Below are 72,089 nucleotides of genomic sequence, written 5' to 3' on the forward strand. Positions count from 1 at the left end.
TATATATATGCTTTTCTCATTTCTATCCATTCTTTTCTCTATATTCATGTACAGAGAGACAAATGCAAGCAGTGTTTAATGAATATTTCATTAAGAGGAAATAGAGTTGAAATAGTCTTTATCAAGATCCAAAATTTAATCATATAAACAAACATATTTCATAGCATCCTGATAATACAGCTATATTCTCTCATATTCACTGTCTCAAACTTTCTGTTTCCTTTAAATGGGATCCTTTTTTGTTAAGGCACTTTGCTTGTCTGAACATTCAATGAATCAATTACCTTAATTACACCAATATACAATCCTAAGAATCGTTCCTAGATGAGTAGTTTGAATTTTAAATATGCTGTTGTATAAATAAACTGCATTAAAATAAAACCTGTAAATGACAGGACAAACAGATTTTCAATTGTAGCTATTCAACAGACCACAGGTGTACTACAGTATGTACAAGTACAGGTAAAAAATGAATCCAAGTGTATATTTAGCCAAATAGTCAATGCACGCACAAAGACAGTAGTAGCTGTGTTTTTTTGTTATCAACTGTATTTGTGGATAGGTACTTAAATACAGAAATAAATAAAGACTACAAGTATTAATTAAGCCACTCACAAACAGTCTCCATCATAGCTCCCCTTGAAAATAGACAACTTGCTTTGAATTCCAAAGGCAGAGATTTATTGCCAACTGAGAAGAAACCTTGCCCCTGGCATTGAAATAATACCACTCTGTGAGTGTCAGCCAAAGCGTGTCAACCACCTCGAGCTGGCAAGGTGGTTATACAAGAAATGAGACAATGGTGGAATTGCCTTTTAACTCCCTTCTCTAGCACTGCAGCTTTTACCCTCAATTGAAGAAGTGCTACAAAATATTTAAGATGGGCTGGGGAAGACCAGTTTCTTTTCCATGTTCGATCATGGGAAGCTTGCACATTCTTATCAGTTAGATTCACTGATTAGACTCAGAGGGTTTCACTGCAGTGTTTGGAGGACCCTGGTCTTTATTGCCAGAGCACTCACAAAAATCTCACTTGTGTGACTAAGTAGGAGTTAGAAATGGGTAAGGAAGTCCTAGCATTTCTGTTCCATTGCTGCCTAGTTCTTCATGTCATCGGCAGCCTGACATACTTACTCAAAATCCAGTGGGATTCATAAAGTGCATATGATCTGGCTAGCTCACTTATAAAGCTTAATAAAGCTTTTATGGAGTATACTTAACATTTAGGGAGAAAAAAAGAAAACTCTCGGTACTTTTTTGTCCTCTGTAAAAACACTCTGTCAGTGTTTGAGGAATGTAACTCAATTATCTCTTCTGAGATTGATTTGAAGAGTAGGGTATAGATGTATACCTGTTCTAAGCATAGGAAGATCTCAGACCACTGGGCATAGCATTTTTCAGTATTTTTCTCTGGTTTTCTCTTGAGACTGTTCCACTTTGGACACATATATATTCAGTTGCATAAACTCAGTTCTGCCAGTTTCCCCCAGGGGAAGAGATCTAACCGTGGGCTCTCTTTAGCCCAAAGGGTTTTCAAACACACACATTCCAGGAAGACGTTCCACTTTTAAAAAGATATTACTTCTTTATTTCATTGCAAGAAAGAAAAAGTAATACAGACTCTATGCACAATTCCTGAATATTGTTTGCAGTAAGGTCCCTTCCTTTATTTACAAGTGCATTCCTTATTCTTTATACATTGTATAATTACCTGAAGGTGAGTGTCATACAAGGAGATGATAATCTTCCTTCACCAACCACCACCTATTGTAACATTTGGCTGTGTGTACTCCTAAGAGAAGTTTGTCATATCTGAACCATGGTACACCAGTCCTTGCTCACTTCTCTCTTCTAATTACTACTCCATCCATATGAATGTCTAGAACCACATGGTTCAAACAAAATCAGAGGATTGAAAGGAAACCCTATTTCTCATCCAAGGAGAAGGTATCTTTCAACTCATATGAATGAAAATCCATCTAAAATTCAGAAGTTTTTTTCCTAAGGAATTTCTTCTTTGCTAAACAGTTTTCCCTTCTGCAATGTCTCTACAACTTACAAATTAGTTCTTAAAATATTTTGGAGCATATATAAAGTGATTCAGCCTAGTATCATTTCTTATGGCATAACAAATAGAATGTGTAACTACTAAGTTTAAATCTCTGTCTAGCTTTTGATCCTTAAATGGCCTTAAATTAACACAGAAAGAGACCACAAGCCAAAGCCCATTTATCATACTTGTTAGGGGAAGAGAGTGGAAAGAGACTTGAAATAATTTTTCTTCAATTGTTTACTGGATAGGAGCAAATGCTTTTAATTACATAATACATATGATTCACATTTTTAAATATTTGAACATTTAAAAACTACCTCACAGAATTAGTGTGATAAGTTATTTATGGTTAGCAATGAAAGATCCTTGATTATAAACTGGACTTTGAAATGTCTGTAAGTACTATACCATTTCCCTTCAAGTCACTGATACAGAGAAGTATATCAGAATAGAAATGAATCCTTTTCCCACTATTTCACTTTAGGATTCAGAAAACAGGAACAAAACTGTGTTAAGGTCTTATATGTAGGTTTTTTATTCATCAGTTATTACATTGTGTATACCTATCATTATTGACACATACTATATCAAACATTACCAAAACTGGTTTTTAGAGTAAAAAAAACCTGAGACCTTTTGGATAAGACATCTTTGGCAAATTGTAAATTTGTTGGAAACCTGAGGTTTTGACAGACCAAAGTTATTAATCATTCTCAGCAGATTTTGTGTTTTTCTGTAGCATGTTAAACTTTTTTCTATTTCTTTTTTTGAAAAATTCCATCTGGATGGATGCTTGCCACTTTCATCACTTTCCTCTCTGATAAACTTGATAGTAGGAGTACACTTTAGGAGATAAAACCCCGTTGTCCTGAAAAAGCATGACTTCAGGGATCTGGGCCATATAAGCCATGACAGGATCAGTTATCCTTACATCATTCAGGAGGCAACATGCAAATCAGGTTTCGGTATTTTGTTTGTTTTTTGGTTTTTGGTTTTTTTTTACTCTCTGTGTCAGTCTTTTGCATTCTTAAAGATTGGTTTTGTGCCTCCGTCTCCTCTGTTCCCTTGTTCAGACCACACTGTTTACAGTCTTCTTTTCTCCTCCTAGAACAACCTTATTAGAGACCTCAGATAATTCTCACTGCTCTCCTCCACAGGCTCCTCAAGTGATCTTACTTTTTTCCAGAGGTGTGATCTTCAAATCTGTATGCAATAGACTTGTTGGGGTACTGCTAGCACCGCATAAAACATAGAACTATGTCATGTGTCTTGCAGGTTTAATTTCTGCCATATATCCTTTTGTCAGATTGGCATGTTTATTGACTCGTCTTTTAGGATCAGATTTTTGTTTGTTTCTCATTCTGTACTTAAACAGTCTTTAGTCTTTTCCTTCTCAAATGCTTTGCATTTGTCCCAGTTTTTCTGTGTTCTCTTGTTGTATGGTTGGTTGGTTGGTTGTTTTTCTGGGTCATTTGTCTTATTTGCCAAGAATACATGTACCTAATCTAATCCCTTCAATTTTTGTACTGACTTAATTTAAAGAAGTCCATCCTCTGTTGCATCATACAGATTATTTATGGAATTTTGCATAGGACAAGACCGAGGCTAGATCTCTGCTGAATTGCATTCAACACATCTTTACATTTTGCTAATGCTTCTAACTTCTCTCCGCATAGTTCATCAACCACATCTGCACTCTCTATTCAAAAGTAGGCCACAGTAAGGCCAAGATACAGAATATTGTTGCCTCTCCCTATATTAATTGTTCCCTTTGGTAAAGAGAAGGAACTTTGTTTAACATAATACTATTTTAAAGTGCCGTAGCAGAGGGAGGTTAGAGTCGAAAGCTGTATAAACCACATTTGTGGTCCACTCCATCTACACCAAGAAGCTGTTTTATGATGAGTTCGAGTCTGCATGTTTACACGGACATGTCCTATGGTAGTTCCTTCTAGGGTTTCTTGGCGTAATAAATCCCTGTTTCACCTGCACTGACTTCAGATTTCTGCCATGATATTTAATGGCCCATTTCTTCCCTTGCCTGGTGTTTGAAATCTGATGCTCTCCTGCCCCGTTGGAAGAGAGCTATTAGATGGGACACAGAAGTCATTTGCTGGATCATGTGTGTGGGAGAGAAATTACCAGCTTCCTCACTGTCAATACAGAGCAACATTTCCTTGTCCCAGTGAAATTGTCCCCATTTCACTGTCCCAATCTGATCTACATTTTAACATGCTGAAAGATCTCCCTGACTGCCTGTGAGTTTATCATGGGTAGAAGCATACAGTATTACCAGCTCCTAACACTGCCAAACCCTGAGCGTGGACCTCTTGAACACAGGAGATTGACTTTTAAATTAATGAGATTTAAAATAGTAAATGCTAAACAGCTATTCTTATTTTTGAACTCAAACATTGTTCTGGCTTCCCTTGCAAGTAGGAGACACCAACGCATGCTAATTTTTAAAATGAAAGCTGAGGTATTTCTCTAATCTCTTGATTTCAGCAGCCAGGGCTTTAAGAGATACTCCCTCCATCATGAAACTAGTCATGTAAAAAAGAACCAAGTTCATATTTTCAGAGTGAATCTTTCTCTTTGTGGTTAGGGCAGTTTCCTAGCAGAGAAAACTGCTTTCCATTAAAAAAAAAAAAAAAAAAAAAAAAAAGAAAACAAACAAAAAAACCCCAACAAAACAAAAAAAAACCCTAAGCTGTCAGCTGTCATCCTCCCACCACTGGATTTACCAGCATAGAGGATTTCTTGCACAATTTTCTGAGCAATTCCTGGAACTGATATTTTGCAATTGCTTTAACCTCTCTACAAAGTGACTTCTTAATGCATATTTCCCCCACATATTCATATAAGATTAGTATTCTCTTTTAGCTAAAGAAAGATTATGATGATCACTGTCTTAAAGTCTTTGATTCCCTCTTTTCAGCTGTAGTTCCTCCTACAGTAAATAATACTTAGTGAATTGAATAAAGTCCCATTATTCTTTGTCAAGATACCGTAGTAAATTGAGCCACAGTGATTTTCTTGACTCAAAACACCTGTTACTTCTACCCTTTGCAATTTAGGAAATACCTATAGTCAGAAAGACTTTATCCTTGAAGTAGGAGGTGTTAAAATTCTGGTATCTCCTTCCAAATGTTATCAGAGCAAAAAAAAAGAAAATGCAAACTCTTATAAAGCCTTTTGGTGTGCAGGTTTTACAAAACCTCTGAGCTTCTTTGCCTAACACATATTTAGAACAGAACAGAACAGAACAGAACAGAACAGAATAGAATAATTTTAGTTTCCATGATGCTTTGAAGTTCAACAGCTCGAGTGGTGTGATACTAAGGTGCTTTTCTTTAAATAAAATCTCAGTCTCTACAGAGCAGCATAGATTCATTCATTTAAAGATATCTACTATTTCCCAAACTACTTTTGATTATTTAGTATCTGTGACAAAGTATCAATATAATGGTGTGTGCTTCAAAGTAACCTACTGACTGCTGGCTTTACAGTTCTGGCCTTGTCTTGTCTTCCCAAATAGTTGACTCTAAACTCCAAAATGACACTGTATGGTAAATAACTCATATTCCTGTAACTCACATGCTATTCGACTCAAATATTTGTAGGGTATAAATGTATGCGTGTGCATTGTAAAGACAAAGAGTGCGGTTTTGTATCCAAATAAAATAAAAATTGTAGCTAGAATGCTAGAGATGGCTCTAAGCTTGTACTCCTGTGTTTCTATTCTGAATACAGGCTCCCATTTTAAATCCACTTCTGTTTTTTCTGCTGTCTTAAAATTCCCAAGCTTTGTCTCTGTCCACAAAGGAACTGTGTTAGAAATCTTGTGAAGAAACAGTTTCTTGGGTTTGCTATCAAGGCCAGGGATATACATTCACTATTAAAATCACTTTTGTAACTAATTCTTTCATAATATGGAAGAAATGAATGAATGAAACTGACCTAACTGATAGCAAAAACCAGAAACTTTGGATGAGGAAAAAACTGTCACTAAGATAATGTGCTATTGGATTAAAATTGCTTCTCAGTTTGGCTGGATTGGGAGATTTGCTGTTCTGGGCAAGGTCTGCAGGAGATACATTTTGCCCCCTACACATTTTAGAAGTATGTTTTAGACTAAGATTACAAGAATTGAATATTCAAGAGCATCAGCAGCTACAGCACGGTTTACAACATTTGCACAGACCGTGACAAGGCTCTGTAGGCTATGAAGAGGCATTCTTCGCTTATTTCATTTGTATACTTTGTATGCTGTACATTAAAAGAGAATAATTTGGAGAATTCAAGGAGAACCATGATAGTGGGTTTTCTGAACTTTATACTTCAAATGATGTTCCCTCTTAAACACTTACTATTATAGTCTTTATTTCAATCTTCAACTCCTTTTCATCTAGAAATGGCAGCGACACATGAAATATAAAAATCATTTCGATGTTTTTATTCCGATAAACCTCAAGAGAAAATGTTTGACTAATTTCTTCCTTTATTCAAAACTGTTTTGACCAACCTTGATACTAACTAAAACAGCAAAATATCTGTTGGGAATAAGCAAAAAACACTTATTAAGAATATGTATACCATCTGTCTATATATTCTTGCACTTCCCTCCTGAATACTGTAACAATATTTCAAACTAAAATGCACAAAATTTTACATGCTAAGTTTTGTAGCCATACATATCAAACAAATTCAGTACAGAAAATAAACACTGAACACATGATCATGGGTGAAAGTGGGTCCCAGTGCTTTCAATTTTAACATAAATAGGGCCACGTATGAATCACACATTCCCCATCTGAAAATTGATTTCACTATCCAGAGAAAACAATGCAGTTAAGATATATTTGTCTGAAACAGTATCACACTAGGACTAGACTGGGATTGTTTCCTCTTACTCCTTTATTTTTTTAAGAGAAAGATATTGATATCTATGTGGTCGTCTACTTGCTGCATCATGTACTAATTACTTCATTATAATTTATGAATACAAAGTAGAACACCAGGCAAAAGAGTGCCTATAAGTACTTAGGTTTGTTACAGGCATATGTTTGGTGCCACTCAATTGTTTTAGGATAATTGAGATATTTTGTAGAATTTAAATATAAAAACATTCTTCCCTAAGTCAGAATTTCTAAAAGAGTTCAGAGCAGCAAAACAGCCTCTGGAAATAGCCATTATGCAATTAAGGAGTTCTTCCTAGGACATAAATGAACCTAGAGTTCAAGCAACCAGCCTGATAAGCCAAGCTGGGAGAAATCCTTGCAAGTGTAATTGCCTGCATTTGTAACCACAAGTTCCAGGGACAAAGATCACCACAGCTTTCATCTTTTCTATTTTGTCCATATAGATATTTTTTTGTTTGTTTATTGAGGAGAACATAGATAGCAGGATTAAAGAGAGAAGATGACAAAGTAATGAAAGGGAACAGTGGGTGAATGTAGATTTACGAATTCACTAATACTGCTGATTTTCTTCTGTAGAAACACTGTGTTAACAGAGTGTTAATATGTCACCCAGAAATGAGAAAAAAATATTTTAAAAATATTTATTTTAAAGCTGCTATTTAATAATCTATTATTTCCTTAACTTCTTGTTCCTCAGAGTATGCTTAGTTGCTTCAAACACAAGGTGTCCAGGACAATATAGAAATATACACAGAACTCATTTGAGCATGTTGAGCTGAGAAAATAAAAAATACAGTGTGCCTAGTTTACTAACTTTATAATCCCTCACAAGCTGTGTGAACAGTATTTTTAAAGGGAGAACATTGAAGATGAATGTATTTCCCTTTAGAGATTTGCAGGTGTCTGCATTTCACCGTAAAGCTAATCAATAAGCAGCAGAGTAGTAAAGAGCAAAAAGTATTAGCGTTTGCATTTTACAATAAAATCATTTTGTAGTTTGTAAACCTATGCAAAGCAAATTGCAGTGGTAATACGACTTCTAAGGATTTGTAGGATTCTACTAATTTTATATTACTTCATCTACCAAAGACCTCATTTTCCCAAGATTTTGGGACTAGGCACAAACACTGGAACAGCAGAAAATCCGAGCTGTGGGTAACATGCATCTAAAGATTAATTTATCTTCTTTTGAGCTTTCAAACATTCTCTGTATCATATTATATGGTATATTTTTTAATTTTTTTTACAATAAAACATTTTTGGAGCATTTTATCTATGGGAGTGTGGGATACTTATTTATCCAAACCTTGATTTAAGCTCTTCTACTTGAACAAAATGATTTTGGCTAAATAATCTACCTTAGTTTGAAAACAGAGGTTTGTATTTTCTAGAATAATAGATAATAAAGTTTAGCAGTCATTCTGAACTGTAGGTATGCAAATGTATAGAGGCTGAAATCCTTTATTTGACAGTTGGTCATACTAAACTAAGATCAAAATCAAATGTGGGGGTTTTTTTTGCACAGTAACATGAGTACCATTTTTGTTGTTTGGTTTTGAGATATTACTATGACGCTCAACTACAAAAATATCATTTTGGGAACATTCTTGAAAAAAAAAATGTCAGAAAGCCAACAATATTTCTTTTAATAGCCCAAGTGCTTTATAATTTGGCATGTAGAGGCTAAAATGGAGATAAGTCTGTAATTCTTTTGTTGTTTGATCTGTAGCTAATTAAGTTTCTTCTTGCTCATAATTAGGAATCTATTTTCTTGCAGCTCTCCCAAGTTTCTATCCACTTGAATCCATATCATGTATAATTCTTGTCTTATATCCTCAGTTATAGAATGTAGCATAATGTTTCAGTCAGTCTCTCTTGTAAACTTCTTTATCTAGTTTGCCCTTCTCTCCTTCTTATAGATACAAAATGAATTTGTTCTTTTGTGCGTAACCTTATGTGTATGATTATTTTCCCATTTTAAAGCTCAAAAAGTAATGTGATTATACAGTTCTCTCTGTGCAAGCATAAGTTTATTCGTTGTTTGAGAAGAGTTTCTGTGTCCTGGGTGATATTAACTCCAGCAGTACCTACAGCGACATCAGTTTCGTAGGACAGACGCATGCTAGCTTGTCACTTGTCTTACTTCTGGTTTCCCTTGGCGGTATTTTGGATCATACTGACATTTATTTCAGGTGCTCATTCCCATCATTTTTAACAAGGTCATATTAAACTGAGTTACTCGACCATCTTACTCCTGTTTCAATTGCATTCTCTCGCAGATAAAGTTTTCTTTTAGTTAAATGCTTTGCCCTTTCTTTTTAAATACTGTCCTCTGATCTCTTGTATCGTGCTGTATTTGTATACATTTCTGACAAAAGTGAACCCTTTTCTATTCTCCTATATTTCTCCTTAATTATACTCTTGTACTAAACAAATTGGAAATGTACAAATAATGGATGGAAACTATCTACATAAGCCCCTTGTGCTGAAAGATATTGTTCTGTAAGGGTCTTTATTATTACATGGTAATTGGATTCTAACATTCAAAATAAATGTTAGACATTAAAAGGATGTTATTTAACACAGTGAATAATTACAATTTTCATTTCTTTCTGTATGGACATTTGAGAACAGATAGTATTGCTCATACATTTCACTTTCTTCTGTATTGCTCTGTGGGGATTGTTCCATGAAAACAAATGAATAGGCGAGTGAAGTCTAAAACCACATGATAATGCTCAGAGCTTGTTCAACAAACATGGAAGTGAAAAGAGGGTTATCTGTTGCTTTTACTCAGCAAATATCAAGGCTTTAGATAGTAGTTTCCTTCAAAAACTCTACTGTGCTCTAAAAGTACCATTAGCCATTGCAGTACTGCTGTAAAATATCTTTGGTATGCATCGTTCCTATTTGGCAAAATACAGAATATTTTTGTAGAAGTGCCAATTATATTTGAATGAATTTAATCTTCCTCATATTTACCAGTATTCTGCCAAAGTAGGACCTCAAAATTCCCAAGGTCTGAATTTCTTTATTTCTGCTCACGTTTGGAAGCGTGGCAGAGGTGGTCTCAATGTAGTGGGAATGTAGGAGGAGGGCAGGCAATAAGTAGAGCATGTTGGGCTCTGCTAAGAGGAAGGTATTGGCCCATCAGACCTCCCCAGTAAGTCCATGCTTGTCACTCCTGCACCAGGACTGAGCCCCTCATGGAACTTCTGGTCACTACAGTTGACCAAACTACACCTTTTCTGAGGTTCCTGCAACACTCTATGCAGCTACCCTTTGACTTCAGTCACACAATTTAACTGAGATGTATTTCTGATGTACCCCACCTCCACAAATTACTAAAACACAGTAACTATCAATACTCTCAGTATCAAGATGATACCAACCAGAAAATCGTCTAATATGGAAAAATCTTGGAAAAAGCTTCCATGGTGAAGTTCCAGGGGAACTCCTTGCAAAGGGAATATAATCAGTAGAATACATATTGAAAGAGTTATCTGATTGGGAAAGGAATACTTGCATGGCCTGGTACAACCTTTCCATGCTTTTCTTCTCACTCTAAGTCCATGTTTATAATTTTTCTGACGTATCCCAGAATTTTTATATTTTGCTGAATAGAAGAGTGTATTGTTACTTTCATGAACTGTTCTAGAAGTTCTTAGAATTTCAAAAGAGGATGCAAACTGAGGATAAAGGAAAGAATCACTAGCTGGAACTGAAATTACATAGGTGTTGTAAACATTATCTGTTGCATTTGGTGGAAAACAGGTATGCAATTGACATCTAGAATCCTCTCCAGAAGTTCAGCTTAAGTGCTTTGGAATAAATTTATTTTTGTCAAACTATTTATGCGGTAGGAAATATTTATTATTTGTCATCAAAACTAGGCTTGAACTCCACACTTCTTCATTTCTACCTAAATTCAACCTAACATTGCATAGCTTGTAGCCATATATATAATAATATATAATACAGTAGTATACTAACAGCCACAATACTAGTTATTCCACAATTAGTGCATCCAAACAAAAAAAAAAAGGAAAATAATCTCCATCCCCCTGCAGATATAATAATGATTTCAGATACTGATTACAAAATAACAACCTCCAATAGAGCAGCTGCGTATTTGCAGCAAGTCTCTTTAGCTAAATGAACTTTTAGACTTTTTGTTCGTTTTTCTTATCTATCTCCTCAACTGTAAGCTGCATCCTTGATTGCCTGATGAATATATAAAATGCATTCAGCCTGAGTTTTTGAGAGCTAAAGTTACATTTTCCCTTGCCGCATCATTCTGTTTTATGTAACAGAACTATGCAAAGGGCATGATATCCAGCTGTCAAATAATACCTTGAGTGAAGGGAGTACAATGATTTGACAAATAAATATCTTTATTGTTAGTTTTCTCTTGTTCTTTCTTTTCATCTTTTCACCCGAGATATTATCAATTTTTGAAAATAACAAAAGCTTACATCTTATCATGTTCTGATTATAAAAGGCCACACAGTCCATTGTGGCACCATATTAAATTTATTTCAGCTTTCAAAGTGACTTTGAAAACCTAATTTGGTTATCTACGTCACTCACTGTACATACCAACATGCATAAAAACACAACTCATCCAACTGTCATTTTAAAAAAAATAATTTATAAATAGCAGTCCAGAACCATTTTTAGTTTTATTCTAAATGAGTAAGCAAAAGCGGTGACTAAAATTTCTGGTAAATAAGGGCAAGAATTTCATTCAAAACAAACACCAATATAACACTTTTCAAATGCAGGCTTTGAATCTAGGATCCAAAATATGTATCTAACTAACCATTTTTACACAAGCAGAAAGAAATGCAAAGTGGCAAATGCAAAAACCCCCAAACCCACCAAAAAAAACCCACAAAAATTCTCTTTATGTTTTTTCTGTGAAGGTGTTCCCCTAGCCATTCTTTGCAAACACTTGAATATTATTATTTAGCTAAAGAAACAGGTTAGTCTTTGAGATAGTCTGAGAAGAGTTTCCAGAGAAAATGAGAAGCATTTTTGACAGATGATGACCTTCCCCTTGAAATATTATCAATAATATCAACATACAAAGACTTTCATGTATATTGACAAGGATTTGTTAGTTTTTAGTTGTTTATATAGGACACTAAGCAGATGGACTTGACTGAAAAAAAAGCTACACTGCTGAATTTTGAAGACATTGGAAATGGCAATTTTCAGATGCCAAAAAAAAAAAAAAAAAAAAGAAAAAAAGAAAAGAAGGTTGTTCAGGTATGCTCTTGAGCTTCAAAATAATTTAATTTTTTAGGTATTTGTAGACTTGAAAGAGAATTGTCACCTCCTTATCAAAGCGATGACAGTTGTTACCTGCAAATGAGTACATACAATGCATCCATATTTCTCTACATTTGTTACAGTACAGAATGTAGCTGGTTATTTTGGAATAGACGAGCGTAAAGTCTCCCAACAGATAACCTCCATAAATTTGTCCAGTGTCACATGTATCTGCTGGAGCATGCTCTTCAGTGAAATCCTGTACATGTTATGGCCACACCAGAGAGATTTGCAGTTTAAATCACAAACTCCCAATACCTGCATGCTGAAGGAATGACAGGATTTGTGGTTAACAGATAACCTGCTAGATTAAGGGCTGAAATTGGAGAGGCATATGCAGTTCATTATACACGGAACAGTTGAGAAATGATCACCATCAGTGAGAGCAAACACAATAGTGCCTTGAAGCTACGTTAGAAAGATAGCAGTGCTGCTAATAATTAATTCTCTCTGTTGTGTCTGGCATCCTGCCTATGATAGCAAAAAATCCGATAGGATATTGCTATATCCCCCAGCTTGTACAAATCCACCAGGGGTGCACTATGGCTGATATGTTGTTGCCCAACAGTACAAAATTAAATCAAGAAGTGCTGTCAGAAACACCCTCCCTCATCTCATAGAAAGCAATCAAATGTGGGAGATGGGAGAGTGTTGAAAGCCCTGGACTAAAGTTGGAAAAATCTATCTATTGCAGCAAGCCTGCTAGCGGTTGTTAAATCATTCCAGATAGTAACATAGCTATGCCTTGCCCTTGAACTTTCATCCTTTTCTGTTTTGATTTTGTTTGTTTGTTTTGAATTTAAATCAAATTTAGCCCAAGCCCTTTTCAAATGGAGGGTCAGGCTATAAGACAGTCCTGCTAAAACAATCATATATCCAAAACCAGATAATTTTTATCTGTTTACATAGCTTGCATCCTTTGATCTATTTCTATAAAAATTCTCATGAAGTTCCATTACAATAGAAATACTGTATAATGTAGATGACATGGCCTCATTGTCCTTGAAGTTAAGTTCCTTGTGATCTTTAATGTGTTTAGACTTGCAATGGGTATTCTAGGTAAATGTTGTTAACCAGATTTTCAGAAGCACATTAGAGAAGAAATCACAGAAATAATTGATGTTAGCAAAAAGATTTCATAGAATCATAGAATGATAGAATGATTTTGGTTGGAAGGAAGACCATCTAGTTCCAGCCTCCCTGCCATGGACAGGGACACCCTCCGCTAGACCACGTTGCCCAAAGCCCCATCCAACCTGGCCTTGAACACTGCCAGGGATGGGGCATCCACAATTTCCCTGGGCAACCTGTTCCAGTGCCTCACCACCTTCATAGAGAAGAATTTCTTCCTATTATCTAATCTCAGTCTATCCTCCTTCAACTTAAAGCCATTACCCCTTGTCCTATCACTACATGTCCTTCTAAACAGCCCCTCTCCAGATTTCCTGTAGGCTCCCTTTAGGTACTGGAAGGCTGCTATGAGGTCTCCCCAGAGCCTTTTCTTCTCTGGGCTGCACAACCCCAACTCAAATCATAGAACCACAGAATGGTCAGAAAGGACCTTCAAAGATCATCTAGTTCAATTCCCCTGGCATGGGCAGGGACATCTTTCACTAGATCACGTTGCTCAAAAGCCCCAGCCAAACTGACCTTGAACACTTTCATTGATGGGGCATCCACAACTTCTCTGGGCAACATGTTCCAACATCTCACCATGCTTATCATAAAAAAATGTCTTCCTTATGTCCAATCTAAATCTACCTTCTTTCTGTTTAAAGCCGTAGCTCCTTGTCCTGTCACTACAGAACTCGGTAAAAAGTCTCTCTCTGGGAGAGAGAATTTTTTGTAATCTTGGGTGCATAGACTATGCATCAAAGATCCTGGAGCATTTCTTCTTTTAGTGTACACATCTTTCAAGTTTATATATATTTCAAGTTTAGTTCACATATTTAGTCTACTAGAGGACTCATACTCTATGTCTTGGGCTCAGGTAGACAGGGTGTTTTAAATTACTCCCTAAAACTTTGTCCCTGAACTGAAAAATATCATAAAGAACTGGTATCAGAAATGTCAACTAATCTCCACGTGTGGTTTAATTTCAAATTGTTTATGAATCTCCTTCTAATCCATAATCCATCATAGCTCAAATTCAAGGAATTATTTCAACATTGTTCTCCTGTGTTGATTGTTCCAAACATTAATGAATAATTTTTTAATTGTCTTTTTAAAGTCTGCAACTATCTGATTGTAGAATCCTTCTTTTTCTTTAAGTGCACTTTTATAAAACACTTAATTAATAGGTGCTAATCAACTTTCCTATGCCTATGAGCAATAGCCAGTGATTTCTGTTTCATTTCTTCTGCTTACACTCCATTGCTTTCAATTTTCCTGAAAAGTTTCTAGTCAATATTACTTGTAGATTTTAATATTGAAGCCTTATACTGATAGAATGAGACTGATTAGTGAAACTTTGAAAAGAATCACTATAGAAAACACAACGCAAATAAGTGACAGATGACTCCATGAGATATTTATGCCTTATGAAATCTTTTTTATCATAGTAGTTCCAAATTAAAAATTAAAAAGAATAATCCTGTATATATCAATTGCATGTTGGAGATTTTTCACATTTCTATCATTGAACAGGCACTTTGTGTATTTTATGTAAACTCATAAAAATGTCCTAGTACCAGTTGCTGTATGTTTGCTTTCACTATAGTGCTTGGAAATTCTTCAAAAGTGTGTGCAATACAAAAATAGTTAAAAATAATTTAAGGAATAGATACTGCATGCTGTTCTGGCACTCTGTGTGGGTGGCAAGTGCAATCAGTCCTATTCTATACACCACTATTAGAGTACAAATATCTAATATATAAAAAGATGGGGATTTTGCTGTAACTATTATGAAATTCACAGTTATTTTGGATGATTTCTCACTGAGAAGATACTTGCAACTGACTTCATGATAATTTCCTTAACACAACTCTTGTCTGTAGATATTTTTTCCTTGAAAAAAATTACTCACTTGTCAGATTTATCTTACAATCTTATTGTATTGCATGGACTGGAATGTACATTGAACACTCAAAAGGTTGCCAGATATAGCACGGAGAGTGAATGAAAATGCTGTGCCTGTTCAGGTAGGTGCAAGTTGATATTGCAGCATGCTATGCTCTAGTTGTCTTCAGTAGTTATTGTTAAATGAAGGAAATGAAGCCACTCATTTGTGGCTTTCCTCTAAGTTGAGTGAGCACAAGCACAGTGTATAAACTCTGTATACCAGTTTCTCACTATGTGTACAGAAATCTAAATATTTAACATATATTTTTAGTTTAGGAGTACATACTCAAAGTTGATGTTTGCCTTCGATTCCATGGAAAAATCAGGGTTCTTAGTAGCACTCAGTACTGTTCAGAATCTTGCATGATTATCCCCTAATTTTTAAGGTGAAAGGCCCAATTAACAACACTTTTCTTGATACTAAAGAGAAAGTAATTTGAATATGGAGCTCAGGCATGAGGTCAGTGGGGGTTTGTCTCTTGGAACTAAAGGCCACCTCCTTCTGTTTCTTGTGGCAATAAACTCAAATCTCATCAGCTATTTCTCTGGGATTTCCAGAAGACTAAACAGATGACAGTTTCCAAAGTATCAGTGCTGCTTTATCTGGTTAACTTTTCAGATTCAGCATTCTGTTTAATAAGTATAGTATCATGTGTGTACTCCAGCTTTTAAAAGAATCAGTAAAATATTCAAAAAGTGGAGCACTTTAGCATATAAAGGTATTTAGTGGTGTGTTTGTGAATGACATTAAAGATTATTTAATTGTATTTGAAGAATTTGCCCTAGTTTTTGTTTATCAAGCCTTTTAAACCCTACTAAATAAACTATTTCTATTTTGAAATAATAATCTTATTGGACTAATGTATTTTAAAATAATTTTAGGATGTCTGCAGTGATAGACTTAGCTGGCATTAGCTTTCAAATATGTGTTCTCTGAATATTTTTATTTTTTAAACACAACTTTTTCTTCATTATTAACACGTATCTCTGATTATTTTTTGAAATTTCTGCACAAAACATATTCTTAGCCATATTGAATACATAAACTCCTCTGAAACCCTGACACTTACCTTTTATTTAAAAATTACATGATATTCTTACTTCAAATGAAATTTTATATCATTGGTTGAAAACAATTTTTTAAAAAAAATGAGAATATGAGAGTTATTTATGATAATGTCATTACAAGTTGCTTGTTTTCCTGAAATTCAGCCTTAGTGAAAATATGTGAGATTTTATGACAGAATATCTGCAGTAATTTAGATTGATCACTATTTTGCAACCTCCATGGTGCTGTTGCATATGGAAGCAACTACCCTGTAAAAATATTGCTAAATTCTGAAATGCACCGTTGTTTTTTTGGCTAGTATCTTGCATTGGAAAGTTAATCTTCTGAAAAAAATTTTACATGAAGTACAGAATTAGGAAATCAAGTACTTTCTGTCAGAGCCCTGTCTAGTTCATTACTAAGCAGTTCTTTTTTCTTTTCTTTTTTTTTTTTTTTTAGTTTTTCAATTTCCTCTTTCCATTCACTGTGTATATTATCTTTTTGTTTGTTTAATTAATTTTACTGTTGTTTTTTCCTGTCATCCTACATCTGATTCACTGTTGTTTTGGGAAGAACAACACTGCCCATTTACAACTACCAGTGTATGAAAAATCTTACTCTTGTATGAGTGTTAGAATCTCTGCCTGTTCTCTAATCCTTTTCCTTTTTCAGAAAGATAAAATGCTGATCTAGTCTAATCATTAAACTGTAAACTACCTCTGGCATCTAGGTCTGCAGCAGAGAGTTACAGGCCCTTCAGATTCTCTCTCCATATGCTTTCTGTACACTCATTTTATGTTATCAGTCATTAGAATTTATCAACAAGAGACTAATGGGTTATCGGAGTGGGAAGCTCTTTCTCCATCCACTCTTTTTCCACAAGTCTCAATACCTGGACATGCCAGCCTGAAAACTGGTCTTTGACAAGCCAAAGTTCTAGAAAACTTGACACAGTAATTCAGCGTGGGAAGTTCTTCATGACCACTGCTGCTGTGAAAAGCATCACTTGCCTTTTCCAGACATCTCTGTAATGACCCACACACCATGGTGGTATTATAGGGGTCTGGTGTGTGAAGCCCTTGAGGAAATGAAACATATCTGACAGTGTTCTCATTCTTGGCCTACACTGTCTCTGTTATTGATGTTATATTATGATAAGAACTAAATATACCCATATCATCTTCTCAAATTCACAATTTTTAAGTTTCTCTTTGTGGATCCCCAATGTGATCTATTAACACAACAAATGATGGGTGTCAGGGGCTTGAGCTAAATGAACACTTACAGTTAGGTTTAGGAATTCAGACAGTCACAGTTTCCTGGAGAACTGCTTCTCTAGAATTCCTCAGAGTTGCATGTAATGACAAGAAAACTGTAATATATTAACTTTATTTTCAGTGGACATGGAAATGGTGGTCGGTTTCCTTCAAGCTTTTCCCCACATCCTAATACTAGCACTCCTGAAATAAATGGAACCTTTTCCTCTTAAACCCTTGCGAAGTAAAAGACCACATGGCTACTCAGTTTCTGAACTAAAGTGGTTTCTATTCAGAAAGAATGCATGTGGGGAAACCTGAAAACAGTTGCTACCTGCCTGAGGAAACGTATCAATTAGCATATTTGTACAGGTTCAGGTACAGGCAGTGAAGTCCACTCACGTTTGGGCATACAGGTGCTCAGACATTTAGGAAGGTGCCAACACAGAGGAGATGGCCAAATTTCAGACCTGTAACCTGAAGTCCCTAACATTAATTCTGTTCCTAGGGAACCTATCTCTTCTTCCTTCGATAAATTCATAAAGAATTTATTTGCCTAATGTCCAAGACTTTGTTGCCGTATCCAGTGTATAAAAATTGGACTTTCTTTGTCTTTTGTGGATGTAATTTATAGGCACAAGTTCAAGTTTCTAGCTGCTGGGATCCTTGGGAAACCTTCTGCGGTGCACAGTTTTTTCTTCAGTGTAATGTAACATTGTCAGCTAATAGCTACGACCACTACGCCTTTCGTCTGGTGGTGAACTATTTCTCTCCCATTTGAGTTGTTATTGTTAAGTGACAACCTAATTACTGACAGATGAACAAATTTGACAATCTCTTCTAAAAAACAATGAGTGAATTCACACGGTAAGCAGAAAGAAGCCAAAAATTATCTAAGAAAACAAAGAATAATACAGAGAACAGATGATAAGTATACTTTGAAGAGGCCCTTAAACAGAAATCACAGAGCTAAAAACTTGCCCAGGTAGTGATATCTAAATTGTATCTAACATTTTGGCCATGTATGGAGCAACCCTCCAAAAAGCTCTCTCTCAAATCTAGGAAGTTATTTGCAGAGAGGGTGTCTTTGAGGCCGGCAGAGTAAAAGGCAATGCTATCTATAGAAGTATTGACTTCAAAGTTAGCTCTGCGAGTGTGCCTATCATATATAGAGAACTTTTTAAAAAGTGAGTTAGAACCTTTCCTGTCTTTGTAACACCCAAAAGATTTACATGTGTTCAAGCTTCTACAAAAGTACCAGACAAACTATTTACTTCCAGTTAATTGTGTAGAATTTGCATAATCTTAGAACTAAACGCCAGTGCAGTCATTTACTTTCAGAAGAAAAAAAGACAAGAAAAACAAACCAACAAAAATAACATTGTATCACAGTCATAGTAAAGGTTATGCAAAGCCTGAAATAAGAGAGAAAATGTCTACTGCTTAATGCAGGTCTTGTGTCTTACATATTTAGGTAAGGACCATTTTGACTGCTATTGAATCAGTCTGTCTTGTTTAACTCACTGCACCTTTTTTCACTTGCACTGCAGCACACTTCCTTTGTTCCTCACATAGATTTTCTTATTACAGTACTTCCTATACTGCTTGTAAGCCATAATAATGGAGTTTTTGCTGTGGTCTGACGTGAAAATCCAAAGTTGTGAGAAGACTGTAAAACACATGGCCAAGAAAATCATCAGTTCCTCAGTGTACAGAGTACGTCAAAGGTAACACAGGCAAGAGTTGCCTTGTGTTTGCTGGCAGAATGCACTTTTGTCACTTTCTTGCACGTAGCCACTTTATTACAGCTATTAAGAAACATTGCATGAGATCCTGAAGTTGTAAAGATGAAATGAGATGGTACTGCAGAAGCCAGATGTACTTGTAGAGACATTCCAGGTCCTAAATATCAATCTTCTGAATTGCAAAGGCCATTTATATGTGTATATGGTTCAAAGAAGAGATATTGGCAACACAAAAATACTGGTAATTCAGTAGTATGTACCCAGTTCATGTGAGGCAATGAAATAATTTTATGCTCTTACTTTTACTTTAGATACTAAAGTTCTCATCAGGGTCTAGACAAACATTGTTTGGCTGCCTGCTTCTGATTCAGGGACAATCACAGACAGAGTGAGCTCTGACAATGCAGCTCCAAGGGCTGGGAAGAACATTTGATGTTGAGACCAATATATATCACTCCAAATACATCGCCATCATTTGGCTTCTGTTTCCACTGAATTAGAAAGGTTTGCAGTGCTTGGACTGGAAATAATTTCAGAAGTTTGCTAGGTTTGGTTCCAGGAAATAGCAATAAACGCTTTTTTTTCTAAGGGGTTTCCTTGGTTCTTGACCTACAACGTCTGGGCCAGAAAAATAGCATAGCCTTTTTATATGTTTCCTCCTCCAAAAACAATTGCAAAGTGTCTTGAATACGGTATTTTTGGCTAAGTACATGACATGCTTTCTGTATACTACAATTTTACTTTTATTTCAAATAAAAATAGCTGTGGGGTTTTTTAGTACATTTAGCCATACAATATTAAGGCAAAAAAAATGAACTTAGATAACTGGAAATCCACTGGACCAATATTACAACTAAGCAAATAATTTCTGGTTTGCAGCAAACACTTTAACACATTGTGTTCTACATTGAACCCTTTAGTTGTCTATATGTACATATCAATATTTTATTTTATTCAGCTAATAATATTCAGCAATGTAAGGCTGTGTGAATGTCTTTGGAGCAGATTGCTGCTGCCTGACTGACTGAATGCCTCTCATATTTTAAGGCCAAACTTTAACACTTGCTAAATTTTAAATTTTCTGTTCTTATGCTGTAGTGCATACGTAGAGTGCCCATGTTTTGATTCCTGAATCTTTCAAATTTAGATGAGGAATTTATCTTGTTGCTACATAACCTCTTGCAAATGCTATGTTCCATCAAAATTCTCATACACTCCTCAGTGTAAATATAGCCTTGATTCTAGTGCTGCTTGAAAACAAGGCAAATGGGATTTTTTTTTTTTTGATGTCTTACTCACATATGATAAATTCCTCTGCAGTTTCTGTGAGAATATAGCTTCTATTGTGCAATTGTATGTATGTGCCACTACACAGATGATACAAATGTATTGGACATCTGTTTCATGAACAATGTCTTGTGCTTGACAGAATGCAATATTATGGACATATTCCTTCAAATAGCTTCAAAGTAAAAATAAAATTCAGCAAGGAATGAAGACTGTCTTTGGTTCCTTAATCTTCTGCCTCTATGCCCTTGTGGATTAATCTTGAGCTGTGAGCTTGGATAAATATTCCTGGCAAGAAAATGCTCTCACTCACTCTTTCTTGTCTTCTTTGCTTCTCTTTTTTTTTTTTTTTTTTTAACTTTTAAGCTCTCCAGACTGTACAGCCTAGAGTGCATAGCCTAGAGTGCACATAATTATTTTCAATGAAGAACTCTCCAGTGAGATCTTAGAGTTCCATATGCAATTACATTTGCTAGTGGTTCTGTCAGTCATGCATTGGCACTCTATACCTTCTTTTAATTTAATCACGATATGTGAGTCTAATTTAAAAGATCATTCAAAGGCAAGTTTTATTTAGCAAGTTTGCAGGGAAGTGGTGGAGATGGCTTGGTTGTTTTAGGGATCAGGGTTTAGTCTTGACAAAACAGGGAATTCTATTTGCTCTTCATTTGCTTTGTTTTTCTCTAAGCTGATTGCTTGACTGTAATAAGTACACTAAACTCTTAAGTGGATATTTTGTGGCGCATATTGCATCATTATTATTTTCAAAAATAATTTTTCACGCATGCATGGTCACTTATAAAGAACTGATGTATAACCTACAAAAGTCAGGATAAACACTTCTGTTGTTCATCCAACTGTCCCTGAGAGAAGACTTCCTCATCCACCAGTTAACTATAGAGTACCTGAGTATTCTTGGTAATGCCTACAGCTGGACAGAAAATTAAAAGGTAGTTAAAATGGATTAATCATTAAGTTTCTTTATCTGAGTATGTGATAAACAGGCATCTTTATTCACCTTCAAGTAAAGCAGTACTTACATAGGGAGGTAGATCATAAACAATACTTTTAAATTTAAATACACATTTTCAGGCCTGCTACTGAAATTTCCTATGAAATGAGACATTGTTCCATGTAGTTTAACTTATCCTGTTCCAATGTGGACGCAAAACTGATGATTGCTTGAACAACAAAGATAGGAATTAGTGCGGCTTAAAAAAGGAAAGCAATGTGAAAAAGAAATTTGAAAATCAGGTATCTCTTCCTACCTTTTCTGAATGAATCAGAGCTCTTTGGCTTTGTCAAGACTCCTGATTAATGAACCAGTTATTCCATTAAGAACCAAATCATAACCACTTTTAAGGAAATTGGGGGATATTTCTAAACATTTTCTTGCAGAGGAATAAGGTGGAATTTTTTTGGACCTAGTGGGTTGTACTTCTATGGTTTTCTGGTTTGTCCAGAACATCTTTACACGTAATGCGCTGCTTCCGTTTTCTTTCTTCAGCTTCACAAAGCTGCTTGTACATTCAACTAATTTATGCCAGTTTGTATCAGATGAAGCTCTAATCCTGAAATTGTAACACTTTTTGAATTAAACAATGAAAAGTTATGGCAATTAGGTGAAAAATCATGTTATCAAACACCCGTTTAATATCCAAATTCAGTTAGTGAATAATTGCAGCACAATACTCAGAAACCTACAGAGTTTAAAACAGAAAGCCTCTCCATTCTACAATAAAATGGAATAAGGGATAAGTTTTTATCTATTTGTGGATATTCTACAAAGAGGAAAATGAGGTTGAATTCATGGAATAAGTTATTCACTGCTAATTATACACTGCTCTAGCATCAATGGAAAAATCAACCACAAATGTACTGCAATAACTTAGCAACGTGAATGGGAAGTGTAGCTGTTCTCTGATGCACATGAATACAAGATGCTAAATTGTATGAAAATGGCCCCAGGATATTGTTTCAGATTCTGTATCGGTTTCTGTATGAATAACACTGCTGCAGTGGAAAGCAAAAGAAAACAAACAACTCAGAATTCTTTTACTGGTAAAAAATACATCAGGTAAAATCCAATGTTCTCTTGCATCAGGAATTCTGGTTAAATTACAGACATTCACTTGGCCAGTTAGTTTCTTTTTTTACCCTATTATCCTGGATATTTGTTTGCTTGGGAAAACAAAACAAAAAAAAAGGTTCATTCTTCACATCTCACTTCTCTTTTTGCTTTGATCCTTCAAGTGGACCTAATCCCATGTTTGTAATATCCTAATCCTCTGCTATGGAAATTAATGTGGTGTCACACATACTCAGTATTATGTAGTTCCAGTGCCAGAAGGGACAGTGAGCCTTGAAAAGAGCAAGATATTCTAAAAAGAAATAAAATTTAAAAAAAAAAAAAAAAAGCCAAGCAGACAAATAAGCAATCTTTTCAATAAATATGTAACATGTGGCCAAAATTGCGTAGTGTTACTGAAAGCATAATTTGCTCCGTTGGGTTTGAAAGGTCCCACTTCTTTTTCCTTTCGTGAGCTAATCAGGACGTCATATATTTTGATTTCAGATATGAGGGAACTAAAAAGGCATAATCTTCTCAGTGAAAAACTATCAAGGGATGGATTTTTTTTCTTAAAATAGTCACATGAATTTTTGGAAGGTTTTTGGAAATAAATCCTTTTAACATTTCCAATAGTTCCTTCCACTGGGAAAAAAACACAAGAGAAGGAGAAAGCAAAGGAAATGCCTCTTATCTTTTGGGACGATGGAGAGAAGTTCTCAGGCAAACCCCATAGTCTATTCATCATTTCCATAGCTTGGCAAATGTGAAGGGGAAGCCAGCTCTAGCTTGTCAAAGGTCTCTTGGACTCTTTGTTGGTTCATGGGCTCCAGGTCACAGGTGAACTGCTGGAGTCCTACTTACTTAGGTTTTCTGAGACTGTTAGTAGTCCCAGTATCCCTCTGGAATAAAAATCTGGACTGCACATTTGCATCTAGATGTTCAATACACCCTCATGAAACCACTCATTTTCCTCTATGCATTTTTTTTTTCTTGTAAATAAAATATTTTTTTCCACTGACCCCTATCTTAAATGCTGTTACTGGGGCAAGGGGTGGTGTGGTGGTGTGTGTGATGGGAACAAACGAAAAAAAAACCACAAAAAAACCTCCAAACAAAACAATATTTTAATGTGCATTTCATCTGAGAAAAATGTGTCCATAATTGTTTTGCTGATATTGTAAATCTGCAAACAGACTGAAAGTAACTTTAAGAGTCATTTTAATAGGGATGCTGAGGGGAACTGAACTGTAAAATCATTGTCTGTAAGTCCATTTAAGAACTTGTCCCTACATTCCACATCTCTCTTTCCCAAAAGCACTTAGAAATGTGTTTTTAATTATCTTGAACATCTGATTAATTTCTGCATTGCGAACTGCAGTCCTGGTGGGAAGATACCTGTCAAGGCATAGCAAGAACAAAATACATCTCTTCTGAGAAGTGTGGAATATGGTTAGTCCAGTTTTCAACTCTTCTATTACCATTCTTAGGCTTATTTTTTTAAAGCATTAATCTCACAATATTGCTGGCAAACAGTTTATTTGGTAGTTCATTATACTGCCCAGCAGGCAGTGAAATCAGCAAGAGCATAGGCTTGTTGGGCTGCTCCATATGTTTATTTGCTAGCATGTACAGAAAACAGCCTCACACACAGATCCTGAAAATGCTGAATCGAGCAAATATAGACAGAGAAGCTGGAAAAGAGGGAGTGGAGGATGGGGAGAGAAGACTGAAATGTGGATGGGAGATTTCTCTCCTGATGGAGGAGAAAGGCATCAGGGCCCTGAGTGCACCCATAGGCGTTACTGGACCAGCCCCTCCTGAGAGCCCCCCATCCCACTCCGGTCCCCTCTCCTGTGGCACAAGGATGCCATTCGAGCCCTGTCTGGGGTTTGGCCCCTGGTCTGTCTCACAGCTCCAGGCTGATCTCCAAACCCCACAGATACCTGAGGTGGAAGCATGCAGAGGCAAGTCAGCCATGCAGCCTTCTCTAATACTCCAGCATCCAGAGCAGCCCCTCTTCTCCCCTTCTCAAACTGCTCAGTGGGATCAAGTGAAGGTATGGGATATTTTGGATGACAAGATGACTGGTATGCTTCCTATGACTTCTCATTCCCTTTCTGTTCCACCTCAGTCATCAGTTTTATCAGTACAGGAGAGAGAAAAAGATGGTTGGTGACAAGAGCACCACCAAAGTGGAGGAGTCATATTGCAAGATTTGTAATACTGTGTATACTATGACTATTTTGATTTTTATTTCATTTGCAGAGGGCAGCTTCAGGGGGTTGCCTTTGTTACATCAGGGACTTAATGCTTGATGTTATACAAACACAGAAATGAGCAGCTGAGCTAAAGGGTTTTCAGTCTCAGAATCCACCTGAAAAGCCTCCAAGCACCTTTTCTACCAGACGAGGTGATCAATTAGAGTATGTTTCAGCCCCACCAGGTAGCCCAGGATTACACTGCTCTGATTTTTTCCTTACTGAATACCATAGACCACTGCAACATCAAGTAACATGATGGACCTCTGTAGCTTTAGTTGTTCTCCCCAGCACCTTCAAATAAAGAAAACTTTGTTCAGTGATGTGTGTTGTTGTGGTAGGGCTTTTTAATATGTGTGTTAGAGAAGGAACCAGGTATACCTTGTACTTAGAATGGATTGGTAGAGCCTACTAGTAGATCCGTGATGATCCTAAGTTCCTGCGAGATTTCATTATTGATCTTACACTGATCCCAGAAATTTTTTTATATCTCCTAAGTACATGGGGTTTCTATGCAAGTAGTAAATAAGGGAAAAGAAAGAAAAGAGTTTTTTAGAGAGCTATAAAAAACTGTGGAAAAATATCTGTCTAAAATACCAATCCCCAGAAAAACACATTAGCAAACAGTGCAAAAGAATCTAAAGAAGTATTTAGTTAATAATAAAATTACTAGGATTATCTCTCCCCTGGATTTATCCCTCAAAGTCCTCTTATGGAGAGGACACATTTATGAGAAAGTGTCAGCTGAAAAGTTTCCTTTACTAAGGAACATAACTTAGAAAGTTACTGTTATATACAGTATGATTTCTAGCACTTTGGTATGCTAGTGGTGTAGTTCTACAATATTTTTCCTAACTGATAATCCTTCTGTAAAAATGGAGCTCACTGGCTGTGATATCCTACCCTAATGGCTCTGGTTGTTGTTAGAGTAAAATGTATCTGTATATACAGAAATTCAGGAATCTCAAAAAATGTCGGACACTAGCAAATAGTGAAGGCAACTTGAAACACCTTGATATTGTAGAGCCTTTAAGCTGGCATAGTTCTTGGCATAACACAAGGAATGCTTTGATATAACACATACAGGAAGACATAGATTAGTCGTGTCTGGCATAAGTTTTATTTTCCCTGAAATCCTTAAAGAAAATCTTTAATAATTTCCATGAGACTTTCTCAGTATCAGATGTAGGTTTTGAAATGTTTTCTTAATCTGTAAGAGATATTATAGTCAATTATACTATTTTATTCCTTAGGTAATTCCATTGACTTCAGATGATTTTTTAAAGTAGAGTAATACTCAGGTTAAAAATGAGAAGTCTCTATTCCACTCCCCACCCCCCACACCTAGTAGCTGCCAGCCCAGTCTTTGGATATGCCACAAATTAAAATAAGACCCGTTACCTAAATTCCCCAATAAAACTTTTTAAAGTGTTTTTTCTTTGTGAATCAGCTGCTACCAATAAGAACCAAATGACAGAATTCTGAAAATAAATCTTGCATTTTTTGATAACTCCCCATTCATCCAAATTGCAGAGGAGGAGAGGCTGATTTCATAGAGGGCAGGACAAATGAAATCAAATACATTATTGCACAAAATAATTTGAGTAAAACAAATAATTCAATGTTGCTAGATTATTGCAGAATGGCTCCTATGAAACTATTGGCAAGAACAGACTTCTGTGAAGTCAGTTCTGGCACTTAGCTTAATTCACGGAGGTCAGGAAGACAAGTCTATCTGCTTGGCTAGTACATCATTCTTGCACACTACAGAAGAGTCTCTGAAGAAATGTGTGCTGAGCACAAAGGTTTAATACTATTACATTCTTTCAAATGCAGCCCAGTGTCAGTTTGACTATTTGAATGTGCCTCTGTGTGTAATTGTTCTGTCTAACAATGTATGAAAGTGTGTAAGACTAAATCAGATTAGAAGAAACACTCTGTAACTTTCATGCTTCCTTATACTGTTGGTTTGCCCTCCCAACCAAGAATGCAGTAAAGGTTTCTATCAAATTTGCTGTAAACCTAAAAGTATAAGGTTTATACCCACAATTTACTTTCCAGCCAGGTTACAGTAGAAGTTCATTTCTTGGGAAACAATGCCATTACACGTCAGCTCTAGCCTGTCTCAGTGTGGGATTCAGAATATCTTCTAGTAATACTACAGTGCACTAAAACATAACACCAAAATTATGCATTCCGGTCCCTAATTACTCTGTTCCAAGATAAATAAAAGCTGGACAGATACCAGATATTGCTTTAATAATGTACCAATCTCAGCAGCAGGAGACATGGTCAGAGGAGACAATAGTTTTCAACTTCATAAGCAGTGTTAAAATAATAAGCTGAATTCTTCAAAGTTATTGCAGTAAAGAGATGGAGTTGTTTCAGTCAGTCAGAATATCCTATGTAGTTGTTATTTAGATTCATAGCTACAGCTGGCCAGATAGACAATTTCTTATGCTTTTTTTCCAGATAGTTCTTTGTTTCAGTTGTGCAATTGGTGATTATTAGTCAATCAGAATGCAAGTACCTCCATGATAGAATAAGGACAGAGATGTCAATATGACATAGATCTCTGAGCCTTTTTTGAATATTTGACTCAGTTTACCTCTCATTAAAATTAAAGAAAAAAATAAATATCTATGTAAAATGCAACTATGCCATGGGCCAGGGATAATTTTTCTCTTTTGTAATATTTTAAGTTAATAATGCATAGAAATGTCACTAATAATGCAGTGTGGTTTGTTCACATTCAATATTCTTAGCCCAATAAAAGATACTGTCCCATGTTTTTAAAGAAATTTTGCCTGCTTTAACATGGACACTGAATTTAAGAGCCTTAAAAGGAGCCTGTTTCAAAGGGCAGACAATTACTGTTTCTGAGAACTAGTCCTCTTCTGCATGGCCCAGATTCACTACTCATATTAAAAAAATCTTGACCCTGGGTCTCTGAATGTTTTCAGAATGAGCATTGCTGATTCCTTTGTCTATGTTTATTAATCCTAGCTATGATTATTAGCCCCATAAAAGGTAAGTATTTTCAGATTATGATTTTAATAATAGTAATTTGGGGTGAGGCTTTAGCTAAACTGTCCAACAGAAATCAAGGTTATGATCCCTTCATAGCTGAGGTTAATACTGTAAATACCAGTTATGCCCCTTGCTGAAGGACTGCTTCAGTGATTCACTGGAGTGAAATGACCTCAGCCTCTGGAAATGAAGATCCTCTAAAGGTTCTGGCAAGAAACTACATAAAGCAGTAATCAGAAGTCAGTGCCACAGAACAGGACAATGCTATCTTCAGTCTTATTTAATTTTGGGGATATAAAGACTCCTCCCTTCCTAAAAATTCAGATTAAAGGGAGAAAGTAAATCTGTAATTTATACCTCTGACATTAAGCTGAAAAGCAGCACTGCAGACACCTGCTTCAGAATTGTCATTGTTTCCATGGTGCCACTTTCCATCACCTATTTTTAATAGTTTACACAACAAGATCAAGGGTGTCCCAGCTGTTACTGCCACTGTTGCTAAGCAACCTTTAAATCAGAGTTCAAGAAGACAAAGAATCATGCTTGAAAAATTTCTCAAGTGTCTGCTTTCCCCCTTCTTCTTCTGTCTACACTATTTTTCAGATGCCATGTTTTCTGTTTCTTTTTTTGCCCCTTTCAAATTCTGTGTGAATCAGCTGTAGTCTCCAAAAAGAATAAGCCACCTTCTAGCTACAACAGCCACTGCTTTATGCCAAAAAGGAAGCTGTGGCATTAAATAAAGGGCTTAAAACATTTACATTTTTTTTTCAATTAAATCCAAATATTTTTAGAGCTCTGTAACCTGCTGCTGCTGTTGTGTAACATCTGTGCATGACTGCATCATGGACTGACACACCGATCAATGGAGAGAGATTCAGAGCTTGCAGGGAATTTCAATACCCCCCCTGTGCTTTCTGGAATCTTAATGCTGTCACCTGCAAAAGGCTCAGAGGTCAAAAACACACCGCAAGAAGGAGGAAGAGTTAGCATGGATGAATCTGGAGAAGTGTGAGGCTGGATCTCTGTTCTAGTATGTCAATATTTTTCAAACTTTGTTACTCAACCATTAGCATCCCTCCCCGTGCACTACTAATTTTATGACAAGCAGTAACATGTCTTTTTAGATAGATGCATTAGCTAAGCTAATGTTGGAAATAAAGCAGTGCTCTGGAATGTAAAGATCAAGGAAAATATTAAAGTTAGGAGAGTGTGCATTTCATTTCAAATCTTTGCTTGGCTCAATACCCTTCCTTTTATTTAACCCATCCAAACTTTTACGTCTCCAGGAGATTTTTTCTGTTGCCTCTTAGATCCTCCCTTTTCTGCTCTTTCTATTCTAAATGCTTCATCCCATATCATACCTGCTTGAACCCTTTCCCTTCTTTGCACCTCTCACTGCAAGCCATCAGCATAGTGTTTCTTTTTTACCCTCTTGTGTTGCAAATTTGTTCTACCCAATTTTTTAATTTTCTTTAATTGCAAAACACTGTCTTAATAAATTCTCTTTCAAATTCTGCAGATGAGAAACACTTTCAGCCTCTGCTCATCACCTGTTCACACTCCCAAAGCCACTGTTTCCACAAATAAGGCGCTCTCTGGGTTTTAAATCTTCATGCTAGTCCATAGTTTGCCAATCAGGTAAATAATTCATTCATCTCATACTGAACATTTCAAATAGCTCTCTTCACTTATTTAGAAAAATTGTTTCTGCATAGTTTTCAGCTTGAAAAGAATTTCCATGCAAATTCAACGTCCATAGAAGGTTGTTGGTTGGTCACAGAACTGTAGGCAGTTCCACCACCTTCCCTGCCACACTGCTACCGCATTAACTATCCTCAACTTGAGAAACTGCCTAGAAGGTATAATAGATTGTTTTCTGTGTCCCTTCAGCCCTCGGCCTTACTGTTTGACCCCTTTATAGAGACTTCTCAGCAAGAGTGCCAGTTGTGATGGCACTTATTTATTTATTTGTTTGCTTGCTTATTGTCAGGAAACATTTATTCCCTGGGAACAGGACTGAGTTCACCAGCTTTGTTTAAGGGAGGTTACTGAACTGCTGGGTGGTGCAACCTTTGGTCTCTATCTGCCTGGTCTGACTCTGAAGCTGCCACAGGGAAATAAATTACTCCACCTGTGAAACCATTTGACCCTTATTTTAATTTCATCTATGTTAGTGTAAATTAGGAGAAACTTCATCACAGTTACAGAATGACCAGTGATGTAAAATTGCCGTAAGTAGGAGAGTCAACATTTAGACATTTCATCCAAAAAGTAACTCCACTGCCAATGTTTAATGTGCTCTCTAAAGTCAGTCCCACTATTCTGAGTAAATGAATAGATCATGCCTCAGATTTATGTCATTGATTTCTATGCATCCTGCCAAGGAAAGATAGTCTCTTAAAAGTCCTAGGTAAAAACTTAGGTACAGCAGTATATCTGTCCTCACTTACACTCTGAAAATATTTTATGGTTTTGTCTGGTTTCTAAGCATCTCTCTAGATTTTGCTACCCCAACATCCTGAAGCAATGTACCCCATTTAAATGAATGCTATTACAATAATATTTCCTATATGAAGCCCGAAGCCATGAATAGAAAATTTTCTGGCAGACTAGTTTGGAAGCTGTGAAAACATTTTGCTTTTTTCTCAAAGAAATATGGGAGCTGCAGTTCCTTACTATTATTATTCTACAAGGTCTTTTTAGCACCTTGGTAGTTAAGTATCTTTTTCAGACTGTGTTTAGCAGAATCTTGTCTACAACCATTGAAAGAAGAAGCTAATTTAAAAGGTGACACAAAAATAGGTCCAAGTCTGGGGCCCTGGCATCTGACATAAGGGCTGAAGGCAGAATCACAGCCCTCAGTCTGTACACCAGCCCCGATGAACGCAGAAGAAACGTAAAAAATGTGATTAAAGAGACACTTGCTGCACAAGCCTGTGCCTCAGCTCACCCTCCAGAGGCGAGCGCAGTTTTACAGCATGCAACTGGGTGTTAATGCCGAAAGCCAGCGCTCCGGTGCCGGTGGCTGCTACCCCTGCCAGAGCCTTTGCAACAGCGGCACAGCGCAATGGGCACGGCGTCGCTCCTTGGACTGCGCCCAAAGAGCTGTTAACATGGTTGTCTCAATAGTCGGCTGCATGGAAGTACCTCCTCAGGGTTCAAACTATTGATCAGGTCCTCATTGGGCTAAGCACTGTACAGACACAAAACAAAAGCAGGGTTGGTTTTTGCCCTGAAGAGCTGTGTAGGCTCCTGTAACGCAGACTCACAGGAGCATTTCTCTCTGTGAGCGTCCGTTCCCTCAAACTAACAAGGGGTCACAGGGAATATTGCTGCAAATACATGTGTTTTGCTTTCCTGTCTCGAACCCCATGTAAATGAGGATCCGAATCATGTAATAAGAGATTAAATTTACAAGATAAACAAATGATTCGAGGGTGATTTAATCAAACACCACACCGTTTTACATGCTCAAAACAGTTCAGCACAGCTATCACTCCTGGCATTTCAATTTCTGTCACTGTGTAAGATTAAATCAATATAAACAGCACTGCTATAATACAAATAATAATAACTTAAAACTCAGACTTTCCTGCCAGAATTTAAACTTGTTGTAATTTGATCTCATGATTTGGATTGCAGAGGTTCCTCCTGCAATCTGTTACTTACGCTACGTGACGGACACAATTCTCTTCACCCCCCACCCTTTTCATGGTAATGTCAACAAAAAGAAAATGAGCATATTAGAATACAGGTGTATCTCAAAGGCACGTTGAAGATCAGGACAAAGAATCTGAAGACTTCAGTCCTCTGACAGGTCAAATACTTACTAATAAGTATGCAATTTCATTGATGGGATTAAACTTTTTTCATTTAGCAAGTCTTCTGTTATGAAACCATCACAGAGTAATTTATAAGCATTTGTTCAACTCTTCCTTCATGAATCACAAATCATCACCTTAAAGAACTCTGTGAAAGAGGTTTTTTTACAGCTAAACAGGGTTTATGTATAATTATGAGAATCTAAGAATTTTAAGAGTAGTCCTGAAGTAAATAAAGGATAGCTAGCACAAATAAGTGGAGAAATGTTAAAACAATAAACAAAGGAGAAATAATTACTTGCTCATTTCAAAGATGTCATATTGCATTCTTTATTCTGATTGTGGAAAATTAGCCATTGACGACCAGGAACAATTGATTTTCCTTCACAGCTGTTTTCTAATTACATCTGAACACTGAAAATTCTAGTGCCGCCACTCAGCTGTACAAGGAGTCTCTTCAATTGGTTTTCTTATTACAGCAAGTGCCCTGTTGTCCTGCTACTGAGACATGTACCAAAGGTCTATGGTGCTTTCGTGGTAAGCCCTGTCTTTAAGGTATGCTGAAAGAGTCAGACATTTTACATCCCAACAGGCTGGAACGAAATGCACAAGCTGTCAGCACAGATGCACTTGTAGAACTTTTTGACTCCTGCACTGTTTGGCTTAGTACTCCTAAATTGTAGGTATGGTATATTCTTTAACCTCTCAGAGTTTCAACTTGCTATATATATATATACACACACACACATATACCTATATATATACGTACATGTGGATATGTATAGGTATATGTATATTTAGAGACAAACACACGTGCATTTATACCTATACATGCTGTAAAGTCAAGGGGTCACAAATCACACTAAGGATGACTGATGAAATCTGATCACTCGGTGTTCTGAATACTTTTTCAGGAAAACATGCAAAAATTTGACAGGCAGATTTCCAGAGAGTTCAGAAAAGGAACCTCAAAGCCATTATGGACTTCTTCAGGTCTTATATGCAATTATAAAACAAGGGTAGCAGAGTGGGTTGTTTGGTTCTTTTCCGCATTTTTATTACCTGACTCCCTTTAATTCCGGTGATTCAGCAACTATTTTGTGCTCAGAGATCTTTCACCCTTTTACACAAGTAGAGAGTCTTATGCATAGTGTATCTTATATTCTATACCAGCAATCCTGGTATCCAAACAGTAAGATTTTGTGTTTTCATCTATTGCCACTTTAAATTAAATAGAAATACCAGACTAATTAAGTAGAAATATAAAGACTCATATCTCATTTTATAGTAAATTATACCTGAAACCTTAAAGCAGCAGCTTCCAGCAGATTTTCAAAAGCTCAGGCTGTACTGAGTGGATTTCCTATAGCTCAGGAAAGCATTGGGTGAGGGTTGAGACACATAGTTATAAAGCCCAGGGTGCAGCTGGAGTAGGACTGGAAAGAAGCTGCCAAAGAAAAGTGTTGAGATTCTTAGAGTCTTACTCTATTCATTCAATTTTTATTTTTTTTTAAAAAGAGTATATTTTATGCAAGCTAATTAGAAATTCTATTGCTTGTAACCACAAAGGTAAGTGCTAAGTGTTTCATGAAGTACTGGATATAAATACAATTTTTTTTACTATTTGTTGACACATAACAGAGAAAAGGCTAAGCAGAGCTGTACTTATTTTCCTCTACTTATAGTAAGGAATAAAACTGTTATCAGAAATGTTATGCTGTGCTAGCTGCTGGAATTTTTTTTTATAGCAAGTAATTAATATTGTTAGTAATATTGCAGAAACTTCCTCTTTCTCTTGCTGCTATATGAGTTTAAGAATGAATTTCGGGTAGTATGTTCAAACTCATACAAAATACTGGATTAATTAGCCTCTTAATTAAAAATTAGCTATAACTATACATTTTGTTTGACTCTTTTTCATTTTTCTTCTAGGAACAAGCATATCTTCACATGCAGTTCCAAATGCATCACATGAAGTAATCCTCTGTTCCAGTCCTCATTCCATATGCTATATGATCCTGTGACAGCATTTGTAATTTCCTGTAGGCTTCTGTCATCTTTTCAGTACATCTAGACGTGCCATTGTAAGAATGAGACAAATGTTCATCTTGTTATCCTCAACCGTATGGTTCAAATCAAAGTGCGCACTTCTGTCAAGGGAAACATTTGTTGTTGTTGGCCCCCATTGGATTTGACTAGAGGAAATGGTCTATAGGTCCACGACAAAGGCTTTCCCCCAGAAAATACTCAGCATTTTGGTTTCTATCCCCATTCTCTACTTCCAATTGAATTTTCTTTCTTTTTACTTCCCTCTCTTTGGAGTCACAAGTAGACCAGGTGTCAAGGTGTCAAGAAGGTGTCAAGGACTCAAACACTTCTTTGGTTGTCAGAATCTGCTGTGTTTGAAGACCCAGGGTCTGGAAGCTCTAATGCTTCTCATATTCAGCTGTGCCCACCAGCTGCCTTGAGTCTGACAGTACCATCTTTATAAAATTGAAGAGATGTTTTCAGTGTGACTGGAGCATTTTTGAGTATGGAGGCGAATTTCATTGAATGCTATTCCAAAGCCCCAAAGGAGCACAAGAAGAATTTGAACCACAAGTTCCAGACTGATTTTGCAGTAGGAGCTTTGAACAAGAACTTTGAAATCAATTTCTAGATTGGCACCTGGATTAAATTAAAGCCTTAAACCAAATGAGTTTTGAAAATACATTGAAAGTAAAGAATTTCACTGTCTAAGGAGTAGAAAAATTACAAACCTAGTCAAATCAAAGTGACTATTTTGTATTGTCCACAATACTCTCTGGAGGAAACTGAAGCTGTAACTTTGTTCTGTGTCACAAATTTCTCTACTGCAATCCTTTTCCCTTCATGCTCATTCTGTGCTCTGTAATGAGTCACTTACCTTTATATAATTTAAATATTTCAAGCATCTTACTATGATTATTTTTAAAGCAATTGCTGAAATAGAAACGAATGCCTCCCAGCACTGTGTATTCCTATCAGGCTCTTATAATCAGGATGATCGCTTAATTAGCATGTTTGTTTCCACTAGGGTATACCAATTAAGAGATATAACCACACTGCTGTACATCCCTATTAATGCTTTTCTATATTTAAAGTAAGATCACACATTTCAGCAGGTGTAGCTTTTAATGCTAATGGAAGATTTTCCAAAGGATATTGAGCTATTTTACCATCTGCTTCTTATGCTGGTATTCTTAAATTACTAGAAACTAGACATTAGGTGGTTGTTTTAGAGCTGCCAGAATATTAACTTTATTCCATAGTTTTCACAAATGCATTCAAGCTAAGATTTTAATAAAAATACAGCTGACATGAGTAATGATATCCCAGAAATGCTACTTCCACAGATGTGTCATCCCAAGTAATTTTGCTTTTGTATGCATACTGTGATTGGTAGTTATGGTAGTAACATTTTTCTGAAGAATTCCTATGTTGGGTCCTTTGTTTCTCTTTACTCTGGACATAAACCTCAGAGCTTCTTCTACCTCTTCTATTTTTGATGTTATAAAGTATGTTTGCTTCTGCTCATTATAACCTTACTAAAAAACCCAACAAGTAATGCAAAGTTTACATTTCTTTCCAAATAATTTTGAATTAGGAGCGGAGTCATCTAAAGTTCTTATACTGTCATCATTACTATTAAAACTTATTTTGTCACATTCTTATATCACAATTTAAAAATTGTTTTGTACTGTCAGTCTTGGTTCTTTTCAGGAAGGACAAAATAATTCAAAAAATGAGGCTTTCCACACACTTGCTAAAGTGTTCTAATACATAAAGTATTTTAAAAAGTGTTCATTATTGGTGTCCAATTATTCTGAAATTTGCATGCACAAAAGTAATTGGATTTTATTTGAAAATTCCTTTTGAATATGTGTGTACATTTTCTCAGTATAGATCTATAAAAAATCTGCTTGATTTTCAACTAGACTTCTACAAATTGATCTATGATATACATAATTAATTCATTTAGAATTATTAAGTCTACAGAAAACACTATTAAAAACTCAATATTGCAAGTCTCAAGCACAATTTCTGGAATATCTAGATGTCTCATATCTCCCAATTCAGGTCTCAGCCTTAAACGATCACAGTATGTTTTACAGTTTTGGGGGTTTTTTTTTAGCAATTGCAGTGTTGCAATTGCTAGGAGGCTTTTCAAACCATTCTCTTCAACAATGACAGCTTAGTTAGTGGACAGTTCTGTCCACTCTTCTATTTTTATAAAGGATATGATGCTGATTCAAAGGTAATGGCAATTTTCACGAATGCATGACTCCATGAGTTGATGTTTCAAGAAGAACCATGAAATAGAGAATTGTGTAACAGAACTGAAGCTTGTCTATAGCTGCAATGCTTAGAAAAGCAATTGCATAGTATCATTATCTGTGCGGAACAGAAAATAATGAGTTTTAAATATAATTCTGCAAATGTGCTAACACCAGAACAGCAAATAAGAACTCATGTGAATCGGTTTCTCTTTTGTACAGTAACTTTAGAATGAAAGAGACTTATAAAAATGTGATTCTACCCGAACATTCCTTTTCCCAATACCTTTTAGTGCATTTCACTCTTTTTTATGAAGTACATATATCTATATATTTATACTGTTTTAAAGGCTGTCAGGTAAAACTCTGTTTTCACTTGCTGTTTTGCCAAACTGTAAGCATTAATTTTGGACCAGGAGAAATTTTCCATGAAAGTTGCTTACATTGATTTCTTCATGGAAAAGCAAAAAAGGTCTCAGAGTGAAAATGGAGTAAGCAAAACGAAACATTTTTTTGTGTGTGCAAGAATTTCACTGAAGCATCCTAACACAGTTCTAGAAGTAAAGACTTGCCATTTATCAGTGAGAATACTAAGAGCAAGGCATACCTTCTGAGGATCTTATCACATGTCTGACCTCTCCCCAAACAGGGAGGGATTTTCCCTCTGAAATATCCACTTGTGAATGCTTATTAGGGTCTTGACACAAATAGGCAGGCTTATTCCATGAGCTTTCCATTTTCATCAGGATCTCAGTCTCAGGACTGCAAGACCTGGATAAGAATTTACCTACAGATGTAGCCCGGACAGTCAATCGTCTGTCTACCTCCCTGTCCCTGACTCCATACATAAAAGATTTTGGGACTCATTGAAGGAATTTGTGTGCATCGAAAAGGTTTCATCTTTCACACATTTAATCTAAACAGGCTGGTGATTTGATGGTAACCATGATTTGAATTGGTATTCATTTCCAAATTAAGATTCTTAAACGTAGGTGTCTTTTGGTAAGTATCCACATCCGCAGTAAGTGATTGACCTTCAGATAATGGAATTAATGGAGATCTCGGGCTCAGCTCAGTTGCTTAAACATAGTCATCTAGTGCCAAGAGAGGCAGTCCAGCCAAGAAAGGTAACCCAACAAGCATCCAGATCCTACAACATACGAAACTCTCTTAAATTCTGTGTCATCTCTGTCAGTTCCATATCAAATACAGTAGGGCATTTCAGCTGGCAGTTCAATGTTGCCTCTGGTCTTTATGTGTGTCAGAGCATGAAGAGTGACTCAGTTCATCCTAAAGCAGACACCAAGCAGCAGCCAGTTCAAGCTCAGGCTTAGCCTTATTCTTGGTTTCTACTTCTCCAGGATACATTGTCATGCAAATAATTCTATTTTAAACAACAGGCATAGAATCCTTCATAATTATGACTCATTCAATTGCTGTTCATCATGCCAAAGATAGGCCAAAAAATGTAGGATAACAGACACTAAATGGGAAAGAGCTAGCTTACATTTTCTAGAAAGAATGAATTAAATCGCATGCAAAGAAAAAAAAAAAAAAACCAAACAGGCAGAAAACACCCTACTTGCAGGTTAGAAAAATCATTATGGGTTTATAAGTGGTAATTTTTTGTTCTGTGAGTGATTTTCAAATGCAATTCATAATGAAAATGAGACAGGAAGATGCTCTTTTTGTGCCACTAAATTCTGATAATTTCAAGGTGAATCTTATTCTGAAGCTCTCAGAAACCATACATATCACAGGCTTCAAAAAAAAAACACCTCAAATCACACAGAAGAGACACACTGGACCACAGAATAGCAACCAATATTCATTAATATGTAGGAAACAGACACAAGTGCCTTCTTTACATGAATTAGATGATGATCTGAGATCTGCAGTTTCTCACAAGTCTGATTCCTCTCATCACAAAATATTTGAGGTAGATGATAGACTCATTCTGAGCAGAAATTACATATGGAATGTGAGACAATTTTTCCAGCAAAAGACTGAAAACTGAAGACTTTGGTAAGAGGATTCAGTGTGAACACATTTTGTCAGAAAGTTCTCCAGCCTTCTTTACCCCACACTGGTCTGACTTTGGTCTCATAAAACGCACTGGTCTCTCCATTGTTTTCAGTAATTTCTGAAGAGTCAATGTTTGAAGGTAAGCTAAGATCAGAAAATACAGAAGAACATAAGTTTTCCAGAACAGAATTTCTCCAAAACTGAGAAAGATTTCTGTATTTTTACTACTAAACATTTGGATGTGCATTACCTCTCTGATTTACAACAAATGCTATGCTAGAGTATGTGATGATATTGTTTTGAAGAGTCACATCTAGAGACTATTGTTCTGCACGAAGTCACAGTCAATGTTTCAGTATGGATTTGTATCCTGAAATTAAATATTCACAGGACATGAGCATGACTTATCTGTGTGATTGCCACTCCTAAGAATGGAAAAAGACTGTCACACTGTGTCTCAAACCCTGATCATATTCTCTAAGCAATGCAATAATAAATAAAAGTTTTTTCCTGAGGATGCCTAGAGCTGTTGATCTAAAATAACAACACTAAAATAATCCAGCAAGTCTATGAGCAAGCTTTTGAAATATGAAAATGTCTATTTAACCATGAGGAGTGTTCAGGAGTTATTTTGTGTCACCTTGTACTGATTTTACTTTTGGGTACCTTTGTTTTACAGTTAGAGTTAGGCTAGGATTAGGATGAAGAGAGAGACAAAAGCCAGAGGTGCAGCTGGACTGAGGCTGGAAAAGGAGCTACGAAAAGAAAGTGTAAGGTGTAGAGAACTTTGTTGTCAGACACTTTGCCTGGGGAACTTGCCTAAGGCTCAGTCTATGTTTAGGGTTAAGGTTTACATTAAGGATGGGGTTAGGTTTAGGACTAAGTTTGACAGAAAGCCAGGAAGGGTAGCTAGAGTGGAGCTGGAAAAGGAGAATTTCCTCCAGCACTTTTAAAAAAATTCATAGTGCCGTAGAAGAACAGTGTTGTCCTACCTTTTTAACATAAATTAATAAAAAGTTGATATTTTTACCCTCTTGCTATCCCAAAATGTCCATCAAGTATTCAACTTCTTGCTTAATTCTGTTCAGAATTCACATATTGATGTTTTTCAATATGTTTAAAACTGCTTGTTGGTTTTAAGTTTGCCATCATTATCTCCAACATTTACATCTGAGTTACAGCACTTTACCTTAAAGATTAGTTTGATTTGGCTTTCTAGGTAAATTTGTTTTCTGTTATTTTAATAAGGATGGAAATACATGAATATCTACCCAGATGGAATATTTCAGCATTTCAAGCAAATGATGAAGAGGGAGAAAAGGAAGAAAAATAGTTGGAACTGGACCAAGAAAGAGGTTATTTATAGCAAGAAGATTCCTATTTAGAATCTATCTATAACTATCATTCCTACACCAGCTGTTAAATATTTTGTCTTTCTCATTTGAATTTTGCTGGTTTCAGCTTCTAGGCACTGGTTGTGGGTATAACAAAATCAAATGCCTAACCTAATAAATGCCTATCTAGTTTGCAATGAATATTACTCTTAGGTAGTTCTCTCAGTCACAGACCTACTAAATTAAGGAAACTGTTGATCCCTGCTGTTTGCTTCCCATGGAAATAGAGCTACACTGTAACCAGCTCACATCTCCACCTTGTTCTTACAAGCACTTAAGCCTTATTTTCAAAAGCTTTAAGAATTCTGTCATTCACACAGAGGTTTGTGGCACTTTGCTGAATTCTGTGCAAACGGTTGGATTTTGCACCATTATTTAAAAAGTGAGACCATAAGAATTGTGAGTGGCATTCCGATATTGAATGTCTCTGAATCTTATAACAGAGAGAAATTCAAAGTCTCACTTCTGCTTTTCCTACTAGTCTTTTTGCCACAGCATCTCACTGACAAGACACATTAAGTTGTTTGTCCACTATGGCTCTTATATCCTCTCTGGAATCTTGATTTCTATTATCCAGCCCTGTCTTCCATATAAATTTCCTGCACTGCTTGCTGCAAGACGTTTGAATTCTTATTTGATTCTGTTGGATTTGGTTGTGTGTAAGTGGGCTCATCTTACTCAGAAATCATGCATCAACCCCATTTCCATGTCTTCATCTTTATTACTCATTGCTCCAATCTGTTCGTCATCCATCAGTTTTATCCATGATTTTTGTTTATTTCCGAACCATTGCTAAGAATGCTACATAAAAGGTGATAGTCAAACAAACTAATTCCTGTGGAGCTCCACTGGAAACACATATTCAGTGCTTGTTCCTGGTTGGCCTGTACTCCTTTGAGATCCATCTGTTGGATCAATTTCTTATGTGATCTATTGGTATTGTGCAGTGTTAATCAGAGTTCTGGACCACACTGTGCCTATCATGGTCTGAGTATATGACATCCGCACATTTACCTTTTCAGCCAAATTTTTTATCTAATCAAACCTTAGAATCAGGTTTATTTGACTAGATCTAATTTATGTAAAACCACTTTGGCTGGCATTAATTGTATTCCTATCACTGAATTTCTTATCAGTGAATTTTATACCAGCATTTCCATTATTGCTTAGGACTGATATAAGGCTTACCAGCTACTGAATATGGCAGATTAACATTTCTTCAAGCTGCTGGAATTTTCTTGTTTGGAGATTTATTAAAATGAACATCAGAGGAACAGACATTTCCTCAGCCAATTTTTAAGGACTCTTGAATATTATCTTAATTGAATATATTTATTCATGGTAGATGATGCTTGAAGTTTAGCAGTCTGCAGTGCTGTGATTTTCCACCAGTTTTATATCCTAAAATGTAAAATATACTCTCACATTTTTTCTGAGAAATGAAGTCACTACCTCTCAGGGAGACAAGATACAGGCATCAGGTCCTCTCAGCAGGAGCCAGGCTCTGTTACCGCCACAAAGACGAGAATTTAACTTGGACTTGTGTAAGACAGCGGTTTTAAGTTACTCTGGAAGAATCTCTGGAAACAACAGGGAGTCTCAGTTTTTCAACAGTATCTTGTTTCAGTATTGCCATTTTGCTGAGTTTGGAACCATAATCTCACTCCCTTTCCCGACTTTGCTCTTTGTGAATTGATAATAGACAGTGCCTGACATCTTTCTCAGTCACTACAGAGCTAGTTTATACTTCCTGTTCTCATTTCACTTCTTTCTTGGTTGGTATACTAAGCAGGGGTTCTTAATGGATATTTTCTTTTTTCATTTACTGAATAACTGTTATTAATAATTTTGTCATATCTAGCTTACAATGAATATTGCTCTTACATAGTTCTCTCAGTCACAGAATTATTCTAGTATCCTTATGTTCCCTTATCAGTTTTCAGAATTTCATCCTTTCTAATTATTAGTGTACTGGCTATTATCTGTTCTCCTTCATGTTTCTCATGTATATGAGAAATATATGTACATATCAAATCAGATTTACTTACATATCATGTCTTATATATAAAATAAAATAAAATAAAATAAAATAAAATAAAATAAAATAAAATAAAATAAAATAAAATAAAACAAAACAAAACAAAACAAAACAAAACAAAACAAAACAATTATTTTTGTTTGTTTGTTTTTATTTCTGTCTCCTGTTTCAGCCTATTTCACTAATGAACTTTTATAAAACATTCATGACTATGGGACCATTACTTTTTTGGGTGCTAACTCATTCTTTTTAAAAACTCCTTATTTTCATTCATATTTCTCTCATAATCTATCATCTTCTAATTCCTTACAGACAATACCTATCATATTTTTCGTATTCTTTAAAAATGAGTCTATTTACAATACCTGTCAGAGGGTCTTGAATGCTGAAATGTGATCATATCAAAACACTAGTACTACTAATAATATAACCTATTGGCTTCTTTCCTCTGGGATATGGTTCCCAAGATCACCTAAAGGTGTTCTTTCTGATGAAAACCCCCAAAAGGCATTTTACCAGTTACAATGAGGGAAAGATGTTTTCCTGCTTCTATAAGTTTATGTGCACAACAATAAATAAATAAATAAATAAATAGACAGTTGTTGTGGACTGAGAACCCCAAGGAACAAAGAGCTTATTTCAGCTTTATGACATGACTCAGGTCCTGATGAGCTATTTGCACTCTGGCATCAAATGATAAACACCTAAGTGCAAGGACTCAATAACTCCCAGTCTCACAAAAAATCAAATGCTTGAATATTTTTCCAATTCGAAGAGAGAAAAAAATGGAAAATGGTAAAGAATGGCACTGATTAGACTAGCTGGATTTATGAGTAATTTTTTTTTTTTTTAAACTAAGTAATTTTACCCTTTTTTTCAAAGTATAGTCAACTGAGAAAAAAGGGGAAAAAATAATATGGACTGCCCTCTAAGGCATATTTAGGAGGCTGATCTGAGGTACACATTTTGAAGATGGAAAATGGGTTTAATTTTTGAGAGGTACTGTACATGTGCTGTTGAATAATTGGTTTATATTTTGTTTAAATAAGAAAGAAATCTCTTTTACATAGGTTTGTGCAGATATATTTAGAATAGAATATATAACCTGGATGGCTATTTAGGAAAAAGTAATCAAGCTGTAACATTCAGATCATTTTCTGTACTGAATTGATGGATCAGTAGATAAAGCTTCAATTACAGTCACAGAATTGTAATTTTAATTGGAAAATTGCATAGCCAGTGTTCACTATGACCAGAAAAAATCAGACTAATGAAAGCAACAACTAAGTCATTTTTGAAATTATGCACATGTATTAATTAAAGCAAGAAAACGTCTTTTTCATTATAGCTGTTAAAATACCTTTTGGGGGCTGCATTAGAAAGAGTGCCTTTAGATGGTCTGGGGCAGTATAATCTAGAGGAAGGAATCTAACAGGCCCATATTTTGTGTTGTATCTATTTATTATTCGACATGGGAATTTTAGTAATATCAACTAATGATCATCATTGCTTGAGCTAGATGAATTGCAAATTTAGGAGTGCAGAACCTTTATAATACCTTACTGCAATAATGATTAATTGGACACTAGGACTAAAAAATGTTTTAGACTTTCCAAAAATGTCTAAAGATTTTGTAAACCAACTCCCATAAAAACTGATGCCCCTAGGCAGCTTTGAAGAATATCCAGCATAGTCTGTATAGTATTATGTCTTTAGATTACAATGAATTTTAAGTGATTAACACTCAAACAAGCAAGATTCCCTTTTACGGTATATGGATTGATGACCTATGCTAACAGTTTTAGCATAGTCAACTTGTAATTTATAGTATCAAGTATATCAAGACTGTTTGCAGTCTGCAAGGAACTGTAGTTTTAGTACCTACATAAAAAATTTCAAGCATGGGAAAATATAAATATTGGTAACTCTATTTAAAATTGTAGAAGATACAAGTGAACGTGGTGACCTCATTAGAAATAATCCCTCAGTACATATTACAGTGGCTTTAGTCAAACAGTTATATACAGGCATTCCGAATTGTATAATATTGATATAACTCAAATCAGACTCCGAAACTTGGAGTCTGGCAGGATAGATGAAAATAAGCTGACATTTAGAAACGTATGGTATTTCCATTTGGAAGCCTTCATATTTTGGGAATATTTTGATTTAGGAAAAAATCTAAAGTACAAACAGAAGATGAATTAAAGATGGCAAATGCATCTTAAAATTGGGAAGCCAGATGAGAATTTCTGTCCACCAAGGAGAGAGGTCCTAAGGAACCCTTAACAGTATCTCCCTGTTGATACCTTGTTAGCTTTATAGTCAATGATATAAAGTGAGCTGGTTGGTCAGCTCCTCACTTTCTCCTCCTGCCCATACTGGGGTTGTATCTGGCTCTCTCAACAGAAAGTAAAATAATATTGTGATTCATAGAGCACCTAGCTACTCTTTGTATGTTTATACCACTGTAATCAATCGGTGTCACAGACTTTTTTGTATCTTTAGCATGCAAAGAATGCCAGCAACATAGTGTAGACAGTAATTTCATAGAATCATAGCATGGTTTGGGTTGGAAGGGACCTTAAAGATCATCTAGTTCCAACGTCCCTGCTGCGGGCAGGGACACCCTCAACTAGACCACATTGCCCAATTTAATTATAAATAGAGCAGGAAAGGTGTTTAATACTGGAAAATTCCTGGGAAGGAGAGTTCATTTTAGTATACAAACACTACTATATGGATGTTCAGGAGACATGGAGTGGTAAGTGGCATGCTTTCCACACTAAAAATGCAAAGAATGCATTCCTTGTGTTTTTGTAGGAAGAGAAGGAAGCCTTTTACTTTGTGAGTGTGTGTGAAAGTAGCTTCTTTCTGCATGTTTCTCGTTCCAGTTCTGTTTACTTATCATTTATGACAACAAACATAATGGACCCTGTAAGCTTGTCATTTCCTTTTTTATCATTCTTTTTGCTGCATCCTGAAGTTCATGAAGATCCTCTTGGAAGTATGGTATTTGCAATTTTTCATTTTCTCATCCTCTTCTCCTCAGCCTAACAGTTCTACCTCTGTTCCCTGCAATGATAGAATTGCTCTGAGTAGGGCTTTCTCATAGGAACTCTTCCCCTACTTATTGTGTAAACATGAAGCAAAGAATTCTAGGAAAAGAAAGTATGATCTATAGTTTAGACAGCTAGAACTGCCTAGGAGAAATGGATTTATCCCCATCCCCATCTCCATGAGAATGTCCTAAAGTAGTGTTAAATAAGTCACCTAGAACTTGAATCTCAAATGAATGTTGTTTTTAGTGTCCACAAAGATTTCATATCTGGTTATCAGAAATACTATGTTCCTACATCTGTTATTGAATTGCACACAAGTTGTGCTTTGGATAAATAATGCTGCGATGCAATAAGGTGTCTAACAAATGAGGCCATCTTTAGCTGGGCATCCAAAATGACTGTAATCATTTGGAAAAAGGTAGACATGGATCCTACCTCCCTGCCTATTAAATGGGAATAACAACATTTCATGTGTACAAAAATACCAAGAAGATAAATAAATTATTCCTTTGGCACATTCAAATATTATAGCAGTAGGTGTCATCATAGGAAAACTCTTGAGAATATTAATAATTCTGTATTCAGAGGCCCAATTAAATGGTATGCAGTAAACAAAGTATGGTGCCAAACCCTGAACAAAGGGAGTAGAATGAAATACCGGGCTGTTTCTCATTTGCTGAGCACAAGCCTTCCCAAGCAATGAACAAAGCTAGGAGTCGACCAGAAATAGTACAGTGTTTAATGAATGGATGATGTATATCCTAAATTAAGTCTTATCAGCATTAATTCTGATATTTCCTAAGTTTAGAGCTCTTGGCTTTTAACCCTAATGCTCTTTAATATATTTATGGATGCATTCTATTAAAGGTAATCTTAAAAGCTTCAGTCAGTGGAGTCCTATTGTACAAGGCTGTACAAAACCACAAAGAGACAATGAACTGCCCTTAAGTAGTTTTCTGTATAAATAGGTGCAGTTTTTTGAGAGTGCTGTATGTGTTTTGGGCTGTTTGGAATAAGAACAATAGGGCTTTTTCTCCTGCTAACCCTTTCAAAGTGGCATGGAGATGAGGGCAGCCAAGTGTCGCCACCAAAACCACTATCTAAAGAATTGGCTTATGGTGGGGTTCTCAGCCAGAGGTCAGGGAGTTACAGCCACCCTGCCCTTCTTATGCTGCTGAAAGGGAAATTCATCTCTTCTAAATCCTAGATAGACGGGGCAGGCTCCTGGCAATGGGAGAGAAGGTTCTGGTTTAGAAAAGATTGTGATTTCCTGAGCTGTAAACAATTGAATCGCACATGTTTTACTGCAGACGTTTGAACACTGCTGGAGAAAATATTTCCTGTAGGGTTCAGAAATCTCCACCTCGCCTTTATAGACAGCCCTTAGCCCGGTATTTTCTGCACACAGACTGAGCAGTCTTATTCTTGCTGATTGATTTTCAAATTGATATCGACTTTCCAATTCACATTCACCTCACTGAGTACCTTCCATTCATCCATCTATCGTATTTCTAGCATGCTCATCACTGTAGCCTGTCAAGGCCTTACATAAATCATCTGAGGCATAATCATATGTCAGATATCTATGCAAATGACTATTCTGTTTTCGAGTCCCTATAATCTAGTAACTTTCAAAAGCACAAAAACTGTAATCCCTTCCTTTCTCTTGGCACTTTGCTGTACAATCCATTCATCCTGATCTATTTGGGTTTTTTAGCTTTCCTGTTTTCTTTACTGAGAGTAAAAATCACACTTCAGCTGAAAAAGATCTAATGGTCATTACAACAGTCCTCATGAAATCCAAAGCAAGGAATTCCATCCCTATGAAAACATAATGAGTTCCAACACTGTACTGCAGAACAGTATATAGAACAGTGCATCTTGACTGAATTTATTTAATTAAGCCTAACATATGTTTTTGAAAAGAAAAAAGAAAAAAAAACCAAAAACAACAAACCCCACCACTTCTATTCTAGTCTTTCAGTTCCTAATATTTTTTCTGTAAGAGTGAATTAAACTGTCAATAACAAGCATGCAATATTATTGCAGTATTTGTGGTAAATTGTTATAAATTCAATTTCAAGAAGAAAACATTAAAGATACATGAAAAAACTCTATGATTGACTTGAATCATGGAAGATCTTTTATATTAGAATTACCTAAAAAAAATAATTAATTCAATATTTCCTGGTGTGGAAGAATGTTTTTGAGCATTTTTTCTGTTTATGAATTAAAAAATAAAAAATAAAATTAGAGTAATTTGAAAAGGTGGATATTTAAGAAAAAAATCTCTTTGTCCTCAACATGATAAGTAATCATGAATATTTGGTCCTTTATCTGTTCCTTTTAACAAAGTGTTATATTTTAATACAGATGTCATTCCTTTCTTTTGGAGAAAAGAGAACTGTGGTACAATGATTCACTTTGCACATCTTCAGCAGGATTGTTTCAACAAATTATTGCTGTTGTAAATTTCAATAAGTACATATTTTAGATTATTTTCCTGAGCGAACAAGTATTTGTGAGTATTTTCTACTACGGTGAAATTTAATAAAGATTTCAGAAAACCCAGTGCACTTTTTATAAACTGGGACAAAGACCCATATGTGTGAAAGAAAGTGTTTGGGCTTTCACATTTGTGTTCAAAATTCTGTCATGTTCTCTCATTCTTATAAATGGAGGACATCTGAAAAATAAAGTAAGCTATAGCAGTGGTAGTTGTACTATTCATCATAAAATGTAATTATAATCACTCATTAATAATCACATAACTTTGAGAAAAATGGTAGTAAGACAGAAAGGTAAAGGAGACAAAACACAACATATTTACTTAATAATTTTCATTGCTAGATTTACTGATAGGTATGGACAAGAAGTGACTAAAATAGCTACAGATGTCCTGAAGCTGATTCTTTGGTCAGAAAATGAAAGCCCAAAAGTCACATTAATTTTTCACTGTTTCAAGTCAAGTTTGTGACAAAAAGTGGCTAATTTTTTTGCCTCCAAATCACAATTCTGTAACCCAATAACAGAGTACTTGAAAGATTGCTGAAGATTTTATTTTCCATCACAGATAGAAATACCAAATTTGATATATATTTTTTGTTCCAATTAAAGGTCAAATCATTCTTATGTTTTATATATAACCGGCCCTCTCGTAAGAGAACACCTGGAGGATGCTGGTTGCATGGATCCTAGTGGTACAGTAATAAGCCATTGCCTAATTACCAGCTGCTATGGAAACAAAAGAGTCACAACTCTTCTATGTGCTTTGCCTTTCACCAGTTCTTAGAGTTAGGCTAGGCCATGCTTCTGCCACTCTTGGGTGGGCTGGACAGTGTTGGAAAGTGGCTGCCACTGTGGAAGAAGCAGACTGGAGGAGGACAGAGAGGGATCATCCTAGCAGGGAAAGTCTCTGGTCTCCATCCTGGGAATTCTCCCCCACTGCCCATTGCCAGCACCAAGATGACTCAACGGGGAAGGAAACTTGCCCTGTGTGACACCTCTATTCCAGCTCTTCTTTCTCTTTTCCTTTCTGTAGTGGAACCAACCCTGACTTGGCTTTTCATCCTGAAGTGGCAAATTTCAAATTTTCTTACATTTCTGACAAGTTTTAACCCAAACACTGAGAAAGGAACTGTGGCTCCAGGAAGTGAAGGGATGAAAGTCTCAGGTGTTTCTTCTTAGAGCTGTTTCTCCTAAGAGCACCCTAGCTTGCCTTCTGCTCAGCAGCCTGATCTTCCCATTCCTGTTTCAAGGCATGTAATTTCTCTTGTACATTGTAAAGGGAGTATATAAGCCTTCACAGGGTCTTGGATCCTACTTTGAGTTAGATACTTTCATCCTTAAGTAGACCTCATTTGTACTGACTAGATATATCAAAATAAACTAGCGATGGATATAATGTTCTTATGGCAACCATATTTATTTGTAACTTCTAAAAAAGGATTCATTCAACAACAATCAGTTCTATCTGACTACCCAGTGGGACTTCTCTGAGGATGTACTTAAGTCTCTGCAAGATCAGGACTCACACCTTCAAGAAATGAGTGAAATTCTTATACTGATGACACAGGGCATTTTTTTGGATAATATTTTGTCAGTTACAAGCTCAAGTATTTTTATTTCTGTCTTGGTACATTTTTAATATTTGTCACTGTCCTCCCAGTTGAAGGACACTGCTTTGATGATTTTGCTAAACATGCTAGGTAGGTATATCTTGATATATGGTATTCTTGTATATAGTGCATTTATCTATATTCAGTTTGCATTTCTGAAATGCAGTATCACAGATACCGACAAATGATTGATTAGATTTGACAGAGGAAAATGAAGTATACTTGACATAAAGTGTCTATACTGCACTGTTAATACTTTTCTGTGTAGCTGGGCACATAATTTATCTATCTATTTTCAACCTGATTCATTTATTTCCTGTTTACAATTATAAATAAACTTCAGATGTTTCTCTTTGCTTCACTTCACCTTGCTCAGCTCTTACCTTTGCTGCCCTGCCATGCTCTGCACTGACCTTTTTGAAATATACATCTAGTAACACAGAATTTAGTAACCACCAAATTTTTTTTCCCTAATACAATGAGAAATGGAAAATTTTTTAAAAGTCCCAAATATTCAGCATTTCATTAATAAAGAAGAAAACAATATTTAGCTAAAAGTTGTTCACATTATCTGTAAGAATCCTATATAAAGTAACAAAAATGCTTGTATTGTAAACATGAATGCATAGATAGATTCAGCGGGATGTTAGATACCTAAACAGGTGCAACACACAAATGTGAATGAATGTTAAGGTAATACAATTCTTTTAATAGACAAACATTAACTTTGTACTAGGCATAACTGCCCAATATTACACCCGTGGAAACAGACTGTTCATGACAATGCATTCGTCAAGAAGTTTCATCCAATATTAATAGGCAATGAGTGTGTGGGGACTACAAACTTAAAGTACATTGCATTTCTCTCTGAAATTTGCAAGCTTATTGCAGTAACAGTACCTCACACCTCGTGTTATTGGCAAGTTCTGTTGCAGAACATAATTAAATCAATCAGTAACTGGGCATGACACGATGTTCTGGTAAGTTTCAAGCTGAGGAAATCTAAATTGACTACAAATTATTTTGCAGAAAAAGAGAAAAATCAACCTTTCCTAAGGACATGACTCTCACAGTTTCAAAACCTATCATTGAGTTTATCTTGGATATGGATGGCTGCATCTGTAATGGTTTAGAAGCTTCAAAATAGATTCTGAGAGTTAGATTTGTGGCCACAAATGTTTAAAACAGAGCCATTCCCTTTTTTTGCATCAAAATAATTAAGTTTATATCTTTCTTTCTTCTTTTTTTTTTTTTTTTTTTTTCCTAGAGAGATAAAGAGAGTTCAGTTGTAATGTCTTTTTTTCCCTTTCTTTTTATTTTTATTTTTTTTAATTTGGTGAGGGTTTTTTGGTGGTTTGTTTTTTTGTTTTGGTTTGGGTTTTTTGTTTGTTTGTTTGTTTTTTTAATGCATATCATCTTTCACAAGGCATTACTTGGACACGATACAAGAAGATTTGGATGCAGAACTGCCACTAAGCTAGCGGGAGTTGTCAGTTAAATCTAAGGCATAACATTGAGAGTCTAAGTATCTAAGCATACCTTCAAGTGTTTCCATATAGTGGAAAAAGCTCGCTGAACCTGAGAAATATTTAAATTTGTACAATATAGCATTAGGAAAATCCATGTAGCATTTTGCTGCTTTATATAGAACATCATTATCCCAGGCAGAATGACTGTTTACCTGTTCTCTTGGGACCAGAGTTTAAGATCAAGTCTGAGCATTCAGTTTTCCTAGGTAAAGGGAGCTCATGTATAATTGATGTTGATAGCGTTAAATGAAGCACTCATTGTCTCTTTTTTACTACCTGACTTCAGAGTCACATTGACTGCAAACCATGAGAAAATCAAGCAACCAGCTCCCCTAGATTGTCTAGTTGTTTCAAAGGAGGATGTGAATGGAAAATAAAAGGCATTTCCAGTAGTATTAGCAAATCTAATATATGTTATCACCAACCAGAAATAGCAATTTGACAAAATGAAAACTTTTTCACTGGAAAAGCAAAAATTCCTATATTTTCATCCAGATAAATAGTCCCAAGAAAATGAGTCTATTGTGCATGCACTGGAAAGATAGTCAATAATTCTACAGTAGGTCTAATAGGATCTTGCCATAACGAAATTACTGAAGTGTGCAGTTGACTTGAATTCCCATAAAAACCAAACAAATACCTACATTCTTCCTTGTTGACAAATATTCCAAGACATCAGGTAAAAAGGTATGCCTGATAGCCCGAAAGAAAGGTTGGTTTGAATTAATTTCTATAATTCAAAAACTTTTTAGAGATTGTTCAAAAAAGTTCTCTTTGACAGTTTTTAAAGAGGTATTCTGATTTTCAATTTTTAAAACAATTTTTAGCTTAGAAACTGTATTATAATCATTGATAATAACTGGTACTGAATAAAATATTTCAGAATTATTTCTATTTTGCCAAAAAACCACTTATTTTTTTTTACTTTCTATTACAATTCAATTAGAAAATGTTCCAAAATCCTTCTTTTTTCGCCAGATGGAAAACTGTTTCTTTGTAATTTTATATTCAGTGACAGCAACTGAATCTAAACTAAAAGCATTCTCAAAAATGTTATACTACTTTCAGATCAGTGAAACATTTCCAGTCACTATTAATGCTGAATCCATAAATATACATTATCAGCTGCAAAAGAAAGAAAAGCAAATGAAAGGATTTAAAAAAAAAAAAAAAAAAAAGCTCCTGGTCACTTCAGTTATTGAAAACTTTGGAATCTGTCAATAGGAAGTTAAGCTTCAAACTCTTTGATGAAATATTGAGGCAGGAAAGTTGCCACTCAAGACACCACAAAAGAATATATACTCAGCTGTAATGAATAATACTTTCAATTAGACCAAATGGAACAGCTGGGAAAAACAGGCAATGTTTTGAGAAAAGTTCTCTTCAAATTGCCTCTTCTTCCAGTTACATTAATAGATTTAATAAAAAAATATTACCTTTACCTATAAATTTTGCCTTGATTCTGCTCTTAGACTACCACGGCTACAAAAGCACTACTATTACTGAAGGATAACAGTCAGAAATGTGAGCCAAGACTCCCCATAATTCCAGTGGTACCACTTATAAATATAATATGAAGCACAAGATATTAAAAATGCAACTATATCAGAAGTTCAGAAAATCAGTTTTATTTAAATGTAAATTAACAAACTCTCCTTTCCTCCAATCTAACAGAATTGCATAGTCCACTGATTTTAATTAAGATGGGAAAACTGTTTTGATAAAATAAGAAATGACCCCATGTGCCCAAAACTTAAAATGAAACTACATTTGAAGTGAATAGAAGAGAAAAATGATTGTTAAAGTTAACTTTTCCGCTATGCTGTTTTTATTCTTTTTTTCCTCTTTCTTTTCTTTTTTCTTTCTTTTTTTTCCCTCTTTTTTTTTCTTTTGATATTTTTGAACTTGGAAAATCCAAGCTTCACTAAACCTCTCCTTTTATAAGCACAAATGTTAACAATGTACTAAAACCATGAGACATTTATTGTAGATAAAGAATGTTTTCTGAATGTTTTCGAATGTTTTGAATGAATGTTTCATTCAAAATTATACTTAACATATACAGCTGAAGTTACATGCTTAAAAATTCTTCTTGATTTTTACTTTGTGTCTAGTATAAAGGACATCCACAAAATCTAATTGACATCAGTAGCCATGGCTTAGAAATAGCAAGGATTTTTCTGGGTATTTTCCAGAGGTATGAAAGTCATGCCAGAGTAACAGTAAAAATGTCCCTTGAATCACCAGAATAGGAAAAAAAAAAAAAAAAAAAAAAGAAAGCCATCCGAAACCAAAACAAAGAAACTAACAAACCCCCCAAAACCCCAAAGACACATCACATTGTGATCCAGCCATTTGTATTTAAATAATCAGGAAGGTGAAAAGCCACAAAGGGTACTTGATAAGCTACTCAAAACTACTCAGAATATAAACAAAACTGTGTCAACACAGTTTCACAGGAATAGCTGAATGACATGCTGATACCACCAAGGCTTCACCAGTCAAACTTCTTGTTATGATTATCAAGCTCCTAACATACCCTGGCTGCAAGGGTATTCCATATTATGAACATGTTCACTGCTGTTGTTCCTCAGACCTTTCAAATTACCTGTGGAAGTTTTGCTTTAAACTTGAATGGGTTGCAGGTTTTTTATTTTTCACTCGGAAAATCAGCTTGTGACAGAAAACAGCTACTTAAAATATTCTTGAGGATAACAGCCACAGAGACAATGGCATTCTGCCTATGCAGGTATGGCACAAGCTCATATTTCAGATAAGAATAAAAACTTTTTTATTTTGCCTGGTATACACTTCATGTCAGAACATGTGTATTTTTTATTAGACAAATTAAATACTACATTTTAAAGAAATATGTGGGATAACAAACTATTTCCTCAATGAGTCCATCAGCAGAAAGAGGCCTGGATGTTAAAGACATACATAGCTTCATAACTTGTAATTGCAGTGGATAATCTTCTCCACATAATGCAAGAAGGAAAAGTGTAGATCTTAGTTTCCTAACATATCTATAAGCAGTGAAATTCTAGAAGCATGAATTACCAGGGGTGAATTAAAGTAAGAGGTCCTACTGAAAATATACACACCCATGTAGCTTGTACTTGCAAGTGTTGTGGTATGTACTACTTGATAATTGATTCAACAATCCATTGTCGTAAGATCCAAAACAAGTATCAGATGACTACCCACTTTAGCAAATGACTACAGTATCAAACTTACAGATTACACTAGTGGTAGCTACAGTATAATGCAACTATTATCATATATAAATCTATTAAAATATTTATCGCTGCATCAACCTATTACTATCACTAGTTGTCTCTGCCAAGTCAATATCATCATTCCAATTTGAGTCTTTCCTACAATTAGGGAATCGACTATAATACCCATAACACCCTTCAAAGAAAATTGCATGAGGTATATTTAATTCTCATGTATTCTGAAATACATAAAAGTATACTGCGATTCTGGTTTTCAGGAATCTGTTTTCTTTGTATTGAGCTTTGCCCTTTGAGGATCTCTCTAAAGGTGTTTCCCTGGGAAATACATCTTCTGCAGAATAGGAGTACAGTACGGTCTTCTACAGTGTCTGTAGTCTCTCCGGCACTCAGTTATGTGTACCCAAATCTCTCTAACACTCATTCAGTACAGTCACTGATGTATTTGCAGTTCTCTAGAGCAGCTGCTGACACATAACCAGTTATTTCACAATGAAACCTATAATAACTGTTTCTTTCCCAGTGAAACTTTGTCAAAACTGGCACCTAGATACTATGATTGCTGTGGTACAAATAGCTGAGAAAGGGGAAACTAGCCCGAGCACTACATTCATTCTTTTGTAGAAGTATGTGTGCAAAAGCATGAATGGCTAAAAATCATGGTAGTGTCTCTCATATTTCAATTTTCTTTTTAAATCTTGAGTAGTGTTACAATTATATAATTCTACAGTTCAATCTTTATTGGTCAAACACCAAATGACTATTTTCTAAAAAGAAATGTAAGTAGACTTCAACTATATGTGTACGTAAGTATATATATATGTATACATATATAAATGCATAATTATTTTTTTTTTTAAGTATATGGGTTTTTTTACTTTTTGAGATGCAGAATGTCACCATGTAACTCCATAGAAATGAGAAAAAAGAGGACTGGGCCTCTCACCTGCTTGTCTCTTACCAGTCCTTTCCTTTCTTTTTCCCAAATAAATCAAGCCCAGCACTGCCCTCTCTTTCTTCTTGCCTCTGCCCCTGTGCCACAAACTCAATAGTTTGTAGAACTTTCTCCTAAACCTGTACACTGGGTTGCCATCCAGTGCATAGAAGTTGCTTTAACTTCATGAACAAAACCTAATGTAACCACAAATGTTGGCTGAAAACGTATGCTAAACTTCAGTCAAGTAACAGTATTATCCTGTTACTGTAACTTTTCTGTGGTTTATTATGTTTAGTGATTTTGTCGTGTCTGAAATAACTGTGTAATTTATGCACATGCATCTTCTAACCAGAAGACTAACCTGTGGCTACATATTTTGAATAGATGGATCTATTACAGAAAATAGGTCCAGACAGTGTATTTTAAGCAAATGGGAACTTACTGTGCCTGGACTACCAAACAGATACTCCTTCTGACAACATTAGCATTGCTCCAAACACAGGCTTATATACTTACCCTTTGGTGAGAATGCAACTAAACCCACAACCCTAATGAAGAAACATCTAAAACTGGGAAGCATAAACTACAATGGAAACTTTAAAACTGTAAACACAACAAAGTGTTCTAAAAGGGCTCAAGAATTCTGTTACCAGTTAGTGGTAACAGCATAAATGATGAAGTTAAGTGGCTTCCAAATCGGCTTCCAAACTCTGAACTTCACAGACACAGTAATGTGGTTTGCAACTGGGCAACAAAATATTATTGCCTTACAGTGTTTTCCAACTAGAAGTTCAATGAATAAGAAATGTTCTGGTTCATAGGAAGTGCTGAGGGTTGAGAAACATAAGCTACACAAAACGTTTGGGAACACAGCTATTTTCTCTACATATATATTTCCTTTACATATATGTTCTCCACAACTTACTCCATTCCTGTAGTGTTGGCCAAATTCAAAAAGACTAAACATTACCCAAGTCCCAACATGTAGTGCTTCCTCCAGCTTGCACAGATCTGCCAATCTATATAGAGACATCAGTGGCTTTTAATCCTGTTTCTCTAGTCCCAGTCATTTACATTCCCTGGGTTTTTTTCAGTCCATTGAATATGACCTTAGCATGTTCTGTTGGAGTTTTATCATACAGTTAATGCATGACTTTTTGTCTTCAGGGGCAAAGTGTATGGAAGCAGCCCATGTTCTACCCAAAACAGCGTGTTTTGGTTTGTTGGGGGTTTTTTTTTGGTGGTGGTTTTTTTGTTGTGGTGTTTTGTTTTTTTTTTTTTAAGTGGGACAATATTAAACTGTGCCTCACTGACTAAAGCTACTGTGACTGTTTCAAGAAGCTATTCAACCATACAGGACTCCAGACCCAAATTCGACCCTTTATCCTCCTCAAACACAGCATTTTCCTCTAAACAGTTGTTTATAGGAACATTATCACTTTGTGCTTCTACCATGGATATTCTCTCATTCTAATATCGGTAATAAGCAATTATAAATAACAGGACTATGATTGTAACAGTGAATACATCAATCTTAATGTATGTTAAATACCAGGTTATAACTGCAGCATTTGAAGAACCACTGAAGAAGGCTTACAGCATGGCACCACAGCTAATGGCAAGATTTCATAGAATCACAGAATGGTTTGGGTTGGAAGAAAGCTTAAAGACCATCTGGTTCCACGCCCCCTGCCATGGGCAGGGACACCCTCCACTAGATCACATTGCCCAAAGCCCCATCCAACCTGGCCTTGAACACTGCCAGGGAGGGGGTGTCCACAGCTTCTCTGGGCAACCTGTTCTAGAGCCTCACCACCCTCACAGTGAAGAATTTTTTTCTTACATCTAATCTAAATCGACCTTCCTTCAGCTTAAACCCATTCCCCCTTGTCCTATCACTGCATGTCCTTGTAAACAGTCCCTATCCAATGTAGGAGATGTAGGAAGAAGCACTGAAGCTCATAGTGAAATGTTGCTTATAGCTCACTGTCTGCCTGGGTCATGTGCTTTTTGCAAATCTATATTAAGAAAAGTGTGTCTACAAACTGTTTGTGTATAGTCTGTGTTATTAAGCCCACTTTTATGGATGATAAATTTCCGTAAAATGAAAACCTAAGTGACCCATGACTATACCTGATTCCGAAATCAAGGACTGCCTTTTGACATTTTCTTCATACTAGGGTAAGCTTTTCTTTCAGAATCAGGCACCCGAGATCCTGCCAAAATTCAGAAGTTTCCTTGATTTGCAAGAGAGATGGTCAAAAGCAAAACAGTCAACAGCTTCTACTGGACAAGAATAAAAAGAATTGCTTCTAACTTCTGTTTCCAGTGTAATTTATCAGATTAATAAAATTGTCCTTGATTTAAGTGGCCTTGGACAATGTCTGTGAAATACAGTGTGTAGGCTGAGTAGAATGGCTGGCTCGCAGGAGAGCTAGGCAGAACACTTACTACAAGGTGCAAGCTGTACTCAGTGTACCTTCGGCTGGGTGCATCATGCCAGCAGCAAACTCCTGGGAGCTGGAACAGTACATGAATCAACTGCCATAACTTTTTTTTTTTTTTTTTAATCCCTTCTTTCTCTTGCTGTCTCCTATTATGTGCTTCTATGCATAATAAGCTTTCCTTAAGCTCTTGGCTCTGTCCGACAGCAGCAGCTACATGGCTCACAGATGGCTCATGGAGACTTTAGCCCTTGTTTCTGTCAACTCTTGCAGGCACTGAGAGTTTTGCCGGTGACTAAGCAAATCTAAAAGTAGCTTTCTTTATATGAGGTGTAGTCAAGGATATTCATTTGTCTCTGAGCCACTGCAGAATGTTTTCCCAACTATCTCAACTGGGAATGGCTAGAAGAGCACACCCTTCTCATTTCCAGTAGTGTGATCATTATTACACTGCAAGAGGAGAAATGCTGACTCTGTGGGTGGCTGGATCAGCAACAGTTGTCCAATAAGCACAGTTCAGCACTGCGTTTTGTACTGCCAGGTCTGTAACTAACACAGTTGATGACAGAGAAGTGTATTGACTAGGTCAGGACATTCTTTCCTTTCACACAAAAAGAACGGCATAAACATTTTTTTCCAGTATGCAGAAAGCAATTCCTGATTTTAATGGCTGCATATGTTTACAATATGCTGCTGTTACTGTTGAGAACAAAATGGGCAAAGTATAACTGCATATCTGAAAACTGTCATGATGTTTCGGTAGGTCCCAATAGGCAGAGTATGATCTACATGTGGTGTTCTATGAAGCTTGCAAATGTCTCCGAAACATCATGTTGGTGATGTTTCTGGTTTCTGAATGAACAAACAAGCAGAAATTCAATATAGATGTAGTGTCAAGTACTTATTAATAAGCATAGTTATCTTTAATATGAAAGGGCAGCTGCAAATGCTGCTGTCAAAGGAATTGCCTGTTTTTATCCACTAAAGAAGCAAATCTCTTTTTAGTGCCGTTTGTTACATGGGTCACATTGTGTCTGGTTAGATCAGCCTGTGTTGTATCAAAAATGCACACTGTGTATGCTGACAAAGCCCAAAGCAATACAGTACAGGATACTTTTTCAGCCTAATAAGTGGGAAGCTATAGCTGTGTCTTCTACCAACAATGACAAGCATTGTATTTGCTTTCTAACATGCAGTTTTCCACTATTGGCTAAAGGTGCTGTAGGCAGAAGTTACCTTAGCAGAATGCAATAGGCCTTGCAAACAATGTGTCACCTCAAATCTGTAATACAGCCAGGATTAATGACATACCCTCATTATATTCATCATCATTATCATTGTTGTTGTTATTACTATTAGTATTATTATTATTATATAATGTACTGTTTTATCAGTGTTGTCCAAATGTAACCATTGAATTCCTGCAAGCTCTCTGACACAGGAAGATACCAGGGTTTGGAGCTGGAGTTCTCACGTGCTGGATAGCATTGCAAATCCTGCTCCAGGAACAATTCTTAGTAAATAGGATGGAAGAGGGACATAGTCCAGTGAGGTCCAGCAACAAAAGGTATTTTATTCCCACCTATTTCTCCATGTATTCTCTCCCCAGCTGTCCCATAGCTCTTTTTTCCTTTTCCTTTTAATCATTTCATCATTCTCTGTACTCGTTACTTACATCTTTTCCCTCTTATTTCTTAATATTACTTCATGTTTTGCCCAACCTCATATAATCCAACTTTACAACAAATACTCTACAGAAGACAGAATTGAAAAGGTCTTAACAATAACTCCTTTTTCCTAGACTTGAGTAGGCAATGTGGTATTATAATTCTTCTTTATATTTAAAATACTTAGCTATTGCTAAGGAAGGAAGTGAACTTCAAGCTCCATAACATTAGTTCCACCTAATAATACCCCATGCTTACCCACCTTTCCTATTTCTGTCCCATATTTGGACTAAAAGCTCTTTGAGGAAGGAGCTATCTTTTTCTTTTTTTTTTTCTTTTAAGTTATACCTAGCACATGTATGCTGTATCTAAAAACTAATCCCCAATTTCTTGCCCTACTCTACCCTTCCAGTCATCTTCTTCCAAAGCATATACCATCTCACACACAGATCTCTGAGGTCAGAAGCAGTATGGGACACTCACATATGGTCATAACTTAACTGAAGCATGCAGGAAGCTGCCAGGGACCTCTAACCCTTCTGCGAAATCCAGTGAAAGAAAGGGATAGTCCTGAATGATGGCAAAGTAAACTATGAACTGTGGCGCATATACACCTATGAGAACGTGCACATACATGGGATCAGCTGCTTTTGCACCTCTTGTGATCAATGGCTGCTTGCCATTGTTTTAGAAGACAACCCTTTGGATGGCTCTCAGTACTTTATCCAGTACTAAGTGCCTTTCAGAAAGACAATTAACTTTTGTCTAGAATAATTTTATGTGGTATATAGTTCCAAACTTTTCCTATATCTTTTCAGGCATTTTCTGAAACGTATATTTTCTTCATCAGCAGAATTTCTTTCACCTATAAAGGAGAAATTTTAGCACATGAAAGAGTGAAACTTGGGCCATCCAAATTAATTTAGGACCTTCATGCTAAATGGTAACTAAAGACAATATAATCCCTTGATCCATATTAAACAAGTGTTCATAGCAAACAAAGCTTTTTCTTCTCAGAAAATGGACACATTTCTGCGACTTATAGTGTACAAATGTCCTTTCCTGATCTTCATGAGATGCAATATTTTTTTAGTTAATACTTCTAAGGTGCTATAAAAAAATTCTTTTGTTTAAAAGCTCCATCAATTTAATTTTAAAAATAGTGCAATTCTTGCAACATGTTGCATTTGGAAAATTTGCTTATCATATGCAAATTTCTGATGATTATTAGGAATAAATTAAATCCATCACTGTAAGATTATTTGTTTCCTTCCAAGAGGAAAAAATATCCTGTATGTATATTTATGACTATATTTGAGCTTGCTTTGTGAAATGCCTTTACATGAATGCTTAATTATTTCTGAATTATGCAAGCCAGTAGTTAGAAAAGAAAGCGAATTTTAAAAGACTGTAACACTTGTGCTAAGTTTCATTAGAACACCTGCACTGGCTGTGTAGGAGAGTAGTCAATAAAATCAATGACATCTACCTTTAAATAAAATAGAAAGTCAAAACAGATTGATGATGTACCTGGTCATGTGCCAGGGGCATTCAATATCTTAAAACTCTAGAAAAGAGGGAAAAGTCAGTCTCATAGAAGAAGAATCAAGATCTGTTTCTTCTTTTATACACTGTCTTCCTTTCTCTGTCTTTACTGACCTCAATGTTCTTTTTCTTTAAGTTATGTGCAGTTTGGTTGTGTTTGAGGAAGTTTCTGCACAGTATCACAACTGTACAAGATTCGTAGGTGTAGGTTATCTGCCTCTAAAAGCCAGCTATGTGCATTTGCTTGTGATATCAAGGCTTACCTCTTTCCAGTAATTCTGTTTTGCACTCAGAAACAGAATTACTTGGGAATCTATTAACTGACTTAGTATGAGGGAGAAGAATTGAGAATGAAAGGGAAAGCCTATATTAGCCTATATATTTTTTTCAAAATATTTTTTCTCCATTTTCTGGATCAGCAGATGCTGCTTAAACAGCAAAGCATTGCCTTCTGCCCATCAGATATCCCTGTGGGAGATCATAGAACCACAGAATCATTTGGGTTGCAAAAGACCTTTAAGATCATTGAGTCCAACCACAAACCTAGCACTGCCAAGTCCACCATTAAACATGTCCCTAAGTGCCACATCTAAGCATCTTCTAAATACCTCCAGGGATGGTGACTTAATCACTTCCCTGGGCAGTCTGTTCCAATGCTTGACAACCCTTCTGGTGAAGAAATTTTTCCTAATAGCCAATATAAACCTCCCCTGGCACAACTTGAGGCCATTTCCTCTTGTCCTGTCACTTGTTACTTGAGAGAAGAGACACCCGCCTCATTACAACCTCCTTTCAGGTAGTTGTAGGGAGCAATAAGGTCTCCACTGAATCTCCTTTTCTCCAGGATAAACAATCCTGGTTCCCTCAGCCACTCCTGATAAGACTCTCTCTCTAGACCCTTCACCAGCTTCATTGCTCTTCTTTGGCTGTGCTCCAGCACCTCGATGTCTCTCTCGTATTGGGGGCCCAAAACTGAACACAGTATTTGCGGTGCAGTGTCATCCATGCTGACTACAGAGGGATAATCACTTCCCTAGTCCTGCTGGCCACACTATTTCTGATACAAGCCAGGATGCTGTTGGTTTTCTTCGCCACCTGGGCACACTGCTGACTCATATTCAGCTGTCTGTCAATCAATACCCCCGGATACTTTTCTGCCAGGCAGCTTTCCAGCCACTCTACTCCAAGCCTGTAGCATTGCATAGAGTTGTTGTGACCCAAGTGCAGGACCCAGCACTGAGCCTTCAGCCTCGTACAGTTGGCCTTGGCCCATTGATCCAGCCTGTCCAGATCCCTCTGTAGAGCCTTCCTACCCTCCAGCAGATTAACACTCCCGCCCAACTTGGTGTTTTCTGCAAACTTACTGAGGGTACACTCAATTCCCCTCATCCAGATCATTGATAAAGTTATTAAAGAGAACTGGCCCCAATACTGAGCCCTGGGGAATACCACTTGTGACCGGCTTCCAGCTCGATTTAACTCTATTTACCGCAACTCTGTGGGCCCGGCCATCCAGCCAGTTTGTTACCCTGCAAAACATATGTCCATCCAAGCCATGAGCAGCCAGTTTCTCCAGGAGAATGCTGTGGGAAATGGTGTCAAAGGCTTTACTAAAGTACAGGTAGACAACATCCACAGCTTTTCCCTTGTCCACAAAGTGGGTCACCTTGTCATAGAAAAAGATCAAGTTAGTTGAGCAGGATCTGCCTTTCATGAATCCCTGCTGCCTGGGCCTTATCACCTGGTTGTCCTGTATGTACTGTGTGATTGCACTTTCCATGACCTTCCCTGGCACTGAGATCAGGCTGACAGGCCTGTAGTTCCCTGGATCCTCCTTCTGGCCCTTCTTGCGGATGTACATCACACTGGCTAACCTCTAGTCAACTGGGACCTCCCCAGTTAGCCAGAGCTGCTGATAAATGACAGAAAGTGGCTTGGTGAGCACTTCTGCCAGCTCCCTCAGTACCCTGGGGTGGATCCCATCTGGCCCCATAGACTTGCATGTGTCTAAGTGGTGTAGCAGGTCACAAACCATTTCCCCTTGGATTATGGGGGCTTCATTCTGCTTCTGATCCCTGTTTTCCAGCTCAGGGAACTGGGTACCCAGAGAACAACTGGTCTTACTACTAAAGACTGAGGCAAAGAAGGCATTAAATACCTCAGCCTTTTCCTCATCCTTTATCACTGTGTTTCTCCCTGCATCCAAGAAAGGATGGATATTCTCCTTGTTCCTCCTTTTGTTGGTAATGTGTTTATAGAAACATGGTTTATTGTCTTTTACGGCAGTAGCCAGATTAAGTTCTAGGTGGGCTTTGGCCCTTCTCATTTTCTCCCTGCATAATCTCACAACATCCTTGTAGTCCTTCTGACTTGCCTGCCCCTTCTTCCAAAGATCATAAGTTCTCTTTTTTACCCTGAGTTCCAGCCAAAGCTCTCTGTTCAGCCAGGCTGATCTTCTTCCCCTCCAGCTCATCTTTCGGCACATGAAGGCCTGCTCCTGTGCCTGTGAGCAGGATACAGAAGCTGGTGCGTTTGGCAACTGCTGCTGTGTAAGAAGGGAGAGAGTGCTCTTGGATGGGGAGAGGAAGAGTGGTCCCAGAAACCAAGTGTAACTTCCTTGATTGTTTTGCTCGCATCTCCCATGCTTTGGAGGTATGACAGCAATTTCACAGTGCAAGGGAAATGTGGTCATTGTTGAAATAGCTCAATGTACGGTGAAAACTGAGTAACCTACACATTTGGGAAACTAGGAGAGAAGGAAATGTCTTCCTGCCCCTCAGTGGAAAGTCAACCTGGAACACTAGCTATGCTTACTGGCACAAGAAAGATTTTTACAATATAAAATCTGAGGTCTTTTATATTATAAGGCAGCTGGCCCAGCTCTAATTGTAGCATCAAAGGTAGTCAACTACATCAAGATAAAAACTGTATTTGGTTTTTTTGTAGCATTTGTTCCATCAAGATATTGCAGTATAAAATGGATACCCTTTGGGTTGTGATAACATTGCCTTAGTATGGTACAGTGGTGTCATTTTTTTTAAAGAGGTAGTTATTTCATATGAACAGCAGTCCATACTGCAGTATAGTGTGCAAAATTCCTAATCTGTTAAGAGTGAAGAGTCAACTGGTAGTTATTAAATCAAATGGCTCTCCTAGTCAACTTCTGGCAGATAAATATGTGTCAACCATTTTTATTTGCAATTATATAATCACAGGGCCACAGAATCATTGAGGCTGGAAGGGACCTTGGGAGATCTCTTCTCCAACTTCCTGCTCAAAGCAGGGTCAGATGCTCAGTATCCAGTCAGGTTTTGAACACCCCTGAGGGTGGGGACTGCACAACCTGTTCCATTGCTTGACTGCCCTCATGATGAAAAACTGTTTCGTAATATCCAGTCAACCCCCCTTTTTCAGCTTCTGTATGTTGTCCCTCATCCTCCCACCAAGACTCACTGTGAAGACCCCAGAGCTGTCTTTTTGCTGACCGTTCCCCTCAATAGGTGCCGAGGGGCTGCTGCTGGGTCCTTCTGAATCTGCCTCTGCCCTAGGCTGAACCAGCCCCCATCCCTCAGCCTCTCCTCATCAGGTGAGTTCTCCAGCCCTGACCATCTTGGTGGACCTTGTTTCAGCTTATGAATGTCTTTTCTCTACTGGGGCACACAAAACTGGACCAGTCTTTTGTATGCAGTCTAACAGTGCTAAGAGGAGGGGCACGTAGCAGAAAACAAAATGTTGCCAGGCTGTGCTTCCAAGCACTGTTCCATGGCCATTCCTACTTTTGGCTGACCAGCATGCAGCTAAGCTAATCAATTTAATACAGGTTTGGCTTACTTTCTAAAACTCATACCCTCAGTATTCATTCACCCATAAAACATCTACTTTCTTCTTTGTTCTGGACAATCAAGATGCATGCACTTTTCCACTGCTACAATTACAAATTCCTAAAACAAGGTAAAAAAAATAAATGAAAAATTAAGCATTGCCAATAATGACAAAACTGAGAGGGAAACAGAGCATCACTGTTCCTATTCAGAGAGAACTGACCATGATGAAACTGTAGGGTGTTTCCCTGGCAATACAGATACTGAAGGTTCATTCTTTCTTGCTACAAGACACACCCAATCCTTGGAAGCACACCTACAAATATTATTTTAGTAAATACCTTGTTCCTGAACAACTCCATCATTAAATAATGTAATATCTTCAGTTAGAAAGAAAAACAAAATATGAACTAGAACCTGTTCACTGTTTAGTTTATATAATTTTATGACATTTAGAAAATGAGAAGTTAGATAAGTACTTAATTTAGAAATTGATATATTTGTGAACTACCTTCCTGCACTTATAGACAGATACACTTACACACACAGTTATTATAGCTTTCTGGAAAAATGACAAAAAACCCTTGCACAATTTGGAAAATTGCTGTGAATCTCTATAGACTGTAAATATCCCTGTCTGGTGGAGGGAAGGGGAAATGTGATTGGCTCAGGGGAAAAAAAAGACACTAAATTTGATTGCAAAATTTTGGTGCATCCACTAAAGATGCTAAATACGGAAGTAATTCAGTTATGAAGAAGGTCGGAAACTCTCTGTACAGTGGCTATGTAACACTTTTTGGTGGGGAGTGACAAGTTATGGAATGGAAGACAAAAGTTTCCGTCATCCAAAACTTGTTTTCCGTACTGCTCTTCACAGATTTTAACATTTATCTTTCACACTTGGTCTTATAGCTAGTGTGAAAATCTTTGCAACTTGAAAAGTTGATTAAAAAATTTTAATTTGTGACTGAGGAATCTAAATTATTTTCATGCTCATATTCCACTTTTACACTTAAAAATTCCTCTTGATAACCATTTGATACAATCTAAATACTCTTCTGTGGAGATTCAGCTTTTGAGTTTATATTCAGACATGCTTATACAAAAGATGAACTATATTTAAAAACAGTAGAGCATATCATACTCAGACACCTTGACAGATGAAAGGGTTAATTTGGTCAGCTTTAAAATATATGTGAGCATTTATGTTTTTCAGGTGGTTTTATTGCACCAAAACTAAATAAGAATTTAGTTTATTTCTTATTAAACATGTGAAATGTGACAAATGAAACATCAATGAACAATGACATCAAATGGTGCCGAATGAAAAATGACAGCCTCCTGTTCATTACTTTGCAGAAGGTTTCCCCATACACTGATTTCTCAAAACATTCTGTAGCTAACTGCTCTTTGGACTGTCCTTGTTTATTTTATATGTTGTACTGATGTTTAGAAAGAACTATTTCCAGAAAGGATCAAATATCAGAATATAACTTTTTCACCCTCCTTAGTTTTCCAAGGCCATTCTTATTCTTCACACATGGCACCACATCTTACTAAGGATGCTGTTACAGATTAAGGTGAGATTTTGATAATGAAGTTGATTATTGGCCTGCCAGTTTGGGGCATGTACGTGTGTAGGAAGAGTATGAGAGTGTCATTAGCTAAAGGTTTCTATTTTTAGCTACAGATAAAGTTCACATAAAGATAAAGGATTAAGCTTGGACAAGAGCTCAGTTCTTAGATTAGTCAAACCTATGATCCCAGTGTTTGCAATCTACTTATGCTCTGTATATAAAAATGGTGGCGACCCTGTAAGAGTGCATCATGCAGACCATAAACCAGACATCATGACTGCTTGTGCACCAGCAAATTAAAAGTGCTGGAGAAGCCTGGGTCTGCCTGAACTGTCCAAGCAAGAGAACAACCCAAGGTGGATTTGGCCTGTGTGAACTAGCAATCACCTAAACACCTCCTGGGCACATTTGGGAGTCAGCATGGGCCAGGGACCATTCCCAACAGGCACTCTAACCCGGGGCACGCTGCCTAGGGCTGCAAGAGAATTTAACAGTATGGGCATGGGCTGTTCCCTGCCAGCTGGTCTCTGTGGGTGAGATAGTGGTCCTGGGAACATTTAATTGACTAGTGCAGGTTTTGCCTCTACTGGTCTGCCCATGCAGTACGTTGCACGTGGGCATGCCCTGCTCCAGGCTGATGGAGCACAGGCCAGCACACATATCCTGCCTTTCATAAAGGCTTTTTAATGTGGGCTCACCCCTGCCATGACAAAGCCATGGCTTTGGGTTTTTTTCCTAGAGCGGTCAGGATGTGTCCAGGTCTGATTTTGACACACCATGTGTAATGCTTATTATCAGATTATTTCCCAGGCAGCAGGATGACCTGCACATGACTTAAGTATGTTTGATTATTAACAAAATTCAAATCAGTTACTCTTTGCTCGTGCCATGTCTGATGGCTTTTCCTAAACTCTGACCCTTTAGAAACTATTAGTTTCTCTATAGAGACATATGCTTTGAATTTGTGTTAGTGTGTGTTCAAGTGATTTACTGTAGACTAATTAGATAATTTAATTGACACAATTAGCAGTAATATTTGTGGAAACAGCACATAATGCCTCACTTCTTGTGTCCTTGTTTTTGTCATGCCAATTATCTTCTGCTTTTCTAATCAAATGATTTTGTGGGAGACTCACAATGATATACTGAGTGTGACATGAGATTTTTTCTTTATCATTAAAAAGGAAAACTCAACTCCTTGCTTTTCAAGGGAGTATTTTGAGTCTATTCACCTTTTCTTATGCAAATCTTATATTACACCATCCTGGCACGTAGAACCCCTTGTGCGTTTTTTTGATTTAAAATAAAAAGCCTAGTGTTCATCAGAAAGAGAGATGCTGATAGTACTGAATAGAGGGAACAATAGTGCAGCAGGTACTGTGGAAGCTTCCCCACAGAGCTCTGCTGATGGAGTTGAAGTTTGACCTGCAGTACCCTCTGTTATTTTATTGTCACTGGATGCCAATTAAGTTCATCACTAAAACTGCAGCAACCTGTTCACCACAGTTTGATATCTCTGCTGAACAAACAATTTCATTCCCATGCAGAAGTTCAGGAATGAGTGGACCGATATTCACCTGTTCAGAACACAAAAAAATTGATTTTGAAATCAAGTAACTGTATCTTTTATCAGAAAAGTCCATTTGTTCTACAAATAGAAACTAATACATCTGCTTAAACTGATGTGACAGTCAGAACATGCCATCCCAAAATGTTTGTGCACTGAACAGCTTTTCTAGGATAGAAATAGACGTTTGTGCATCTTGAGTCAGGAGCAGCTCAGCTTTGGCATGTAAGCTAGTGCCTGTTCCCTGTTGTATATAGTTTTCAGAGTGCTCTTCTGCCATAAGTCTACACATCCAGCAGTGACACTGGAGGTAGTGGCTATATATACACAGCTGGTTATATGATAATTTGAGCATTTGTGGATTTGGAAAATATCACAAGAGGAAAGGTGTTGCATGTCTATTCATGATATGTCTAGCATGTACCTCTGTACACCAGATCATGAGGAAAGGTTATGACATATTGCTGAGGAGAAGTTACAACATGAGGGACTGACATGGTCCCACCACACATTCCTTGGCTAGCATTGTCTAAAAGATTAAGCATCTCTGTTTTCAGTTGATTCTCACAAGGAAGCAGAGCACTGAATAGATAATATACAAGTTCTTCCTTTACCACAATGATTTTATTCTTATGGGAAAATAGTTGAGATGATGAAGCTAAATGCATCTTATTTTGTGCCACTGATTTTGTAACCTTAAACATAGCACTAACCCTTACTGTGCATCATATAACACAACTTTAAAATAGAAATTCTAAGCTCTATAAAATTCTTCAAGTGAAAGAAATAAAATGTATTGGTTTTGTTTAAAAGTAAAACCAAAATTGTTTTCTGTCCACATGTTTTCTTTTCAGCATCTGGACCTCAATTAGAAAGAGAAAATAATGTGTTTATAAGTCTGCAGAGTTTTCTTTATCTTTTTTTTTTTTTCTCCCTGTGATGCTGCAGTACTTTTCAGTTGTAGCAGTTATTTTATGAACTCATGAGCTAAGCAGTTCCAAATTGGAAAAGTACCAACCACTCCTACTATTCAACAAAATGTTTTCAAGAGCAGTTAAAAATACCAAGAGAAAATAATCCAATCCTCATCATTGCACATCAGATTCAAGCCTAGTAGTAACAAAAATAATCCTTTTGGGATCTAACTTGTCAAATAATAAGTTTAGCACTCTAAATCCAGTCAGGTTTTGTTTACACTGAGGATTTCTAAGAAAGAAATCTTGTTCTGGTATTGTCATCAGTGAGAGACCACGTGCAGGCAAGACTCCACTAGCCACATCTATTGTCACCACCATCTTTCACCTTTTCTTATGCTTCTTCAGGTGGCGGTAAGACCAGATCTGTTGGAAGGAATCTCACCCTCAACATGGCTCATTTTCAAGCAAGTATAGGCGTTTACTAAACTAGTCAAACTAGTCAATTAGCTTTTTATGATTTCGAGACCAAACACAAGGACAGCAACTTGTAGATGAAGTCAGTGGTAATATCAGCTGTTGCTGGAGATGGGAAACTGGTAACACGGATGAAATCAATCTCTCCTATGCCTGACAAAATACTAGGTAACAAAATCTTCTGCTGCGATGCTACTAGATGTTTGATGGTAAGCCACACAAAAATGAAACCAATTTGGTAACCTCTTAGAGAAAGCACGTATGTGCAAAGTCTGCACTGTATCTTTCATTTGGTTTTCTCTGAGACACTTATAGTTTATACTTATGCAGTAAGAAGTACATGAGAAATAAAGACGATAGAAGAGGACTGAAGGAGGATACTATGTCAACACTCCGCTCTTTCATGCTGTCTCCACCTGAGGCTCTGAACGATGTGGCCTGTATTAACACATTTACTCTTTCAGGTTCACAGCATCTTTGTGCTGTGATAACTATTATGCCCACCCTAGAACACCCACCCACATCGAGGAGAGAATGGTGTTATGGATATGAGGAATATGTTGGGCTTTTCACTCTTCTCATTTCTCTGAAACTTATTAAAACCTCTGAAATTCACAGCAGAATCTATATGCTAATGTAGCTAGTGTCCTACTTAAATTCATTAACTGTAATAAACAACAAAGTTATAGCCCTAGGTCCAATGTAGGACTTAAGTGTCTATAAAAAGAGGCACAGCAGTGTCTTTTAGGCACTGCCATCCAATTTGGTATGCACAAGGATTTATGCAGTATTCTATGCAATGTGATCTCTCCCAAAATTACCAGGTTTCATTGAAAAACACTAAGCAAGGGAAATCTCAGCTCCCACACTTCGTTTGAACAAGGGAAACCTGAGTCCATGAAATGTTTGCTTTCATGTACCCTTGCAAGGAGCAGAGTTCACTGCATTGCTTTTAGAAGCTAGATGATTTATGGAACCTGTGCCCACCGTTTACAGAACAGCTTAGTTGTTAGAGAATTCACCTGGAAACTGAGACACCTGCTCAGGCTTGGGTAACAAAAGGTGAAAAGAGGGCTGAGGTCTTCCTCACTCTAATGCCCTAAGCTATAGGTTGATCCCTATGAGTGCTGTGAAGAAATGGGATAAAAAGCACAACTCTGTATCAAAGTAGGTATCACACTCACTTCTAGGTGGGATTTAGGGCTCCTCCTTTCTAAGTGAAGCTGCAAACAGCTAAGCCAGGAATGACCAACCTACTCATCTTCACATAATAAAAATAAATCTTCCTTTGGTCATCAGCCATATAATACCTTAGAGAGCCAAGGGAAGTCACTCCAGGAGTAGTTGTAAACAGGAGATGACAAGGACTTTTCAGCGGAGACACTGTCTGACTGCAGAACAGACCTGGTTCCAGCAGTTCCCACTGGCCATATCTGAGATTTCCCAGAAATCCTTATATACGCTTAATGTGATGGCACTAAAATTCTCCTCCCACTAGGGTTACCCATCACTAGGATATTAACAGTAGATAGAGGCACTACACTTTACTGTGCTTAAAAACTAAAGTAAATAAAAGTGCATTGTTAAGATCTGATCCTGTCAATATAAGTTGTCCATACTTAAATAAATTGAACAAATTGGGACTTTCTGGAGATTTAATACAGCACTCCACCTACCTTAAATTCCCAGTGGGTTTTAGGCAGGAGTTACTTACCTAAGCCCCCAAGCCAAAACAGCACTGGTAAGCAACTGGAGAACTGAACAGAGAAGTGATCTGAGCTTTCAGATTTCCTGACCTCTGCAATATCATATTTAAGGATGACTGGTTTAGATCTGTAATTCTGCCTAAATCATCTTTTAGCACCTACATTGTTGTTTATTTTCTTTATATTTTTGCATCTGTTCCTTTCAGCCAGGTCATCTTCTGGTTTAAGTAAGTCTATTTTTCTCCCTGCATATTTAGGGGTGGAAAGCCTAGAGAGGTGAAGAGGATTATTTCTGCTCTCTGTCTTCCTCTTCCTGAAAACCCCTTCTCTCTCGTGTCTTTTGGAAAGTCAAATGCTGCACTGATGCCAAAATACGTTCTCATTGAAAGCAAAGGGAGGTTTGCATTGACTTCACTGGAAATAGTGTCAAGTCCTTAACATGATTTAACCCAGAAAGAACAGCTGTGTGAATCTGATTAAGCACATTCTCTAATAATTGTTCTGACAACTTGTACCTTCCTTTCCATGAGCTGACACTGAGCTCTGGGGTAACGGCTCCCAGTTAGATGGAGATTAAGTGGTGCAGGAGATGTTATCTCATCTTTGACCTTCAATACCACCTCCATAGTGAGATACATTACTCTGATCTCTGGAAGGGGAAATCAGTCATGTTTTGCTGACTAAAACTGTCTTTTTCATAGCAAAATTACAAAAATACCTCAAGGAAAAAGTGCATGTTATTGCTTTGCACCAGAGCTGGCAAAACTGCACATTTTGCCTGTTTGGATTTGAGATTTAACACACATCTCTGCACAGCCCTCCCCCTCCTCAGTGTTCTTCTGAACAGAATATCAATGTCACCAAAGAGGAATCATCTTACCTTTTTTTCCTCTCTTCCTTTTCTGCCGTTACTCCTCAGTGAGTTTAAATTTCATTTACTTTGGCAAGAGTGCTTTTTTTTTTTTTTTTTTTTGCCTTTAAAAGTTTTAATCCACCTTGTAACACTACCTAAAAAGAAGAGAAATTAAGCTGCAGTGTGTACTAGGAGAGAAAACCTACTTTATTTATCACCCAGTCCTACTTTACCATACACTGACCTAATTACAGCCCACACCACAAGGGGTAGGAGGAGCAGCAGAAGGAGCGCTTCTGCCACCTAGTGACTCTTGTCCTCCCGCAGTAACCGGCAGCATCCCTTTGTGAGTTTTGCATTTTCGTGTCCCCAGCACTTGAGAGCAAATGACCTTCCCCAGCCTGCCTGCATGGATGGATGCCGGGCTTATCTGCATACTGCTCGCTTCTCCTCTGTCACTGATTCGAAACCGCTTTCACATGGGTGAATTCTGTACTAGAGCTGGCAAGCTGCGGTAAGACAGGTGGGATTTCAAAAAATCACTTGAAATGATGTAAAGCACCGCAAAAAAATCCCCAGTGTTCGAACAGTGCTAATACATGTCTGAAAACAGAAAATATTTTGTATGCACAGATGTAGGCTGAGGTTTTCAAAGGAAGCACAGAGAGCCCGGTGCCTCTGTGGCTGTCACAAGGCAGATGCACAAACGATTTGGGTCTCGAGCACTTCTATAAGATTTTGCTTCTCCCTCTCCTGCAATTATAATTTAGGTAATCTTGTTCCTGTGAAATGACAGGTGATCATGCATCAGTTAGCCTATTTCTCCATGATACCATTTTCAGCATGAGCTTCATGGACTGAAAATGAAAACCAAAAATATTTTCCTATTGCCATAGATATAAAAACATTACAGAGCAGACCCAAATTTGACTGTTCAAAAATTAAGGTCTTTTTCCAGTCTTTCCTTTTCAAAGCTTTTCCATTTCAAAGCTCTGAAGG

The 72,089-nt window shown here is 36.7% G+C and overlaps 1 long non-coding RNA gene across 1 annotated transcript; it reads left to right on the forward strand.

Annotated features, from left to right (window-relative positions):
- Positions 1–28,717: 28,717 nt before the first annotated feature.
- LOC142601284 (uncharacterized) lies at positions 28,718–35,599 on the forward strand. Its single transcript, XR_012834886.1, has 3 exons — positions 28,718–29,094; positions 29,584–29,702; positions 33,818–35,599. It is a non-coding gene; the product is annotated as an uncharacterized LOC142601284 (long non-coding RNA).
- The last annotated feature ends 36,490 nt before the right edge of the window (positions 35,600–72,089 follow it).

Source organism: Balearica regulorum, chromosome 3 (genome assembly GCF_011004875.1).
Source record: "Balearica regulorum gibbericeps isolate bBalReg1 chromosome 3, bBalReg1.pri, whole genome shotgun sequence".
Taxonomy (NCBI): Eukaryota; Metazoa; Chordata; class Aves; order Gruiformes; family Gruidae; genus Balearica; species Balearica regulorum.